The sequence below is a fragment of the Oncorhynchus mykiss genome, chromosome 28 (assembly GCF_057628025.1).
Source record: "Oncorhynchus mykiss isolate SJ-2025 chromosome 28, ASM5762802v1, whole genome shotgun sequence".
Classification (NCBI taxonomy): Eukaryota; Metazoa; Chordata; class Actinopteri; order Salmoniformes; family Salmonidae; genus Oncorhynchus; species Oncorhynchus mykiss.
This window is the reverse complement of record NC_143049.1, coordinates 16,334,442-16,399,128: the sequence shown is the minus strand read 5'-3', so window position 1 is coordinate 16,399,128 and position 64,687 is coordinate 16,334,442. Positions and strand designations below refer to the sequence as shown.

The window sequence follows — 64,687 nt, the reverse complement described above, 5'->3', positions numbered from 1 at the left end:
ATAACTTTACCATGTACCCAGGCAGCTAAGACATCTATTCTCTCATAAAGTAACAATCAAATCATGTTTTATTTATCCACTAGGGTTCTCAAATACACACTAAGAAATACACCTACTGTTCCTGTTTTTACAAAATACATAATTTCATCCAAATCAACAGGTGTTTTGCTTTGTACATATTACCTAGCTAATCACTGTACTTCAGGTGTGCTTTTTATAACAAAAATGTGAAATTCCAGCAAAGGAGGTCCCCTGCACTGTGGGTTTGATTGAACTACAGCCACTGATAAATATATCGGCAGATCAGCAGGCCAATGTGACTGTGACTACTGACTTGGTAGATCAGTCAGTCTGCTCAGACACTTGTAGAATAGAATATATACTTCACAACGGAAATGTGTCTTCTGCCTTTTCCAACACAACCAGAGATACACACAAGTTGAGAGGCACAGGGTCAGCCACAGTGCAGCACCTCTGGATGATGAGCAATTGTGGGGGTTAAGTGCCTTAATCAAGAGCACAGCGGCAGGAGATGGTACATGGGATCAGAGACCATTAGCCTTCCAACTGTCAGTTCAGTTCCTTTCCCATTTTTGTGTCTCCCGGCATGGCCCTTCCGGCTGCTGGTCTGCCTCGCTCACCTCTAGTCTACTGACACCCAGAGATTAGTGTCCTAATACAGTGCCTTGCGAAAGTATTCGGCCCCCTTGAACTTTGCGACCTTTTGCCACATTTCAGGCTTCAAACATAAAGATATAAAACTGTATTTTTTTGTGAAGAATCCACAACAAGTGGGACACAATCATGAAGTGGAACGACATTTATTGGATATTTCAAACTTTTTTAACAAATCAAAAACTGAAAAATTGGCAGTGCAAAATTATTCAGCCCCTTTACTTTCAGTGCAGCAAACTCTCTCCAGAAGTTCAGTGAGGATCTCTGAATGATCCAATGTTGACCTAAATGACTAATGATGATAAATACAACCCACCTGTGTGTAATCAAGTCTCCGTATAAATGCACCTGCACTGTGATAGTCTCAGAGGTCCGTTAAAAGCGCAGAGAGCATCATGAAGAACAAGGAACACACCAGGCAGGTCCGAGATACTGTTGTGAAGAAGTTTAAAGCCCGATTTGGATACAAAAAGATTTCCCAAGCTTTAAACATCCCAAGGAGCACTGTGCAAGTGATAATATTGAAATGGAAGGAGTATCAGACCACTGCAAATCTACCAAGACCTGGCCGTCCCTCTAAACTTTCAGCTCATACAAGGAGAAGACTGATCAGAGATGCAGCCAAGAGGCCCATGATCACTCTGGATGAACTGCAGAGATCTACAGCTGAGGTGGGAGACTCTGTCCATAGGACAACAATCAGTCGTATATTGCACAAATCTGGCCTTTATGGAAGAGTGGCAAGAAGAAAGCCATTTCTTAAAGATATCCATAAAAAGTGTTGTTTAAAGTTTGCCACAAGCCACCTGGGAGACAGACCAAACGTGGAAGAAGATGCTCTGGTCAGATGAAACCAAAATTGAACTTTTTGGCAACAATGCAAAACGTTATGTTTGGCGTAAAAGCAACACAGCTGAACACACCATCCCCACTGTCAAACATGGTGGTGGCAGCATCATGGTTTGGGCCTGCTTTTCTTCAGCAGGGACAGGGAAGATGGTTAAAATTGATGGGAAGATGGATGGCGCCAAATACAGGACCATTCTGGAAGAAAACCTGATGGAGTCTGCAAAAGACCTGAGACTGGGACGGAGATTTGTCTTACAACAAGACAATGATCCAAAACATAAAGCAAAATCTACAATGGAATGGTTCAAAAATAAACATATCCAGGTGTTAGAATGGCCAAGTCAAAGTCCAGACCTGAATCCAATCGAGAATCTGTGGAAAGAACTGAAAACTGCTGTTCACAAATGCTCTCCATCCAACCTCACTGAGCTCGAGTTGTTTTGCAAGGAGGAATGGGAAAAAATTTCAGTCTCTCGATGTGCAAAACTGATAGAGACATACCCCAAGCGACTTACAGCTGTAATCGCAGCAAAAGGTGGCACTACAAAGTATTAACTTAAGGGGGCTGAATAATTTTGCACGCCCAATTTTTCAGTTTTTGATTTGTTAGATATCCAATAAATGTCGTTCCACTTCATGATTGTGTCCCACTTGTTGTTGATTCTTCACAAAAAAATACAGTTTTATATCTTTATGTTTGAAGCCTGAAATGTGGCAAAAGGTCGCAAAGTTCAAGGGGGCCGAATACTTTCGCAAGGCACTGTATATCTGAAGGCTGGATTCAATCTGTATCTCAGAAGTATGGCGGAAGATCCATGTTGAAGCGGGATAGAAAATTAAAGGGCAAGGTTCCCGCGTTCACGGAGACAACCTTTATGGTAAACGCTGCATATGTCGGCTCAATCTAATATTACGTTTACCTTTTTACAGATTGAGTCGAGCCCAAAGTCTCACTGCAGTTGTGAAGCTTAAAGTAACTTAATTTGAATTGGTCATTTGATTTCCAATTCAGCTGACATCTGCAGCATTTACCTGACATGTGATCCCCACGAACGCAAGAACACTGCCTTTTAAAAGGTGCATTGTGGACAGCGGTCTACAGATTGAATCCCGGCTTTACTGCAATTGTAGAGCATAAAGCGACTGAGTCCTACTGCAGTCGTAGAGGCTCTGGATCTTGTCGAGGTCATTGTCGATGAACTCCATGCACTGTCCGACGACGTCGGCGAAGGCAGGGCTCTTGGTGAAGATATTGGGCTTCTGTGCCATAACGCTGTCTTACTGTAGTGCATCATGGAACCGTAGTTGTAGGGGACACCCAGAGAACTCGATGTGGTGTCGTTGTAAGTGTTGAAGTTGTGTTCCCTGCCTGGGGATGGAGGGATAGAGAGAGAGGGGGTATGAGAGCAGGGAGGGGTGAGAGAGAGAGTTCAGCCAGGTTGGAGGGTTCAATTTCATTTAAATTTGGCAAGTTTAGCCATTATTTTCAAATCTAGCCTTGGATTTTCAATTTGTCTCCTGAATGGACAGAGTTGACATGTAATTGACCTCAGGGAGACAAGGAATCTCCCCAATGGCAGATCTACAGGGTTAGGACTTCATGTGGATTACAGCATGCTGACTGGAATCTTAAAAATCATGTCGCTGCTCTTTGCCCTTCAATTACATCTGACAAAAGTAAAGCAATGACATGATAACAATGAATTGATAATTGATGCACTAATCTCAAATTATGCTTCCGTCGATGCTTATATGGTGTCCTTAGCCTGCTTGCCTGAGAAGATTAGGCATGTGATCAGCACAATAAGACATATTTGTTTGTCCTGATCACATAGCTTATTGCTCTTGGGAAAAGGCCAGATAAATCAACTGTGTCGTGTGTTTGAAACAACTCGTGTTTGATTAGGCTAGCACTAATCTGCCTTTTTGTTGTCATGTTGACCTTGTGACCTTGGGAGTAAAAGGTTCTATCTGCAGAAAGCATAGTTCTGAGAATCAAAGTGTTCCCCATCCCAGATCTCAGAAGTTTTTTGTTGTGAATTCTTCTTTCAGAGCCCATTAAGGTTCTCACCTTAAAGGTACCTAAAGTGCAGAGGATCAAAATCCTGAGGCAAGTTTAAGAAAACTGTAGCTAATTGAATAAATACATGAGAGAATAACACTATTTTACCAAGATAGTTAGAACGCATCATCAAATACATTAAGAAATGTATTATGATCATCAGACGAAATAGTCATCACTGAACAACGATGTGATAACATCATCTATTTTAAGATTTCTGACAGTGTTGTTTTTTGCTTGCCTCCCTAGACCAGCGAGATGGAAGAAGAAAAAAGAAACATTTCACTTAAAAATGTACTTCACAGGCATATTAATAATCATCTAAAAATCATAGTGGCGGTCAGTGCCATTTTTAAGATGAGGGAGGACTTTCTTTCTATTACAGCATATTGGATGACTCATTCATATTCCATTCACCCAGTTCAATGTAACAGCGATAGGTTGAGGCTACTACATGATACTCACATTTTCCTTATACCCGTCATGAGGTTGCTACAACCTAGCCTATGAATGAAATTTACAACGTCGAGAGACAAGCTTGAGGTGACAAGACAGTGACATGAAATACTGCTCTTGCCTACATCTAGCTGAAATATGGTGTAATCATTAGTCCAACAGTTGCAAACGAGAGTTTCTATTGGACAAATCCAGGTATGTTTATCCCGGTTTTGTTCTGTTTACTTCCGTTTAAGAAACGTTTTTCAACAGAATTAGCGGAATGAATACACACCTGATCACGTGTAAACATGAGTTCACTCTCATAACAGCAACGTTGTATTTCCCTCTCTTCCATTCTCTCGTGGACTTCATCAGTTCACAACAAATCAGCTGTATGTGACCAGGCGATAAAAAAACTTTCCTAGCCAAATCTTTACAAACAGCCAACATCGTTGTTACCATATTAGCTAAAGTACCGTCATAGTCAGCATAGCTAATATAACTAACATGTTATTATACAACGGGTGGGTCTAATCCTGAATGCTGATTGGTTAAAACCGCATTCCAGCTGGTGTCTATTTAACAATGGCCTGGTGTAAAATAGGGTCCTTCTAGCAGTCGTAAGGACAAAAATTCAGCAGTAGGTGGGCAGGTAGAGGTGTAAATGGTGATTGATTTGCACAGCGCTGGTGATGATGGTACAATATACAAGACGATACAAGTTGATACACTACCAAAAGTATGTTGAAACCTGCTTGTCGAACATCTCATTCCAGAATCATGGGCATTAATATGGGCAATTAAGTTGGGTGATTAGGCCTGGCTCGCAGTCGGCATTCCATCCCAAAGGTGTTCGATGTGGTTGAGGTCAGGGCTCTGTACAGGCCAGTCAAGTTCTTCCACACCGATGACCAACCCATTTTTGTATGGACCTCGCTTTGTGCACAGGGGCATTGTCGTGCTGAAACCGGAAAGGGCCTTCTTCAAACTGTTGACACAAAGTTGGATCACAGAATCCTCTAGAATGTCATTGTATACTGTAGTGTTAAGATTTCCCTTCACTGGAACTAAGGAGCCCGAACCATGAAAAACAGGTCCAGACCATTATTCATCCTCCACCAAACTTTACAGTTGGCACTATGCATTCAGGCAGGTAGCATTCTCCTGCCATCCGCCAAACCCAGATTCGACGGTCGGACTGCCAGAACGTGAAGCATGATTCATCAATCCAGAGAACGGGTTTCCCTATGCTCCAGTGTCCAATGGCCGCGAGCTTTACACCACACCAGCCAACGCTTGACATTGCGCATGGTGATCTTTATTTATCTGTTATTTTACCAGGTAAATTGACTGAGAACACATTCTCATTTGCAGCAACGACCTGGGGAATAGTTACAGGGGAGAGGAGGGGGATGAATGAGCCAATTGTAAATTGGGGATTATTAGCTGACCGTGATGGTTTGAGGCCCCGATTGGGAATTTAGCCAGGACACCAGGGTTAACACCCCTACTCTTACAATAAGTGCCATGGGATCTTTAATGACCTCAAAGAGTCAGGACACCCGTTTAACATCCCATCCAAAAGACAGCACCCTACACAGGGCAGTGTCCCCAATTACTGCCCTGGGGCATTGGGATATTTTTGGGGACCAGAGGAAAGAGTGCCTCCTACTGGCCCTCCAACACCAATTCCAGCAGCATCTGGTCTCCCATCCTGGAACTGACCAGGACCAACCCTGCTTAGCTTCAGAAGCAAGCCAGCAGTGGTATGCAGGGTGGTATGCTGCTGGCTTATGTGCGGGTTCTCGGTGATTTAATGTTTGTCTATGGAGATAGCATTGCTGTGTGCTCAATTTTATACACCTGTCAGCAACATGTGTGGCTGAAAGACTAGCCATCGATGTGCTTTAGTAAAGGGACATTACATGCATCCACTCTGTAGGGCTCCCTTTCCCAGACACATAGCTAGTTTTAAGAGCTAGCTACTAAAATGCCCCACAAATTGTTCTCATGAAACAATAATCTTTACATTCCCCTTTCAAGTTAGTTAAGAGGTGATATTCAACATTAAATCACATTTTCCTAGAATTTGCTGTTGGGAAATTGATCAAATGCATTTGTTGCCAACGCGATAGTGGAACTGCAATTCATATTCAAATCATATATATATATTTGTAATATTGACATGACGAATGTGAATTAAACTTATTTTTGTAAAGATAAACCATTTTTGGATGACAAATGGGTTTTACATGCGTTTCCCAAATTGTTATGAACTGAGATTAACTCAATTAAACCTGCAATAACATTCTACTTTTTATGTTTTTTTTACTTGTATTTTTTTTTTTTTTAATGGGTGACCATTTTTACATCTTTTTGAGAAAAATAATACTTGTTTAACAAAATCTCTTTTATCTGAGCAACTGTATAGATATAAAATAATATAATTTCCCCATATGTTTGTGCATACAATATACAGGTAACTGCCAAAATAAAGGAAAAACTTGAGTAAATGAGGGATACAAAGTATTTTGAAAGCAGATGCTTCCACACAGTTGTGTGCAATTAACATCCCATCATGCTGTCACACCCTGGCCATAGAGAGGCTAGGGTGGGCGTTCTGTTATTCTATGTTTTTGTATTTCTTTGTTTTTGGCCGGGTATGGTTCTCAATCAGGGACAGCTGTCTGTTGTTGTCTCTGATTGAGAACCATACTTTGCCCACATGGGTTTTGTGGGTAGTTATTTTCTCTTTAGAGTTGTTTTGCACCTGACAGAGCTGTTTCGGTTGTTTCTTTTGTTCCTTGTTGTATTTAGTGTTCAGTTTATTAAAATACACTTACCACGCTGCATCTTGGTCCTCACCTTCTTCCACCAACGTGCTTAGGGTCATGTATAAAAATACCCAGTTGCTACCTTGGCTAGAAGAGATCTCACCCACTGGGCACATACTTTTGATTTACATGGTTGAGTTGTTAACTAACTGAATTCAACGTGAAATAAACAACAAATGTAACAATTTCATTGGATTCAGGTTAAAAGTTGGGTGAAAAAAATACTAAATGTTTTTACTTTGATTACTGTCACGAACCGGCTCAAAGCCCGTAACAAAGGGAGACAACGTGGAGATAAGGAGTAACAAAATATTTATTAACTAAAGCAACTAAGGAACATTTACAATGGTGTGTGTAATCAGTAGTGTAAGTGAGTGTTTTGCATGCATGAATGTGATAATGCAGGGTGTTGAAAGGTGCCAAAACAAAACGCCACCAAGAACCACAACACAATCTACAAAGGCGTCTGCATGGAGAGAGTCTCCTCCATGAATGTGGAAGAGGTCTATTTATCCTGGGAGACACCTGGCCCAGGTGTTTCCCATGAAGCTGACGACCCTCCCAACTCCGCCCACCGGCATCCTAATAAGGAAACAAGAACAAAGACAGAATACGGCAGACAGAGTGGGAGGGTCGTCACATTACTTTTTGCAAATCGAGTTTTCCTTGTTGATTCAACGTCATCACATTGACTTTCTGGTTTGAAATTCTGTGGAAAAAACATTGATTGAACCAGTTTTTGCCCAGTGGGCTGTGGCTTTGAAAGATGGGTCTTAAATGAGCATAGCGGGATTAAAGAGTGTCTCATTCACCAGATCTAAACCCAATTGAACACTTATGGGGTATTCTGGAGTGGTGCCTGAGATGGCATTTCCAACACCATAAACAAAACACCAAATTATGGAATTTCTTGTGGAAGAATGGTGTCACATCCCTCAATTAGAGTTCCATACACTTGAAGAATCTATGCCAAGGTGCATTGAAGCTGTTCTGGTGGCTCGTGGTGTCCCAACGCCCTATTAATACACTATGTTGGTGTTTCCCTTTTTTATGTCAGTTACACGTAATTCATTTATTTGTAGTATTTATTTTATACAGTATTTTTTGTTCATGTTTATCAAGGTTGCCAATCATTTTGGAGGTGACTATATTTGTCATTAGAAACATGCTGATTGAATTTCTTTGGAAAACATGTCTTCTAATCGTCTTTAAAAACAGTAATCAGTTTTCTCCCCACAAACATATTAGAATTTCGAGATGTCAAATGTCAATAACATATAATTGATCTTTCAGTGGAGGCTCCTCAAAGGAGGAAGGGGAGGACTATCCTCCTCAGTAAATTTCATAAAGATTTAAATCGTCAAACATTTAAAAAGTTATCCTTTTTAGATAAAACTATACTAAATATAATCACGTCAACAAATAACTGATTAAAACACACTATTTTGCAATGAAGGTCCACAGTAGATTCAACAGCACTCTGTAGGGTAGCACCATGGTGTAGCTGGAGGACAGCTAGCTTCCGTCCTCCTCTGGGTACATTGACTTCAAAGCTAAAACCTAGGAGGCTCATGGTTCTCACCCCTTTCCATAGACTTACACCGTAACTATGACAACTTCCGGAGGGCGCCCTCCAGCTTATCAGAGCTCTTGCAGCATGAACTGACATGTTGCCCACCCAATCAAAGGATCAGATAATTAATCTAGTACTGAACGCATAAGCTACAGCTAGCTAGCACGGCAGTGTATCAAATGTGGCGAGTAGTTGACTCAAAGAGAGTTGAACATTTTGGAACAAATTAATTTCTTCCAAAATGAAGGAGAAGCAAGAGAAATAGAGAGATTGTCATATTTTTTCACTTTCACTTACTTAGCTAGCAAATGCAGCTAGCTAGTTTGACAACTGAAACACCCTACTCAAACAGATGTCTGCTATGTTAGCTAGCTGGCCATGATTTTCCAACACTGGAACTCTTCCAAGTCAAGGTAAGTTTTTGGTATTATTAATTTAGGGTTTCCTTGAGTGATAATGCCCAACAAGCCAGTGTTTGGAGGATATATTGACATGGGTGTTAGGCAAACCTTAGTAATATAATAAAACCAATATAATCTCCAAACACCGGCTTTGAGGGCATTATCACTTTTATACAATGGATTACCAACACATTCACATAACGTTATTTTGATTAATTTATTCATACTATTTCGTCCTTCCACAAGATATAGTCCCGACACAAATCTAGGGTTGCTAGAGACGAGACGTCGTTCAGTCTATTTGTTCTGTATCTATGGACCTTGTCGATAGTTCTAAATGTTCCATTGCCATACTGGCTGGCAACGTTCGAATCCCTTGCTTGCTAGCTAGTCAACTACGGCTAAGTTATTGTCATGTAAACCAGAATAACAGCAAAGTAGCTTCATTTGCACTTGTTTAAACTGTGACATTTATTTAAGTACATCCATAACAATGAGCTAATGAGGCGTGATTTTGCCTGGCATAGGAGCTAGCCAGCAACACAGCTACAATAACACAATCACTTCTGAAGCTGGAAATACTGCAAAGTAGCTGTGTTTAGTTTGACCTTTTTTCAATTGACATTTTTTTGTATATATCCATAAAAATTATGGCAACTGATTCATGATTTTGACTGGCTGAGAAACACTGCCTGTCTTGTCTCGACTCATTAATTACTACAGGACAGCAGGAGATAGAATTTGAATATTGAAACAATGTTGCACGTCGGAGAGACAGACAGCAAGGTTCAAACAAATCTCCGCTGTTGAAAACAAAATGTTAGTCTAAAAGAAATGTGAGATAATGTTGAGATGCTTTTTATAGTGGAGATCAGGTTTATAAATTGCCTGGCTGGGCTGATGAGACAGTGAATTGCGCAGTCAGATGGAACAGAGTAAATAGGCATTTCAACATCATAGATTTAGCCAGTGGCAATTTGTGGATTATAAACTGGGTGGTTCAAACCCTGAATGCTAATTGGCTGAAAGCTGTGGTATATCAGACCGTATACCATGGGTATGACAAAAAAAATATTTTTACTGCTCTAATTACGTTGGTAACCAGTTTATAATAGCAATATGGCAGCTCTGTGGTTTGTGATATATGGCCAATATACCACGGCTAATGGCTGTGTCCTAGCACTCAGAGTTCCGTCATGCATAAGAACAGCCCTTAGCCGTGGTATATTGGCCATATACCACACCCCCTCGGGCCTTAATGCTTAATCTCCATGAACTCTAAACAGAAGGTTTATTTAAAGAGGAAAGAGAACGCTGATGGAAGGGATGATTACACTGCATCCATACCTGTAAATCAGAATTAAGTCTGTGGCTGATATGTCACATATGATATCTAGCCATTTTAACACCTTCATGAGTTATTCACAAATGCAGTCACTTCGGACGATTTATCATCAAAGAGAACATTTAAATGAAAAAGTTTGTCCTCTTGCCGAAGATCCAATACAATGTGTCCTGTCCTTGATTATAGGTTGCAACTGGGACAAGGTAAAGATCGACCAATCAAACTGAGTTGTGAGCTTAATATAGAATCTGAGTTCACTGTTGTGAAACTAGGACTCAGGACTCAGGTGATTGGTTATTGATATTCTTAGGACGCTGCTTTATTTTACTTAAAATAATAGGATCTTAGGGAGATGCCTAACAATGTAGAACTGATTCAGTTTCAGCTCTGGCCATGCATTCACCTTCACTGACCATGAAGAATTCTGGGTAGTTACAGCACTATGGCCTCTGGAACACTCAAATAAAGGTTCAATAAAAATAAATATTTTAAAAAACATTGCCACCGTAGTCAGGTACTCTCTGATACTACTACTAGTAGTACCACAGTACTAATACTAGTACTTCTAGTTTTAGTACTTTGGCTACCACAGCATTATTGCAATTATTGGGTTGTCCACCAATGTGGAGCCTTTTGAGAAGTGTAACTTTCACCTATCATTTCACCTATCATTCTGTCACTAAGTGCACATGTTCACCTTCAGAAAAACATGTTTTCCCATCTCAAGAAGTTGAATTAAAAATATCTATAGTAAGTGCCAAATAAACTTACAGGGTTGACCGTAAGTTTAATCTTAAATCATCCATAAATCCCCTTGTGACGGCGTGAATGGAAGCTTCTTGTATTCAACAGGGAGTGGCAATTGAATATAGGTGTCAATCTTTTTTATTGTTCAAGGCCCAGTGCAGTCAGAATTCTGTTTTTCCTGTGTTTTGTATTGTACAACAGCTGGTAAAACTAACACTGGAAAAGTGTAAAAATCAGTGTTATTTCCTGAGTTGCTGGTTGAAAATAAAATCTACACAGGATTTTCTATTTAGCAGGTTTGCATGGGCAGGAATTGCGTCACCAGGCGGTAAATTGGTTAATAGACCAATAAAAAAGAGAGTTCCAAACCCCTCTGCCAATAACAGCTAGTTTTCAGTTTTCCCTTCCCAACTCAGACCACCCCCAGACAGCCCAAGCTAAGTTTTGCTTGAGACATTTTTTTGTTGCTAAAAATCTATTTTGATCAATTATTATAGAAAACTATTACTATTATTAAAACGTTTATTACCCAGACATGATTTGAGATTGATATAAAAACAGCTGCATTGGACCTTTCAGAAATGTCTAGCCTGTCTATCTATGGGTAACAGGGTTGACATGTTATTCTCAACCCGCTCAGTTTTCCATCATTAAACACCATAAAATTGCCAAAAAGAATAGAACCAGCTCCCCTGCTTTAACTCTATGATTTGACTAATAATGTTCAATGTTTCTTCTTTATTTAAAAATGTATAATTTCACCATAATAAAACTACAGTTCAGTTCACGTAGCAGGGTTGACCTTAAAATGAGGGGACAAATGTAAATTAATCCCTAATCACATGAAATAAATAATAATCTTCAGAAATGACCAACTATGGCCTCCTGGGTGGGGCAGTGGTCTAAGGCACTGCATTGCTGTGCCACCAGAGACGCTGGGTTCGAGCCTAGGCTCTGTTGCAGCACTGTGCACCAATATTGAATTTTAAAAGTCTGTTCTATTACATTATTATTAGTCTCCTTTAATATAGACCACATGGAGAATTAAATAAATCTGTCGCAGCCGGCTGCAACTGGGAGGCCCATGGGGCAGCGCACCATTGGCTTAGCATCGTCCGGGTTAGGGAGGGTTTGGCCAGCAGGGATATCCTTGTCTCGTCGCGCACTAGTGACTCCTGTGGCGGGCCGGGCACAGTGCACGCTGACCAGGTCGCTAGGTGTACGTCGTTTCCTCCGACACATTGGTGTGGATGGCTTCCGGCTTGGATGCTTTCTGTGTTAAGAAGCAGTGCGGCTTGGTTGGGTTGTGTTTCGGAGGACGCATGGCTCTCGACCGTCGCCTCTCCCGAGTCCGTACGGGAGTTGCAGCGATGAGACAAGACAGTAACTACTAACAATTGGATACCACGAAATTGGGGAGAAAAAGGGGGTAAAAAATAAATAAATAAATAAAATGACCAACTAGGGCTAATGGGGGAAACCTGGAAAAAAAAAATTGGAGGGTTAAGTGGGTTGAAATCTTCCTAGAAATCACAGAGGGACATTTTTGTACTTTAGCAAGACTTCATTTGTATGACAAATCTGATGTATTGAATTGTCCATGTGGTCTATATTAAAGGGGACTAATAATACATGTAATACAACAGACTTTTAAAATTCAATATTGGTGCACAATTCCTACTTAAAATATCAAAGGGATGCATGCAAAAGGCACCATTTCATGGAATGACCTCACTACTAGTAGTACTAATCCTATGATTCTGTGGATTTAGTGTCTGTATACTTGCCCAGTCATGTGGATCGTATCCGCAGGAACAGGGCTGACTTCCTTAGTGGCTGATGTGATGGGTGGGGGTGGTGCTTCAAGATGGGTGCCGTACTCAAGGTACTCCCTGCAACTTTAGTAGTTCATTCTCATCTTGCTGAAAAACTTCTGAAAAGTGAAATCCCAAATTAGGTATTTCATTTAATTAAAGTTCAATTCGTAACTAAATAGTTTTTAAACATTTCTATTGGAAGGATTTGCAATTATGTCTACATATGATGAGGTAAAATGTTTATGTTTCTGTCTCTTTGTGATATGGGAAATATATATCCAATGCAAAAAAACATCTACATTTAAATTTAATTTGCATACATTTCTGTTAATTCCCATATATTCCTGTTAATTCCCATATATTCCCATTAATTACCACGGAAAGTTTCCACATCTGAATATTCCACAAAATGTGCAACCCTAGTCACAACATGAAGTAACAATGCATTAGAATGTTGTCCACGACCACTCTTGCCTAACCCTATTTGATTAATAAATATTGTTAGACTCCAACCATCTGCCTCATGTGTCTGCATCTGGGTCTCATGTGTCTGCACCTGGGTCTCATGTGTCTGCACCTTGTGTCATGATACCACCTGTACAATCTTCTTAGAGAATTGTAACTGATTTAAATTGAATTGACAAGTGTAAATACAACAGGGCAAACCCACCTGACAATTACATTTTCACTTTCACTCTGTTGACGTGAGGAAGTTAGGAAATTACCTAATGTCTGACCGCTTAAAACGTCATTCACCCATACAAGTCTTTGGCTTTGAACTGGTCAGGTGTACAAGGCGTGTAACAACTTTGATTAGGCAATTTCTTAATCATTTTCTGGACACTATCTTTGGAAATCTTCAAGTCATTACAAAACTTCAAAGGGATCAATTTAATGGTTGTTCACCCATTATTATTCACCAGTAAGGGCATGATACCTGTTAGACATTCAGCCCTCAGCCTCTGACGCTGTCATGTAGTTCTTACCTCCAGAGAAGCGACCACCCTGCTGCATTGACTCCAAGCTACGCTGTGTGCTTTATTATCAAAACAGTGGCCGAGTGAAAAAATATTATACAGCGAATTTTTTCTGACAGAAGTCAATATCTGACCGTTAGTTCAAGACACCAGCTCATGGACAAGTACCAGTCAAAAGTTTGGACACACCTACTCATTTAAGGGTTTTAATTTGTACTATCTTCTACATTTTAGAATAATAGTGAAGACATCAAGACTGTGAAATAACATACATGGAATCATGTAGTAACCAAAAAAAAGTGTTAAACAAATCAAAATGTATTTTATATTTGAGATTCTTCAAAATAGCCACCCTTTGCCTTGATGACAGCTTTGCACACTCTTGGCACTCTCAACCAGCTTGATGAGGTAGTCACTTGGAATGCATTTCAATTAACAGGTGTGCTTTGTTAAAAGTACATTTGTGGAATTTCTTTCCTTCTTAATGCATTTGAGCCAATCAGTTGTGTTGTGACAAGGTAGGGCTTGTATACAGAAAATAGCCCTATTTGATAAAATACGAAGTCCATATTATGGAAAGAACAGCTCAAATAAGCAGAAACGACAGTCCATCATTACTTAAGACATGAAGGTCAGTCAATCCGGAAATTTTCAAGAACTTTTAAAGTTTCTTCAAGTGCAAAAACCATCAAGCGGTATGATAAAACTGGCTCTGATGAGGACCACCACTCTGTGAAGCATTTATTTGGACTGCCATTTCTGAAGCTGGTAACTCTAATTTAAGTTTGTTAGCGTTACCAGCCTCAGAAATTGCAACCCAAATAAATGCTTCACGGAGTTCAAGTAACAGACACATCTCAACATCCACTGTTCAGAGGAGACTGTGTGAATCAGGCCTTCATGGTCAAATTGCAGCAAAGAAACAACTACTAAAGGACACCAATAACAAGAAGAGACATGCTTGGGCCAAGAAACACAAGCAATGGACATTCGACCGGTGTAAATCTGTCCTTTGATCTGATGAGGTCATTGATTGTGTGTTAATTTCACGTTTTCTATCTTTCTATTGACCGAGTTCCCACTGATCACAGGATGCTGGTGGACTTCCCTCTATCTATCTCTTCTTGCCATTAATATTCATATCTACATTTACAGTCATGTCTAATGTGAGATGGAGAGTGGAGGAAGGTTTCATTACTGGCGAACCGGTCGTCCAGGGGTATCCTGAATTGTGACCTCTCTCTCTGCCCGGCAGCTGCGGTCCTGTTCAAATGGCGGGGCAGTGCTGTGGCAGTTGGGAAATGGATGTGTGACTGAACTGTTGTGTGGTCTGGTACGTGTTATTTAGGCCTTGTGAAGGCGCTGTAGTCGACTGAACTGCAATGTAAGAGCATCATTGGCTCAGCAACAACTGGCTACAGCTGTTCATATCAAGGTGTTTGAACGGTGATGTCCTGGAACTGTCGAGAGATCAACTGGAGTTACGGAACAAACACTGTTGCATTCAGTATAGGTCAAACTACAGGCAGAATTTGATATAATGTATTGTATACACATGTAGGAGAAAAAACAAACTTTTTATTTGACATTTTGAGAAACTTGCTGAACACCTATCAGGGCCAAGTATTACTATACCGTATGTGAGTTCAGTTGAAATATGGTCATAATAGGCATGTATTGATCTTCGTCTTGCTTAAACAGCAAACACCTTTTGATACACTGAAAGAGTTGTGCCTGGGGAGCTTTTTCAAAGTAAAGAGGCACATTCTCACACAGAAGGATTCAGGAAGAGGAAGTAGTTAATTAACCGCCTGACCAGTCTAGCACCGGACATATTTGTCAAGTGAGTCAAGTGAAATGGAAAGATGATAGCACTTAATCATGCATGGATCATCGATATGCGGCAGAGCTTCATTTGAGCGAGTTCCGGTCTCAGAGAAACCTGGTCAATTGAAGGCCCCTTGTTACACAGCCAGACTAGTTAGAACTCTCATTACTCTCATTTGACTGTCCTCTATTAACACAATGATCCATGTGCTCCCAACTCACCCTAAACTACCTAAATAAATACATATGGAGTGTGTGACTTTCTTTATTTTGATAGGTTATCGTTTATTTGCTGTTAGTCAGCAGGCTTTTGATCCCACCTTGTTTTAACACATACGATTAAGCTGATCAAGCTCGTGGTGAGATGCTAATTAGTAGAATACGGTGTGCTAGATTTAGGATGGAACGAAAGCCTGCAGGAGGGTAGGGAGCTGATGTAGATAGTATCACTTTACATGCATGCACACACACACACACACACACTCAAGGACACACACACAGACAGATTGAGTTACATAAGAGGCTAGCCTATAATAGGGCAGGGGCCAAATACTTTAGATATGGTTAGGAGGGATAAGGCCCAGGGCCCGGTTTCCTGATAGCGATGGAACTTAGGCTTACAAGTGTTTTAACATGCAACTTTCCTACAAAGGACAAAGATGTAATATGCATTTCCCAAAACGCCAGGCAAAGACAAATGTTGTCGTTGGAGCAGGGTAACCTAGTGGTTAGAGTGTTGGGCTAGTAACCGTAAAGGTTGCAAGTTCAAATCCCCCCAGCTGACAAGGTACAAATCTGCCGTTCTGCCCCTGAACAGGTAGTTAACCCACTGTTCCTAGGCCGTCATTGAAAATAAGAATTTGTTCTTAACTTACTTGCCTAGTTAAACAAAGGTAAAACATTTTTTTAAATGTGTTGATACTGATAAGATCGAAAGCAACGCAGCGCCTCTCTTGGATCAGCTTTCGCTTTTCAAATATCACCTTAACTTATCAGTAGAATTATTCCAAAATACTGAGGACTGATCAGCTCCTATAGAGATATGATAATCTATGGCTTCTAATAGGTCATATTGAGGTGGCTTATTCTAATGACTCACCATATATTAAAGCACAGAACCAGAGATGTGGCACATTGTGAACACACATCATGAAACATATTGAGGCAAAAATAACATAGCCTAGGCTACAACAGCCTACAATTAGCAAAACAGAATAACTAAATTGATTGAATATGAAATAGATTTCAATAGCCCAATTCTTGAAATACATAGGCCTGTGTGTAGCCTACTCTATTTTATATTTTAATGCTATCATCTCGGTTTTCATTTTAAGCTATTTTTTCTTTTCACTTGTTTGTAACACACTCCAGAGGCTCCTGTGTGGCACAGTGATCTAAGGCATTGCATCTCAGTGCTAGAGGCATCACTACAGACCCTGGTTCAATACCGGGCTGTATCACAACCAGCTGGGATCGGAAGTCCCGTAGGGTGGCACACAATTGGCCCAGCGTCGTTAGAGGAGGGTTTGGCCGGGGTAGGCAGTCAATGTAAAATAAGACATTTTAACTGAATTGTCTAGTTAAATAAATAAAATTAAAATAAACTGCAAAGACATTGGCAACTTTGTATTTCTTGTCATCTTTGTTCTGAATTTATCAGCGGTCACATACAGATAAACATCTTGATTCCATACTGAACAAAAATATAATTGCAACATGTAAAGTGATGGTCCCATGTTTCACGAGCTGAAATAAAACAGCCAAGAAATTTCACATATGCACAAAAAGCTTATTTCACTGAAATGCTATACAGAAATGTGTTTACATCCCTGTAAGTGAGCATTTTTCATTTTCCAAGATAATCCATCGACCTGACAGGTGTGGTATATCAAGGAGCTGATTAAAGAGCATGATCATTACACAGGTGCACCTTATGCTGGGGACAATAAAAGGCCACTCTAAAATGTGCAGTTTTGTCACACAACACAATGCCACAGATGCCTAAAGTTTTGAGGGAACATGCAATTGGCATGCTGACAAAAGGAATGTCCACCAGAGCTGTTGCCAGAGAACTTAATGTTTATTTCTCTACCATAAGCCATCTCCATCATTGCTTTAGAGAGTTTGGCAGTATGTCCAACCAGCCTCACAACCACAGACCACATGTAACCATGCCAGCCCAGGACATCCACATCTGGCTTGTTCACCTGCAGGATCATCTGAGACCAGCCACCCAGACAGCTGATGAAACTGTGGGTTTGCACAACTGAAGATTTCATGCACCGACTGTTAGAAACCATCTCAGGGAAGGTCATCTGCATTATTGTCCTCCTCAAATCAAATCACGTGTTATTGGTCGCAAACAAATATTTAGCAGAATATATTGTGGGTATAGCGAAATCCTAGCTCCAGCAGTGCAGTAATATCTAACAATACACAACAATATACACAAATCTAAAAGTAAAAGAATGGAAATAAGAAATATAGAAATATTGGGATGAGCAATGTCAGAGTCCGGAGTACACGTGTATATACACTATATAAACAAAAGTATGTGGACACCGCTTAAAATGTGTGAATTTGGCTATTTCAGCCACACCCATTGCTGACAGGTATATAAAATCAAGCAAACAACCATACAATCTCCATGGACAAACAATGGCAGCAGAATGGCCTTACGAAAGAGCTCAGCGACTTTCAAAGTGGCACTGTCATAGGATGCTGCCTTTCCAAGTGAGTTGTCAAATTTCTTCCCTGCTAAAGCTGCCCCAGTCAACTGTAAGTGCTGTTATTGTGAAGTGGAAACATCTAGCAGCAATAACGGCTCAGCCACAAAGTAGTAGGCCCAAGCTCACAGAACGGGACTGCGCGTATTGCGTAAAAATCGTCTGTCCTCGGTTGCAACACTCACTAACGAGTTCTGAACTGCCTCTGGAAGCAACGTCAGCAAAAGCACTTTTCGTCAGGAGCTTCATGAAATTGGTTTCCATGGCCGAGCAGCCGCACACAAGCCTGAGATCACCATACACATTGCCAAGCGTTGGCTGGAGTGGTGTAAAGCTCAGAGGACTAGAAATGCGATCTCTGTAGTGATGAATCACGCTTCACCATCTGGCAGTCCGACGGTCGAATCTGGGTTTGGTGAATGCCAGGAGAACGCTACCTGCCTGAATGCATTGTGTCAACTGTAAAGTTTGGTGGATGAGGAATAATGGTCTGGGGATGTTTTTCATAGTTCGGGCCCTTAGTTCCATTGAAGGAAAATATTAACACTACAGCACACAAGGATATTCTAGATGATTCTGTGCTTCCAACTTTGTGACAACAGTTTGGCGAAGGCCCTTTCCTGTTTCAGCACGACAATGCCCCTGTGCCCAAAGTGAGGTCCATACAGGAATGGTATGTTGAGATCGGTGTGGAAGAACTGGCCTGCACAGAACCCTGACTTCAACTCCATCAAACACCTTTAGGATGAATTGGAATGCCGACTATGAGCCAGACCTAACTAACGCTCTTGTGGCTTAATGGAAGCAAGTCCCCCAGCAATGTTCCAACATCTAGTGGAAAGCCTTCCCAGAAGAGTGGAGGTTGTTTTTAGCAGCAAAGGGGGGGGACCAACTCCATATTAATGCCCATGATTTTGGAGTGAGTTGTTTGACGAGCAGGTGTCCACATACTTTAGGTTATGTACTGTAGTGTAGGGCCAAGAAACATGAACAATGGACATTATACCGGTGGAAATTTGTCCTTTGGTCTGGAGTCCATATTGGAGATTTTTGGTTCCAATCGCAGTGTATTTGTGCAACGCGGTGTGGGTGAATGGATGATATCTGCATGTGTATTTCCCACCTTAAAGCATGGAGGAGGAGGTGTTATGGTGTATGGGTGCTTTGCTATTGACACTGTGTCACAGACACTATTGTCTGTGATTTATTTAGAATTCAAGGCACACTTAACCAGCATGGCTACCACAGCATTCTGCAGCGATTCGACATTTCATCTGGTTTGGGCTTAGTGGGACTATAATTTGTTTTTCAACAGGACAGTGTAAGGGCTATTTTACCAAGAAGGACAGTGATGAAGTGCTGCATCAGATGACTTGGCCTCCACAATCCCCCGAACTCAACCAAATTGAGATGGTTTGGGATGAGTTGGACCGCAGAGTGAAGGAAAATCCGCCAACAAGTGCTCTGCATATGTAGGTACTCCTTCAAGACTGTTGGAAAATGCCAAGAGTGTGCAAAGCTGTCATCAAGGCAATGGGTGGCTATTTTGAAGAATATAAAATATGAAATATATTTTGATTTGTTTAACACTTCTTTTGGTTACTACATGATTCCATGTGTGTTTTTTCATAGTTCTGCAATGTAGAAAAAAGTAAATATAAGGAATAACCCTTGAAAGAGTAGGTGTTCTAAATCTTTTGACCGATAGTGTACCTCAACTGGTATGCCATCCAGCCCTGGAGTTCGTGCATCTAAAGGCACATTTAAAGGGGATCTGCTGTACCTACAGTGCATTCGGAAAGTATTCAGACCCCTTGACGTTTTCCACATTTTGTTACGTTACAGCCTTATTCTAAAATGGACTCAATATTTTTTTCCATAAGTATTCAGATAATTTGCTATGAGACTTGAAATTGAGCTCAGGTGAATTGTGTTACCATTGATCATCCTGTGGTAAATTAAATTGATCGGACATGATTTGAAAAGGCACACACCTGTCTACGGTGCATACAGAAAGTATTAAGACCACTTGACTTCTACACACAATACCCCATAATGACAAAGCGAAAACAGTTTTTATGTAATTTTCCCACAGTTGACAGTGCATGTCAGAGCAAAAACCAAGCCATAATGTCTAAGGAATTGTCCTTAGAGCTCCGAGAAAAGGATTGTGTTGAGGCACAGATCTGCAGAAGGTACCAAAACATTTCAGCAGCGTTGAAGGTCCCAAAGAACACAGTGGCCTTCATCATTCTTAAATGGAAGAAGTTTGGAATCAAACTGAGCAATTGTTGGAGAAGGGCCTTGGTCAGGGAGGTGACCAATAACCTAATGGTCACTTTGACAGAGCTCCAGAGTTTCTCTGTGAAGATGGGAGAACCTTCCAGAAGGACAACTATCTCTGCACTACTCCACCAATCATGCCTTTATGGTAGAGTGACCAGACGGATGTCACTCCTCAGTAAAAGGCACATGACAGCCCGCTTGGAGTTTCCCAAAAGGCACCTAAAAGACTCTCAGACCATGAGAAACAAGATTCTCTCGTCGGATGAAACCAAATTATACTCTTTGGCCTGAATGCCAAGCGTCACATCTGAAGGAAACCTGGCACCATCCCTACGGTGAAGCTTGGTGGTGGCAGCATCATGCTGTGGGATGTTTTTCCTCGGCAGGGACTGGGAGACTAGTCATGATCAAGGGAAAGATGAACAGAGCAAAGTACAGAGAGATTCTTGATGAAAACCAGCTCCGGACCTCAGACTGGGTGAAGGTTCAGCTTACAACAGGACAACGAACCTAAGCACACAGCCAAGACAACGCAGAAGTGGCTTCGGGACTAGTTTCTGAATGTCCTTGAGTGGCCCAGTGGACTTGAACCTGATCAAATATCACTGCAGAGACCTGGAAATATTTGTGTAGCGAAGCTCCCCATCCAACCTGACAGAGCTTGAGTGGATCTGAAAAGAAGAATGGGAGAAACTCCCCAAATACAGGTGTGCCAAGCTTGTAGCGTCATACCCAAGAAGACTTGAGGCTGTAATCACTGCCAAAGGTGCTTCAACAAAGTACTGAGTAAAGGGTTACTTAAGTAAATGTGGTATTTCAGTTTTTTTTTTATAAATTTGCAAAAATGTCTAAAAACCTGTTTTTGCTTTGGCATTATGAGTTATTTTGTGTAGCTTGATGAGGAAAAAGACAACAGTTTAATCTGTTTTAGAATAAGGCTGTAACGTAACAAAGTACAGTACATAGACATGGAATCACTGGTCACTTTAATAATGAAGCACTGGTCATTTTAATAATGTTTACATACATTTTTAAAAATTAATTTCATATGTATATACTGTATTCTACGGTATTCTAGTCAATGCCACTCCAACATTGTTCATCCTAATATTTATAGATTTCTTAATTCCATTATTTTACTTTTAGTTTTGTGTGTATTGTTGTGAATTGTTAGACACTGTTGGATCTAGGAACACAAGCATTTCGCTACACCCGTAATGACGTGCTAAATATGTGTATGTGACCAATAAAATTAGATTTGATTTGATTTTGAATTGGGAAACCGGGCCCAGTTCTGCACAGCATGCATGTCCATTTTCCATTACAATTCATGAGAGTGATAGAATCCAGCTGTAGCATAGCCTTTACAAGGATGTAAGGATGTGAGAGCCACAAGTAAGACTTTTAAGACCGTTAGCAGAAAGGTAGAGCTTTTATCATGTTTTTTCAAATCCATGTTGCTGTTTGAAAAGCCATTAACTTGGCATATAACACATTTCTTGTAAATTCATAAAATGGGAATGACCTGTATTTTTTGTTAACATATGAACATTGACCTCTCTCTGTCTTCTCCCATTGATTTCTTTCTCACTCAATTTTTCCCCTCACACAATCTCCATCTCAACTTTATTTTCTCTTCTTCCCCTTGTCATCATCCTCTATAAAACTCCACTCCCCAACAGCGTTTGACTTAGTGTAAAAGAGTCAAAGAGTCTGAACAAGTTTACATCAGGACATTTCCTCATTTCCCATTCATAATGAATTCATTCATAATCCTCCATCGTCACAAATGATCACACAAGACCACCTTATTCGAAAAATGTCATCCAGGTCAACCATATAATGAACCTTGTTGGCTACTTTATGAACAAGAAAAGGCTGAATTTGGGTTTTATAATACCTGACTCCTGACTTTGCAATTAAATTAAATTATACTCCGAATTACTAGCCTCTGAAAATCCTCGGCATACCGACACTCACCACGGATGTTTCTGTGATTGAATATCGATGTTGCTGGTCATACAAATTAAAACGGGCCATACCGTATGGTGTATTGAAGGAAAGCCTAATTAGTTGTCTGTGGTGAATTGTAATGTTTACCTCTAAGAGTTCCACATTAAACACTTCCATTTTTGGGGGTTTAAAATCCCATCATGGTCACGTGTCAAAACCTTACTGGCTCTGATGTTGGTAAGGGATATTAACACTGTTGTGGGTTTTCCTATGTGAACTTATGAGGTCAAAATGGATGATAATGAGCATTGTCAAAGTCCCTTGTAGAAATGAACGAGTGGAAATAATCAAAGTAAAAAGACATCTCGAGAACATACAACTAACTCACTGTTGGCGTAAAAGCGAATTGACTTTGAGTGTGACAACTACAACTTTTCCACTCATTTCTTTCTTTGTCAACTCAAAGAGAACTGAATCTGAGATGCCCTTTGAAGATACTGTATCCGCAGAGAAGATCTACAGATATAGTGAACAGAAGTGGAGGCCGGCATGAGCTTCTTATGTTTGAATCTTCAGTGAAAGGAGTCATGGAATAAAACACAGGCAGGCAGACAATGCATTCTTTTAGCATAAAAAAAGAGGTTGAAACAAAGGGCCGGTTGGCATTATCCTTCCCCCTGTCAATTCTGTGAAGGTAAATTAAAGTGGAGTCATTCAGGTGTGTAGCCAGAGTTTCTGGCCTACACACAATGCCCCATAATATCAAAGTGGAATTATGTTTCTAGACTTTTTTTTTTTTACAAATAAATTAATATTGAAAAGCTAAAATATCTTGAGTCAATAAATATTCAACCCCTTTGAAATGTCCTGCTCGATTGAGGGACCTTACGGATGGTGTATCAATAAACCCAGTCACTACAAAGATACATGCGTCCTTCCTAACTCAGTTGCCGCTGAGGAAGGAAACCGCATTTCACCATGGCTGTGATAGGAGACAACTAAGGTTGGATCAACAACATTGTAGTTACTCCACAGTACTAACCTAATTGAGTGAATAGAAGGAAGTCTGTGCAGAATTTTAAAAAATGCATCCTGTTTGCAATAAGGCACTGCAAAGTAATACTGCAAAAAATGTGGTACACATTACTGAGTACCACTCTCCATATTTTTAGGCATTGTGGTAGCTGCATCATGTTATGGGTATGCTTGTGATCTTTAAGGACTGGGGAGAGTTTCAGGATGAAAAATAAAATCTAACAGACACTACAGACACCTTTCAGGACAATAACCCAAAATACAAGGCTACACTGGGGTTGTCTACCAAGAAGGAAGTGAGTGAATGTTCCTGAGTGGCCTAGTTACAGTTTTGACTTAACTCTGCTTGAAAATCTGTGGCAAAACATGAACATGGTTGTCTAGTAATGATCAACAAACAACTTGACAGAGCTTGAATCATTTTGAAAAGAAAATGGGCAAATATTGTACAATCCAGGTGTGCAAAGCTCTTAAGAGACTTACCCAGAAAGACTCACAGCTGTATTCACTGCCAAAGGTGATTCTAACATGTGTTTACTCTGGGGTGTGAACACTTATTGTGTTGGAATTATTCTAATCAAAGGGGAGACTTTTAGATTCCTTCAAAACAATCTAACTTTATTATTTAATTACTGCAGTAATGGAGCTTGTCAACGACCCTCCCGTAGGTGATTTGTTGAGAGCCCTTCCAGCAGGACTAAGCCACAGCATTTTATAGCAAAGTCCATCCTCCTGGATGTTCATGACAAATCACAGATGAGAGAATTTATACAAAGGTACATTTTTCTCTCACGCAACAGACATCAAGATTTACATGGCGCCAAATATCTGTCTCTAGTTCATTTACTGCTTGCTTATACAGGAATACTGATGCAACATAGACACTAGGTCCTTTCCTTAAATAAACTGGAGATTGGGTCTCTCTGGGAACCAACAGACAGGCACACATACACTAATCATGGAATGGAATGTTGTCTTATCACCAAGCAATCGTAAATCCATAAATCCTTGCGGTCAAACAAGGAAATTATTCCAATAATTTTTACACCATGCATTTTTCTCATTAGGGTTTTAGAAATAAGGGCTGTGTTTCGTGTAGGCTTACCCTGGCGTGACGTTTTCATAATTGTGTAAATCTCTCTAGGACAACGTGAATAATCAATATATTTCCCATTATTGAGTATGTGTTGGATACAAAGATGGTGTAGTAATTTAAAAACCATGTTAAACACTATTATTGCACACAGAGTGAGTCCATGCAACTTATTATGTGACATTTTTACTCCTGAACTTGTTTACGCTTGCCATAAAATGGTTGAGTAGATTCCACTTTGACATTATGAGGTATTGTGTGTGGATGGGTGACAATCTCCATTTTAAATGCAGGCTTTAACACAACAAAATGTGAAAATAGTCAAAAAGTGTGAATTATTTTTGAAAGCATTTTATATTCCCCAATTGTTCTACCTTTGGGATCGCATTTTCCAAATATGTCATATTAAATGCATGTCTTCAGCTAACTGCACATCCTTCTACATGGGACCTCCATCTGAAAAATTCAAACAGCCAAGGGCTGACCATGTGAAATAACCAGGTCTTTTTGAGATGAGAGATGGTGCTAATTTAATTAGCGCCCTGCCAGCCTGATTCATAGAGCTGCTGGTGAGTGTATTGGGAACGGCGGGTTAATGTCTTCCCCAGTCCACACCGTGGCTTCCCCAGTGAGATGATGGAGGGTTTCTAACACAAAGTGTCTCTCTCCATCTCCCCCTGAGTATCTCGTTCTGCTCTCCTGATTCAAATATTAAGGAAAAATCAATATCAAGGAAAAACTAGGTCAAGGAAGAGTAGGAGCGGCGATGAGGAGGAGTGTCAAAGCCTTCAAAGGTCTCTCTTTTCACCCCATAGGAGTGACAAGAGGACAGAGCACGAGCTTATTATGTTAAACTCTAATGTATAGGATCAGTAGTCAGTAGTAGTTGGTTCTTTCTGTAGGCGTATTTGGATTATAGGAAGGAAACCCTGCTGAGATGCATGGTCCAGAACCTTTCAATGTGTTTCATGAAAGCTATTTTAAGAATATTAGGTTTGCTTTCTTTACTTTCATCTGTGTGCCTACTGCACGTTGCGTCACAATGTTGCGATGAATGTTCTCTTGAGGACTGGTGCCAGAATGAATGTATTACCTAATGCATTCTCAATTGGCGCTGATGCAGATTTAGTCTAAAGTGCAAATAATTAGTATTAAAACCTTTTTCCATCATTGTGATGTTGACTTTAGATGTAGGTGGACGTAGGGCCAATTGCAAGTTACAGTAGGTCAAAGTGGAGCAATACAATTTCAGAGGGTGGTTTTCAACGTATGGAGTGCAGAAGAAAGAATAACAGTGACATTTTATTTTGCCTGTCAGTCAAGGTGGGGTTCGAATGAGGCTAACAAACCGAACGCATAAACCTTTGCTTAGCTTTCCATAATGGTCTGTAAATGACTTGTGTGAGGTCCATGTCTTTTTACGTGAATGATAAGGTTGTCAAGGTGATAGGAAATGCTATATGTCGTGTTATTTGTCACCCCAGCCTCTCCTTTGTCCTGGTTCTCTCTGTCCATTCAGTTGCAAGGCTTTTGAGAACAACCTCCCACCTGCTCTTCAAAACATTGAAGGCAATTAATGGAAGGAGAGCATTTCCTATCAACATCATTTCAATTACAGTTGTCACCTCCATTTGCAGAGTATTTAATTATACATGTTTTATTGTCACATTCACTAGAAAGGTAAAGTGAAATGTGTTGTTTTATAGTCAGCCGTAGTTGTACGGCATCCCTGGAGCAAATTCAGGATAAGTGTCTTACTCAAGGGAGCATCGACAGGATTTTCACCTTTTTGACTTGGGTATTCAAACCATCGACCTTCAGTTACTGGCCCAACACTGTAACCGCTAGGCTATTTGTTATATTGCAATCTCAAACCAGTGAAAAAAATTGTTTAGAGCTCTTTGAAAATTGCATATTGATGAGAGAAAAAGACAAAGGAAGAAAATGTAATATTTTACATTCTGAAGCGGAGTTAGTTTGCATACTCTTAGAGGACAAATTGAATATTTTACATTCTGAAGGGGAGTTAGTTTGCACACTCAACTAACTCCCGTTCAGAATTTATAATATTGAATTATTTTCTAATTGTTTTCTAAGACTTAGACCTGTAAATGAACAGACTAAAGGTTAGAGAGAGAGACAGAGGACTGGGGACACATCCAGAAAGATGAGCGATTTTAAAATATACTTTATGGTACACCTTGAGTCATCCAAGTTCAACAGTAATATACTCAGTCTGTGCAGGGAAATGGAGGAAGGAAAGGTTGGTCTTGCATCACCATGGAGCAATTTAATGCAGCCTAATGGCTGAAGTGGGAAAGACCCAGACTAGCTTGAAGCCCATTTTTTTTTAGTTCTGTTTATGCAAATACTACAGACAAGTTTTAAAAAACAGTCATTTTCAAAATACATTTACATTTGAAAGATTTTGGGGGGAAAAGCGAAGTAACTGTTTTTCAAAGAGAATCCTTTCATTAAAGTAAGTAAAGGACTCCCGTTAACAGCCGTTTATACACCCACTGAGATACAGTGCCTTCAGAAAGTATTCATACCGTCGACTTATTCCACATTTTGTTGTGTTACAGCATGAATTCAAAATGGATTAAATATATGTTTTATCTCACCCATCTACACACAATACCCCATAATGGCAAAGTGAAAAATATTTTGGGGTATCAGGTTGATTATAGAGGTCTACACATTGCTAAACGTATAGTAATTTAGCTAACGTAGGCTAATGCGATTAGCATGAGGTTGTAAGTAACAAGAAAATTTCCCAGGACATAGACCTATCTGACATGGTCAGAAAGCTTAAATTCTTGTTAATCTAACTCCGCTGTCCAATTTACAGTAGCTATTACATTGAAAGAATACCATGCTATTGTTTGAGGAGAGTGCACAGTTGTGTACCTGAAAATGTATCAACAAACCAGTTAGGCAAATTTGGACAGACTTGAATTTTGAACATGTCTAATGCAACGATTCATTGGATCAGTCTAAAACTTTGCTCATACACTGCTGCCATCTAGCCTCCAAAATCTATATTGTGCCTAAACTGCAATAATACATTGTGGCCACTTCAAAGATGATATTTTACCAGATCTAATGTGTTACATTCTCCTACATTCATTTCCCATTTCTACAAACTTCAAATTGTTTCCTTACAAATGGTACCAAGAATGTGCATATCCTTGCTTCAGTTCCTGAGCTACAGGCAGTTAGATTTGGGTATGTCAAGTGACATGGCCTACTAACTAATATGACCACTCTATACCCTCCTCTTTGAGACTCTCACAAACAAGCCCCCACGGAGCTCGTCTGAAGTCTGTACCGCCGATGTGCCAACTTCTGTCTGTAGTGTCCGAATTGTTTGGGCTACAAACTAATGTGACCCCACTATGGAATGGGGAGATTCTCACGAACAAGATGATGTTTTCCTACAACCCCCACAAGTGTCATGGACCTCGTCTGAATGTAATCTCATACCAGTTCAAAAAATGAAGTATAGAGGTAGTTTTGTGCCAATATGGGTTAAATGTGTCAAAAAACGTAAATATTTCATAAGCTTTCTTTTATCTCCTAGATGTAAGACAGACAATTCACAACCTTATTCCTTATGATAGTTATTTTTACTGTTCTGCCATTTATGAATGTTTTAGTTAATGCATTTCTGTGGACTATAGTAGTAAAGGCCAAATTCAATATGTGTCCCCCGTTTCAAGAAGCTAGGCATCTGTTGCACATCAATACTTCACTGGAAGTACACATCGACAACAGCCACCCTCGAAGCATTGTTACCCATCGCTCCACAGAGCAAGGGGAACAACTACTTCAAGGTCTCAGAGCGAGTGACGTCACCGATTAAAACGCTATTAGCGTGCACCTCGCTAACTAGGTAGCCATTTCACATCGGTTACACATGTGACAAATAAACCAGAGACGGTAATGGGAAGAACAACATGACCTGCACCAAAATCAGATTACGATATAGGCCAAGGACTATATAAAGTGTATTTTTTACCTGGAGTTTTTCCTTATTGTAGGCTACTACTTTTTTTTGTCTTGATATCTTTGGTTGTTTACTACCTCACTCAATCTGTTTGGCACATGGCCTCATGTATGAATCCTTAAAGAGATGGACGGGGCTAAGGCACCCTCTTAAGTGTGAACGATGCTGAATGTGTGTAGACAAAGAAGAGCTCTCCAGTAGGTGTACCAAAACATACACGGGACATTTTCTCAAAAGCAGAGTTACAAGTTTATCAACTTTCAAAGCATAATTACTTTCCCATTGTTTCTCAAATGGAGTGTTTATATGTAATTTCTATTGAGAAATATAAGGTAACTGCAGTTTGACAGGGTTTTCATCCTCCCCAGGGCCAGTTTATTTCAGGAGTGTTTTAAAACCATGTGACCTGATGAGGAAAAACTGGTCCCATCATAGCTCACATAAAACCTTTTAATAACTGATTAATCACTGTCATACCTTATAGGGTCCAGAGTTTTCCTAGTTAGGTTAACATATAAGGAAAAACTCCAGGCCCCAGTGGTAAAAATTGCCCCACTGCTCTGGGACATATGCTGCCAACAGTGTGTTTGCAGTTGTCAGTTATCGTCAGGTATGTGGATGATCAGGGCTTTATTCAGGAATGTTTCTTGGGCTACTTTATGTGTAGTCTGTGTTTGACTTTATGAATTTTGAGATGTCTGATTTTTACTTCATATATAAATACGTTGTCCAAACCTACGATGGCACAGCTGTAATGGAATGTATCTGCTATTTGTATTTACAGCTAAGTCCCCTCCTGTTCCTCGACTAAGAGGTGATGACTACAAAATAATAAAGAAAACAAAGATGACTAAGGCCAGGGCGTGACAACCACTAATTGAATGTCCATTGGGAATCACAGATGCAAAATAGACCTTTGCCGGGTCACATACAGTTCATGTTACTTTTAATAAACAATATTTAGCTGCGCCACCAAGTAATGATGCAATAACAACAACCTGTGGTTAAAGGAATGTAAAGGGATCAATGTTTAGCCCATGTTTATGTCCCAGGTCTTTCTAGCTATAGTAAACAAGAACTAAGGAACAAAAAGTTTCTGCCAAACAATGCCTTTTCATTCCTGGTAGGCAGAACCCTCCCCAGGTAATGCTGGTTTTAATCTCATCAAGATGAAATTAATTCTATCCCCTGTGGGTTTCTGTGTAGACAATTAATTCATGGTCACTACCTTTACATCTCTGAGATAAACTAGCTTAGCAGTGTTCTAGCATGATTCACTGTTCTGCGTGCCAACGCAGCGCTGTAGTGGAGGGGAGAGAAAGGCATATGGCTATCCATGGGCCAATGGAGATAGTTTAAACATGCAAGACGGGTAACTCTTCCTCTGCCGATGCAATTTGTTTGAGGATAATTCATCTCAGCTTTCACGATATGACAAATGTGAATGTTTCCCTCTTTTTTCATTTTCTGTGGCAAATTACATTTTCAAGAGGTAACCATATGCGCATATTAACCATGTAAAAAATCCTTTGCAGGAATTGCCTACAGTATTATGCATCTTATTAGTCAATTGTTGAATGAATGAATGTATGTGGATAAAAATGAAACAATTATATATAGCACAACCAAGGCAAAAGGGTTATAAATGCTTATGGCTGCTAACCTGGTTTTGTCATGCAAGTGGCTCTTTTCAAGGGATGGTTCCCAACTTCTTAATAACCTTTTGTGACTAGGGGGCAGTATTTTCATTTTTGGAAAAATAACGTACCCAAAGTAAACAGGATATTTTGTTAGGACAAGATGCTAGAATATGCATATAATTGACAGCTTAGGATAGAAAACACTCTAAAGTTTCCAAAACTGTAAAAATATTGTCTGTGAGTATGACAGAATTGATATTGCAGGCCTGAGAAAAATCCAATCCGGAAGTGCCTCTTGTTTTGAAAGCTCTGCGTTCCAATGCGTCCCTATTGAGCAGTGAATGGGCTATCAACCAGATTACTTTTTCTACGTATTCCCCAAGGTGTCTACAGCATTGTGACGTAGTTTTACGCATTTATGTTGAAGAATACACGTAAGCGGCTACATTGTGTAAGTGGTCACCTGATGACTCTCAGAGTGACTTTCGCGTAAAATACAGAGGTAGCCATTATTCCAATCGGTCTTACTGAAAAACCAATTGTCCCGGTGGATCTATTATCGAATATATATTTGAAAAACACCTTGAAGATTGATTATAAACAACGTTTGCCATTTTTCTGTCGATATTATGGAGCTAATTTGGAATATTTTTCGGAGTGTTCGTGGTCGTAATTTCCGGTCGATTTCTCAGCCAAACGTGAAGAACAAATGGAGCTATTTTGCCTACAAAAATAATATTTTTGGAAAAAATGAACATTGGCTATCTAACTGGGAGTCTCGTGAGTGAAAACATCCGAAACTCATCAAAGGTAAACAATTTAATTTGCTGCTAGCTGGACAAAATGCTATGCTAGGCTATCGATAAACTTACACAAATGCTTGTCTAGCTTTGGCTGTAAAGCATATTTTGAAAATCTGAGATGACAGGATGATTAACAAAAGGCTAAGCTGTGTCTCAGTATATTTCACTTGTGATTTTCATGAATAGGAATATTTTCTAGTAATATTTATGTCCGTTGCGTTATGCTAATTAGTGTCAGTCGATGATTACGCTCCCGCACCCGGGATGGGGAGTCACTAGATCCATGTGTTCAGGGGTGGTCTGCCAGTCACAGGGACGACAACCCTACCTGGGATGGGGGGTGGTTTTTGAGGGAGGGAAATTGGAGGACAACTGGAGGTCTACTTAGAGTCAGTTGTAGCTACAGTATGTTTACCAGGGCATCTATCGTGGTACAGCTACGTAGATAACGGACAGGCATTTATTCTGGAGGTACTGGTAGGTATGGATAAGCATCGCAAAATAAGGGTAAGTATATTAAAATGTAACCCATCCTGGTGAATTGAGTATAGGTAGCTATAATTAAAATGGTTTGGCTGACAATAGCAAAAGAAGAACAGTTGTTACATGGCGAAGGAAGAAGGATTACCATATGTATTGCTTACAGGAGACCCATTCAATATATTCTGGGAAAAAACATTACTATGGTAAAATATATGTAATGTGCTAACGCCTTCACAAGGTGTTATGATCCTATTAAAAAGAGTATCTAGATCTTGAGGTGCAATCTGTTAAAATAGATTCTCAAGTAAGATGGACTGCATTTAATATAATAGACTACATGACCAAGAGTATGTGGACACCTGCTCTTCACACATCTCATTCCAATATCATGGGCATTAATATGGAGTTGGTCCCCTCTTTGCTGCTAAAACAGCCTCCACTCTTCTGGGAAGGCTTTCTAGTAGATGTTGGAACATTGTTGCGGGGACTTGCTTCCATTCATCCACAAGAGCATTAGTGATGTTGGGCAATTAGGCCTGGCTCACAGTCAGTGTTCCAATTCATCCCAAAGGTGTTTGATGGGGTTGAGGTAAGGGCTCTGTGCAGGCCAGTCAAGTTCTTCCACATCGATCTCGACAAACAATTTCTGCATGGATCTCACTTTGTGCACAGGTGCATTGTCATGCTGAAACAGGTCAGGGGCTTCCCTGAACTGTTGCCATAAAGTTGGAAGCTCAGAATCTTCTAGAATGTTATTGTATGCTGTAGTGTTAAGATTTCCCTTCAGTGGAACTAAGGGGCCTAGCCTGAAACATGAAAAACAGCCCAGACCATTATTCCTCCTCCACCAAACTTGTAGTTGGCACTATGCAAGTACCAGTCTCCTGGCATCCGCCAAAATGAGATTCGTCCTTTGGACTGCCAGATGGTTAAGCGGGATTCATCATTCCAATAAACACATTTCCACTGCTTCAGAGTCCAATGGCGGCACGCTTTACACAACTAAAGCCGACGCTTGGAAATCCATTTCATGACGCTCCCCACAAACAGTTCTTGTACTTACGTTGCTTCCAGAGGCAGTTTGGAACTCGGTAGTGAGTGTTGCAAACAAGGACAGTGCACTATCAAAAAGATTCCCGGCAGCTCCGGAATCAATCAGAGCTAATGGGAGTGAGAGGCTAGGGTATTCAGGGAATTTAATGGGAAAACACACTGCTTGAGTTGACAGAAAAGGACGGGAGATCTTGCATCCCACCTTGGTTGGAGCAGGAGAATTCCCTGGCTTGTCACCTCCTCACCTCTTAGTGGATAGAGAACAGGTCGGGGAGAAATGACCACTTTCTCCACAATAGGAGCAGAGGCCCAGATTCCTCCCTCTCCTACACTCTGCCTTGGGCAAACGTGCAGAGCCCATCTCCATGGCTCTGGCCACTGGGCATGTGTAGCCATGGACTCTGGATTCTGCACAGGTCTTCGACGGGACCGCAGGAGGTTGTCCAAACAACTAGCCATGATGATGAGCTGGTTAAGTCACAGGTTGTCATCACAGCAGGCAAACTCCATCTGTACCTCCTCCAACAGTCCGCAGCGGAACACGGTGACCAGAGCCGACACGTTCCATCCGGTGGAGGCCACGATGGTCCGGAACTCCAGAGCGAACTCCGAGGCAGTCCTAGATCCCTGGCGTAGTCGGAGTAGGTGCTCACCCTCCTCTCGGCCCTCCACAGGATTATCAAACACCGAGCGGAAGAGGAGGGTGAAGCCCTCATAGGACTCAATCGCACATTTCCCAGACCTCGGCACCCCAGTCCAGGGCCCTTCCGTCGGTTGCCACCGAGATGACGGTGGCAACCCTGTCTCTCCCGGAGACAGCCTCGGTGTGGCGAGTGAGGTACAGGTCTCATTGCAGAAGGAATCCCTTGCATCTCGCTGGCTCGCCGTCAAAGCATTCCAGGAGGGACAGGGGTATTCCGAGAACAGGTCTGAGGTTCCAAGGTCTGGAGAGACAGTCCTCTTGATGCTGGACTGTCTCTAAGAGGGTCGACAGTTCGGTCTTTTCTGCTGTCTCCATTTAGTGGGTTGGTAATTCTGTCACTCTGTATAATGATAAGAGACAAATGCAGGATTTTATTTTCTCCACCCAAACAAAAGAGTGAGGTGTAAACCTTTAAATAATGCACGGGACGAGACCCGTAAAACAAGTTCACAATAACGCGTAGCATGGAAGCCGCTACAACAGCACAGGTTCTCACAGGACCAATAGTCATAGTAACAATAACAGTTGAAGTCAGAAGTTTAAATGCACTTTAGCCAAATACATTTAAACTCCGTTTTTCAAAATTCCTGACATTTAATCCACGTAATCCTTGTCTTAGGTCAGTTACCAGGGCTCCAGTGCTCCCCCACAGCCCAGTCCTTCTGGTGCCTCCCACGCACCAGGCCTCCTGTGGCATCCCCACGCACCAGGCTGTCTCTCCGTCTCCTCCTTCCAGGTTCTCACGTCAGTCCTGAGCTGCCAGAGCCGCTCGTCTGTCCTGAGCTGCCAGAGCTGCCCGTCTGTCCTGAGCTGCCAGAGCCGCCTTCTGTCCTGAGCTGCCGGAGCCGCCCGTGTGTCCTGAGCTGCCGGAGCCACCCGTCTGTCCTGAGCTGCCGGAGCCGCCAGTCAATCAGGAGCTGCCGGAGCCGCCCGTCAGTCAGGAGCTGCCGGAGTCTCCCTTCATTACGGCCCTGCCGGAGTCGCTCTTCACTACGGCGCTGCCGGAGATGCCCTTCACTCCGGTGCTGCTTGAGACTCCTGCCTGTCCGGCGCTGCCGGAGTCTCCCGTCTATTCGAGGCCCGCTGTTAGGGTCCCCAGTACGAGGTCGCGGCGAGGGTCACCCCTCCCAAGGCGCCACTTAAGTGGGCCAAGACTATGGTGGAGTGGGGTCCACGTCCCGCGCCAGAGCTGCCACCGCGAACAGACGCCCACCCAGGTTCCCCTATAGGTTCAGGTTTTGCAGCCGGAATCCGCACCTTTGGGGGGGGGGGGGGGGGGGGGGGGGTACTGTCACTTTCTGACCTTAGTTCCTTTATTATGTATTTTATTATGTATTATGTCTTTGTGTTAGTTTGGTCAGGGCGTGAGTTGGGGTGGGTAGTCTATGTTCTTTTTTCTTTCTATGTTGTATTTCTGTGTTTGGCCTGGTATGGTTCTCAATCAGAGGCAGCTGTCAATCGTTGTCTCTGATTGAGAATCATACTTTTTAAAGAAAAACCCTTGAAAGAATAAGTATGTCGAAACTTTTGACTGGTACTGTACATATTATCTCAACTAACCTGCGCTGTACCCCCGCACATTGACTCGGTACCGGTACACCCTGTATATAGCCTCGTTATTGTTATGTTATTGTGTTATTTTTTTACTTTATTTTATTTCGTAAATATTTTCTTAACCCTTATTTTCTTAAAATGGCAAGTTGGTTAAGCGATTTAATTAAGCATTTCACAGTAAGGTCTGTTGTATTCTGCGCATGTGACAAATAACATTTCATTTGATTTTAGCTTATACTATACTAATTAAAACAAATGATTTGAATAACTGTGCCAAAAGTGCACAGAGGAAAAAAAGAGGAAAGCACGAGGAAATCCGTGGGCTCTCGCATTTTGCAACACACGGTTTGAAATTATGCAAACAATTCATTCAATTTTCTATCAATCTGCAATGTTGACGCTGATCTCATAATCAACATAAAAATGAATTCTAACCCTGTGAGTTAGTGTGTAGACAACGACTGCATGGCTACTACTATTACATCTCAGAGATAAGCGCTCTTAGGACCATTCGAGCACGATTTGCAGTCCTGCGTTCCAACACATCGCTGTATTGGAGGGGAGAGAAAGGCCTGTGGCTATCCAGGGAACAATGGACAGGTAACTCTTCCCTCTGCAGATGCAATTTGTTGGAGGATAATTAATATAAGCCTTGAGGGTATGACAAATGTGAATGTTTCCCCCTTTTTTCATTTTCTGTGACAAATTGAAAATGTATTTTCACAGAGGTAACCGACAGGGCCTTTGACTTAATCCAAGCAATGGAATCCATTTAAGGTTACGTGGGGGGGGGGGGGGGGATATGCAATGAGCATCTATTGTAATTAATGCTGGATCAGGGAGGCACATCAATCAAAACAATTTAAATTGAGGTGAATGGGGGTGGAGGATGACCGCATGAAATTACGTTGGTCCTAAAATTCATTATTAATGAAATCTGACATGCCAATGACATACAGTTCCACTTTAGGGGCTGTTCTGTCAGCCAATCATGTAGAGTCCCTAATAATAATAAAGTTTGTTTCAAAAGTTGTGTTGAGCTTGTATTGAACACTTTAGTTGTTGACCTATTTAACCCTCTAGAATGTTGTCCAATGCCCACAAATACAAATACATTTGGAATACAATTATGTACAGATACAGTACATCCAATTAAATGGTGATGGATCCGTACATACTGTACATTGGAAGGTTATGCGACCTCTAAAGACCCTTAGGGTTGGGTGAGTCACATGGCCAAGGAATAATTTGACATGTGTACCATAATATATCACAGGGAATGCTCACACAGAATACAGGCAACTATTTTACACAGAGACATTTTCCTCTTCAGCATATACTGATCCTACTCACACAAGCTACAAAAGTAGAGAGGATATTGATCCATGGAATGCCATCACACGAATCCACAAAATAAATGATGCATTTCATGTAGGTTACTCATCCCACTAAACTAAAGGGAACTATTATCATATTTAGACGAGTCTAGTCCAATGCAATTTATAAGTTAAGTTGAGGAAGTTTTAGATTTTGAATGGAAATAATCGACATAATCGACATAATCTAACATTTTAGATAAGTGTAATGTGCAGTCAGGTAATGTTGTCATGTATGAATAATTTTCTGAATACCATACATACAAAATAAATATGTGTATCGGTGTGCGTAAAAGCCCCGGGCTCCAATTGGCTCCAGAATTCTACAAATTTCCACCTGACGTCAGTCATTAACAGAAGCGTCATGCTGTTGAATTCATTCGGTAGTGTTTTGACAAAGCCAGTGTAGTAGGCTTCAGAACACGTGGTCAGATTTCTATCAGAAGCCCAATTGACACACAGACGATTCTCTCACAGATGCACCATGCCACCTTTCGCCAGGATCCTCAGCGTTCATTTTGGAGACCGGGGGAGCTGATTGTTTTGTGTGTATGTTTCCGACACACAACTCATTGAATAACCATGACTGGACATGACCAATGTGGATTGGAGGGCATCGTCAGGTAACTTCCTGGGGCTTTCTAGAAATTGACAAGCAACATACCTGGAACCCAGCAGCACGCTCTGACAAGGTAAGAAACTGAATTAGCCTTGACTTTTTTTCATTTTGAATGCACTATTAGGCTTTTGGAATGGGATTTAATATGTAGCCTCACGTCAATATGTAACACTTAAAAAAAAGCTTTGCCTGCAAGAGTTGGTATCAAATATGTATCATAATTTGAATTTTTTACAGTTTTCATTTTACATAACAATAGAACACTGTTTATTGCTGTTATTTAGGCACCACTGGTGATGCTTTTTGGGAATTATTGTTGGACATAAAAGACTGTAAAGTCAGCAGCAAATCAGTTCCAGGTGATTTTAATTTTCCAAAAGTATTCCCACGTATAATAGAGAGATGCTGTATGTATAATATACAGTATCTCTCAATTATATGTATAATATACAGTATCTCTCAATTATATGTGTAATGTACAGTATCTCTCAATTATATGTATAATACACATTATCTCTCAATTATATGTGTAATATACAGTATCTCTCAATTATATGTATAATATACAGTATCTCTCAATTATATGTATAATATACATTATCTCTCAATTATATGTGTAATATACAGTATCTCTCAATTATATGTATAATATACAGTATCTCTCAATTATGTGTATAATATACAGTATCTCTCAATTATGTGTGTAATATACAGTATCTCTCAAGTATATGTATTATATACAGTGTCGCTCAATTATATGTATAATATACAGTATCTCTCAATTATATGTATAATATACAGTATCTCTCAATTATGCGTGGGAATACAGATTTCCAAAATGAAAATCACTTGGAGCTGATTTGCTGCTGTTTTTACAATACTTTATGTCCACCAATAATGTGATTGTATACTAATGTAAGCAAGGTTTGAAATGATTATGTTTTAGTCATATTTGATATATGTTTGGGCTTCTTGCGGTCATTTTGCAGTCTACAAATTATTTGTAATTATTTGACCATCCGCTCCAGAAAAAATCGTCCCGCGGCTGAATCTAGTTGATGATCCCTGGGTTAGGGGTTAAGGTTAGGGGAAAGGGTTAGCCAACATGCTAAGTAGTTGCAAAGTACCTAAAAAGTAGTAAGTAGGTCCCAAATTGCTAAAGTTATAAAGTTGTCTGTGAGGAGCAAAGAAAGCGCAACCATTCTCGTTATACACCCACCCATCCACCCTGACCAACCATCCTCAATTCAATTTTGCCTTCAGTTAGCTTCTGTCTTATGTAACCATGCCAAATGCAACATATACTAATATGAGTGTCCCTGATTTGTTACGTCTAAACCAGGCTGGGAATCTACAAAACATGTACAACATTTTTCACAACCACAGAGCTTTGTTTTGTCAGGATATCCAATAATAAAAAATGCTGAGAACTCACACATGATACAAAATCACTCCATAATCCATCTCAATTCCACTGAACTGAAAAAAATCTAGACGGCATAGTCTAGGCTAGAATTCATGTTACTCACCAAAGGTGTTGAATTGGTGTGACAGAAAACTCAGCTGCAAAACATCAACTGAAGATACATAAAATCAGAGTTAGCGCATACCTGGTAATTAATTACCGTTCAGAGTTGATGACGTGTTCTGCTTTCGAACGGAGCTCACGGCAAATCCATTACCGAATTTGGCCAACCGTAAGAAAAGTTGTTTCAATTTAACATTCCTCCAGTCAGCATGAAGTTGAATTTAGTTTGCTAACCCCCAGGGTGACTTTTGATTAAAGCAGTGGTGTTCTACAGTGTAGGTCATTGTCTTGTCATCCACACAGGTAAGTGGTAACCCTGCACTTCACTAGCCTACTTCTGTCAAACGAGTCAATCGAACTCTCATTTAACAGCTGTGGTGGTTGTTTAAAGCAGAGCTCGCAACACAGTGTTCAAAGTCAATAGAAGTGGTTTTGGAAGATATTGATCCTCTTGTCTAATCATCGTCTTGTCTTGGACTAATGACAATACGAGTTCTAACAAGATGATACATTGACATTTTCATTGTGATTTCAGATCTGGTTGGAGATGTTAGTTATGCCATTGCTCAATATCCGGTCTTTCTAGGCAACCCAAAGCAATTGACCCCTGTGACCCCTGTGTCTGGTGACATCATTGGTCTGGTATCAGATGTCTAACAGATATTTACTTGATCCCCTGAATGAAAATGAATGATTAAGATGGATCACCTGTAAAGGGTAGTTTAGATACAGCCTTTATTGTTTTAACAGCTTAGTTATTATGTAATTCGTTAAGGCTGCTAGTTTCATTGCAGATTTCATGTCCTATTTCTGCAATACTTTTCATGTGAAAATTGAAAAAAAAGCATCTCATATAATGATTGATGTTTCATCTTAGGGAGAATAACATTGAACCAACAACAGGCTGAGAGTTGATGGATAAGTCACAGGAGGCTGCTGAGGGGAGGATAGCTCATAATAATGACTGGAACAGAGTGAGTTAAATGGTATCCAACACATGGAAACTATGTGTTTGATGGTTTTAATGCCATTCCACTCATTGCTCTCGAGCCATTACCACGATCCCGTCCTCCCCAATTAAGGTGCCACCAACCTTCTGCGCTGTGAGTCCACATCCTTCCCCCCCATGTCTCCATCTGTTTCTTTCTCTCGCTCATACACACAGACACACACCATCTTCTTTAGAGTAACCTACAGTAAATGATGCATGCATAAAGATTGCAGTCTTGCAATGCCAATATCCATGCAGAAATCCATTTCATACTACCACCAATGGTCCCAGCGCCATGCATTGGTTTAAACGTGTGACCACATACACTCAAACAGACTCACACTGAGCTAGCATTACCCTGCAGTGCTAAGCACCACATAAATCATTGCTGTGAGCAGCCGAAAGGATCCTATACTACCATAAGGTATAATCCCATTAATGTATCTCTGATATCCCACCACACACACACACAAACACACACATAAACACACACACACACGCACGCACGCACTCACAGACATACACACAAAAAAATCAAGCGTACTGTCAGCTCCCATCCCTCTATGCCTTGGAGCAAAAAATAGTTCTTACTCATCTTTCTGTTAACAATGCAACTTAAAACCACCCTGGTGATGGGTTGTGTGGACTGAGGGGCTTGGATGTTATCTGATTTACTGACAAGCAACACAGGAAAAAAGGTAAACCTCCAAGTACACCAAGGTGAAAACAGAACGGACATGTGAGAGGTATTCAACCTTTCATGGAGGATGAATGGAAGTTGATAGACTTCTTTATTTGTTGAAACCAACATGTCGTCAACTGAATGCATTTGCAATGTTCACTTAAATGAGAGAGAGAGAGAGAGACAGAGAGACAGAGAGAGAGAAAGAGAAAAAGAGAGAGAGAGAGAGAGGCGATAAACATTGATCATGTTTAGTACACATATGTAACTGTATCTCTTTCTATTCTCTTCCATTTCAGATGAGGGCGATTGCCAACGTTGAGGACATTGCATTCCATTCAAACATACCTGTGGCGGCGGACATAACAGTAGCCATAGTGTATGCTGTGTTTGGTAAGTGAGCTCTCTCTTCAAAAAAGGGTTCACTTACACCCCCCCCCCCCCCCCCCCAATTTACAGAATAATATGTACACATGTTTTGTGCAGTATCGGTATCAAGCAGGAGTAGGCAGGGTTGCCATGTCCATCACTTTCTAACCACATAGAGCAACTTTTAAAACGATGTCACGGGTGAAAATGTATTGGTTTTTGTTGGCTACTTCTAAGTTGCACCCCACCAGCCATGTAATTTCTCTTTAAAAAAAACAAAAATCGATTTCACTGTAACCTGCTGGTGACTATCAGGCACCGAGACAAGCTGTTGCTGAGTCAGGGGTGCCGTATGGGGTGGGAAAGTTAAATACAATTCTAAGGGCCTGTGACTGATACGGGCCCTAAAAAATGATTAGAACATTAGGTTAAAAAATTCAACATTAAATTATTAACCTATCATCATTAATGTAATATTTTATTTGCAATGTACAAATAAAACCAACGGTTTATTTTTCTTATCTTGTTTTTGGTAAAAGGTTAACCTCTCGTTTTCGAGAAGACCCTCTACATGGGAAGGGATGTGGCCACTATGCAGAGTCTCCCTCTCATGACTTTAGTAGGCCGTGGGTAGACAGAGGCCTTGTTCTTCCACCAGCTCAGAGGATCCTCCAAATAGGATCGCACCTCCATTATGGCATCTGCTGAGGGATTCCTTCATGCTGCATCCCCAGTTGCTCTCTCGTCAAACAGCATCCAAACAGAAGACGTTTGAGGCTGGTGCTTCTGCTCCATCTGATCCCTCATCTTCCTGTTGCCCTGGTGTATCATTTCTGAGGCTGTCACATAGCTGAAAAGAGAGAACAGTAACTTATTAGTTCAGGTTCATGTTTTGTCTACTGATACTGCATTCTCATCTACTGCTCATATACATATATAATACTGGATTAAATAATGATGTAGCAATAACTGCTTATGGTACCTCTCTCCACTGATCTCCACAGTGACCTGCTCAAAGGGTTCCAGGACTCTGCACACCTCCTCCAACACCTGCCATTCCTCTTGGGTCAGAGCATCAACAGGTGCATTGACAATGGTCAGGGTAGAGATGATGGCATCCTTTGACTCAAGAAACAGCTTCAACATATAAAATGTTGAATTTCACCTTGAAGTGCAGTCTTGTTTAAGCCTCAGCTCAGGCATCCCCATCTGGCGTTGTGTAGACGTTCATTTTTCAGCACCTGCTGTGCTCCTGTTGAAGTATTCCACAGATGCTTTCACTTTGTCCACAGTGGGCTTCATCACCTTCAGAGCATCTCTTACAACCAGGTTGATTGTGTGGGCAAGACCTGGATGATGGAAATTCTGAAAATGTTCATGGCTTTGGTTATGTTAGTTGCATTGTCGCTAACACAACAGACCACTTTTCCATCTACTTGCCATTCTCTGGCCACTCTCAACAGTTCCTCTGCCAAGTTCTCTGAGGTGTGTCTGTCACTGAACTCAAAGCAGTCCAGAAGACAGCTAGACATCGAAAAATCTTCAATGAAGTGACATGTAACCGACATGTAAGAAGTGGTTACCCTTGATAACCGACCATTTCGAATCCCTCCGTACCTTCTCCACTATGCAATCTGGTTTCGGAGCTGGTCATGGGTGCACCTCAGCCATGCTCAAGGTCCTAAACGATATCACAACCGCCATCGATAAAATACAGCACTGTACAGCCGTCTTCATCGACCTGGCCAAGGCTTTCGAATCTGTCAATCACTGCATTCTTATCGGCAGACTCAATAGCCTGGGCTTCTCAAATGACTGCCTCGCCTGGTTCACCAAACACTTCTCAGATAGAGTTCAGTGTGTCAAATCGGAGAGCCTGTTGTCCGGACCTCTGGCAGTCTCTATGGCGGAGCCACAGGGTTCAATTCTCGGGCGACTCTTTTCTCTGTATATATCAATGTCTCTCTTGCTGCTGGTGATTCTCTGATCCACCTCTACGCAGACGACACAATTCTGTATACATCTGGCGCTTCTTTGGACACTGTGCTAACAAATCTCCAAACGAGCTTCAATACCATACAACACTCCTTCTGCTGCCTCCAACTGCTTTTAAATGCTAGTAAAACTAAGTGCATGCTCTTCGACCGATTGCTGCCCACACCCTCCCGCCCGACTAGCATCACTACTCTGGACGGTTCTGACCTAGAATATGTGGATAACTACAAATACCTAGGTGTCTGGTTAGACTGTAAACTCTCCTTCCAGACTCACAATAAGCATCTCCAATCCAAATTTAAATCTAGAATCGGCTTCCTTTTTCGCAACAAAGCCTTCTTTACTCATGCCACCAAACATACTCTAGTAAAACTGACTATCCTACCGATCCTTGACTTTGCCGATGTCATTTACAAAATATCCCCCAACACTCTACTCAGCAAACTGGATGTAATCTATCACAGTGCCATCTGTTTTAACACCAAAGCCCCATATACCACCCACCACTGTGACCTCTACGCTCTCGTTGGCTGGCGCTCACTACATATCCGTCGCCAAACCCACTGGCTCCAGGTCATCTATAAGTCTTTGCTAGGTAAAGCCCCGCCTTATCTCAGCTCACTGGTCACCATAGCAACACTCACCCGTAGCACAAACTCCAGCAGATATATTGCACTGGTCATCCCCAAAGCCATTACTTCCTTTGGCCACCTTTCCTTCCAGTTCTCTGCTGCCAATGACTGGAACGAATTGCAAAAATCTCTGAAGCTGGAGTCTTATATCTCCCTCTCTAACTTCAAGCATCAGCTGTCAGAGCAGTTTACCAATCACTGTACCTGTACACAGCCAATCTGTAAATAGCACACCCGACTACCTCATCCCCATATTATTACTTACCTTCTTGCTCTTTTGCACCCCAGTATCTCTACTTGCACATCATCATCTGCACATTTATCACTCCAGTATTAATGCTAAATTGCAATTATTTTAGCCTCTATGGCCTATTTATTGCCTACCTCCCTACTCTTCTACATTTGCACACACTGTACATAGATCTTTCTATTTTTCTTTTATTTTGTGTTATTGTGACTGTACGGTTGTTTATGTGTAACTCTGTGTTGTTGTTTTTGTCGCACTGCTATGCTTTATCTTGGCCAGGTCGCAGTTGTAAATGAGAACTTGTTCTCAACTTGCCTAACTGGTTAAATAAAGGTGAAATGAAATAAATAAATAAAAAATGTCCAGCAGTCATTGGTAAGGAAAACTGGTGGAGGATCATGCCTCAGCTTCCTAAAGAAAAATATGGCTTCCAAAAATGAAAAGAGAGAAAAGAAAGGGCGACAGAATGTCACCCAATTTATCACAAAGGAAGGTGGGTGTCGTCCATGAGTGGTGGAAATTAACCTGTTAGCTTAGTCCATATTGAAATAGGCCTAATTTTGCTCTCCTAACATTAGCTACTTAATATCTTCACAGAAAATTCTGAGTGTTTTCATTTCGCTCCTCTTTTGGCCATCATTTAATCAATGCGGGCAAACTTTTAGCAAGCTATTCATACTAAATCAGTTGTCCCTGCCCCTGCCTGGTGCCAGGCCCAACAGATGCAGCTTCAGGCTCAGCAGCCCTGTCTCCTCATCCCCATACCCCTGAACCAGCCCCGTCTCCCCATCCCCATACCCCTGAACCAGCCCCGTCTCCCCATCCTCATACCCCTGAACCAGCCCCGTCTCCTCATCCCCATACCCCTGAACCAGCCCTGTCTCCCCATCCCCATACCCCTGAACCAGCCCTGTCTCCTCATCCCCATACCCATGAACCAGCCCTGTCTCCTCATCCCCGTACCCCTGAACCAGCCCTGTCTCCCCATCCCCGTACCCCTGAACCAGCCCTGTCTCCCCATCCCCGTACCCCTGAACGAGCCCTGTCTCCTCATCCCAATACCCCTGAACCAGCCCTGTCTCCCCATCCCCATACCCCTGAACCAGCCCTGTCTCCTCATCCCCGTACCCCTGAACCAGCCCTGTCTCCCCATCCCTGTACCCCTGAACCAGCCCTGTCTCCCCATCCCCATACCCCTGAACCAGCCCTGTCTCCCCATCCCCCTGAACCAGCCCTGTCTCCCCATCCCCATCCCCCTGAACCAGCCCTGTCTCCCCATCCCCATACCCCTGAACCAGCCCTGTCTCCCCATCCCCATCCCCCTGAACCAGCCCTGTCTCCCCATCCCCATACCCCTGAACCAGCCCTGTCTCCTCATCCCCATACCCCTGAACCAGCCCTGTCTCCCCATCCCCATACCCCTGAACCAGCCCTACTCCCAACTGAAGAAGGAGGTGAGCAGCATTGTATTGAATGACATGTCATTTAGCCTAATTGCAGGTACTGCAATGCATTGAGGACAGGAATGTGATTCCTCAGTCAGAAAAAATCTCACTTGACACAGAGGCAGCCAATATCAGAGCCTTAAAGGAAGAGATGCAGGCTCTTAGAGATGGATGGGAGTCCGTCCTGTCTGAGGCAACACTGATTGCTACGCATATTTAGCAAGGAACACGGCCCCCACAGGAAAAGGAAGAGATTCCATGATGAGACCTCTCAACAGACAGCTCAGGACAGTGCAGCAATGGTGTTTCGGAACACAGTGTTTTTTTTTTTTACTGCTAACAAGTGACTTGGACACTAGGTTTGACACCACTGCAAAAATGTTAGAAGAATTTTCTGCTGTTCTGAAAGTTGGGCAGATTAGTGAGGATTAAGTCCCTTCTGTTTGCCAGCCACTGATCATGAAGTATTCCAGAGATCTTACACCTGAGATTCAAAATGAAGTGAGACACCTGAACACTGTATATGCTGCCACTTTCCCACCTAACTTGTCCCCTCTTGGTCTCCTGAATGCAATTTGTAAGATGCAGCTGCAAAGCATTTTTGGAGAAGTGTGCATTGCTTTATGTATATTTTGCACACTGCCTGTGACTGTTGCTGGTGGCGAGAGCTTTCAGTGAGCTAAAATGGATAAAAAACTATTTGAGGTCCAATATGTCCCAGGACAGGCTTTGCAGTCTTGCCATGCTGTCCATTGAATGTCGGTTAGCTAGAAATCTGGACTTTGCTAGCAAGAAGGCTTGGTGCTGGGCTCTTGGTGAGTAAGGCTGAGCAAGGGCCAGTGATAACTGTTTAATGGCTGTGGATATTGGATCACAACACACATGATGCCCACAGGCTGAGAACAGACTGAGAACATACTGAGAACAAGATATATCTCAAGTAATGGCTGGATTGCCATAAAATGTGTTGTGCACAATCAAGACCCCAAGTGGAAGAAACCTATTGATTTGGTGACCTCTTGACCTTTCCTCTAGCGCCACCATCAGGCCTTTTCATTTTGTTGTCCACTTTCCATTTCCACTTTTACAGCTGCTTATTGTCTAGTCGTTATGTATACAGTGCCTTGCGAAAGTGTTCGGCCCCCTTGAACTTTGCGACCTTTTGCCACATTTCAGGCTTCAAACATAAAGATATAAAACTGTATTTTTTTGTGCCGAATACTTTCGCAAGGCACTGTATATAGTGAAAACAATAGTGGTCCCAATACGGAACCTTGAGGATCACCGAAATTTACAGTTGATTTGTCAGAGGACAAACCATTCACAGAGACAAACTGATATCTTTCCGACAGATAAGATCTAAACCAGGCCAGAACTTGTCCGTGTAGACCAATTTGGGTTTCCAATCTCTCCAAAACAATGTGGTGATCGATGGTATCAAAAGCAGCACTAAGGTCTAGGAGCACGAGGACAGATGCAGAGCCTCGGTCCGATGCCATTAAAATGTAATTTACCACCTTCACAAGTGCCGTCTCAGTGCTATGATGGGGTCTAAAACCAGACTGAAGCATTTCATATACATTGTTTGTCTTCAGGAAGGCAGTGAGTTGCTGCGCAACAGCCTTTTCTAAAATTTTTGAGAGGAATGGAAGATTCGATATAGGCCGATAGTTTTTTATATTTTCTGGGTCAAGGTTTGGCTTTTTCAAGAGAGGCTTTATTACTGCCACTTTTAGTGAGTTTGGTACACATCCGGTGGATAGAGAGCCGTTTATTATGTTCAACATAGGAGGGCCAAGCACAGGAAGCAGCTCTTTCAGTAGTTTAGTTGGAATAGGGTCCAGTATGCAGCTTGAAGGTTTAGAGGCCACGATTATTTTCATCATTGTGTCAAGAGATATAGTACTAAAACACTCTCTCTTGATCCTAGGTCCTGGCAGAGTTGTGCAGACTCAGGACAACTGAGCTTTGAAGGAATACGCAGATTTAAAGACGAGTCCGTAATTTGCTTTCTAATAATCATAATCTTTTCCTCAAAGAAGTTCATGAATTTATCACTGCTAAATTGAAAGTCATCCTCTCTTGGGGAATGCTGCTTTTTAGTTAGCTTTGCGACAGTATCAAAAAGGAATTTCGGATTGTTCTTATTTTCCTCAATTAAGTTAGAAAAATAGGATGATCGAGCAGCAGTAAGGGCTCTTCGGTACTGCACGGTACTGTCTTTCCAAGCTAGTCGGAAGACTTCCAGTTTGGTGTGGCGCCATTTCCGTTCCAATTTTCTGGAAGCTTGCTTCAGAGCTCGGGTATTTTCTGTGTACCAGGGAGCTAGTTTCTTATGAGAAATGTTTTTAGTTTTTAGGGGTGCAACTGCATCTAGGGTATTGCGCAAGGTTAAATTGAGTTCCTCAGTTAGGTGGTTAACTGATTTTTGTCCTCTGGCGTCCTTGGGTAGACAGAGGGAATATGGAAGGACATCAAGGAATATTTGTGTTGTCTGTGAATTTATAGCATGACTTTTGATGTTCCTTGGTTGGGGTCTGAGCAGATTATTTGTTAGGTCCAGCGTATGACTGTGACAGTGAGTGGGTCCAGAGACATGTTGGACAAAACCCACTGAGTCGATGATGGCTCCGAAAGCCTTTTGGAGTGGGTCTGTGGACTTTTCCATGTGAATATTAAAGTCACCAAAGATTAGAATATTATCTGCTATGACTACAAGGTCCGATAGGAATTCAGGGAACTCAGTGAGGAACGCTGTATATGGCCCAGGAGGCCTGTAAACAGTAGCTATAAAAAGCGATTGAGGAGGCTGCATAGATTTCATGACTAGAAGCTCAAAAGACGAAAACGTAATTTTTTTTTTTGTAAATTGAAATTTGCTATCGTAAATGTTAGCAACACCTCCGCCTTTGCGGGATGCACGGGGGATATGGTCACTAGTGTAGCCAGGAGGTGAGGCCTCATTTAAACACAGTAAATTCATCAGGCTTAAGCCATGTTTCAGTCAGGCCAATCACATCAAGATTATGATCAGTGATTAGTTCATTGACTATAATTGCCTTTGAAGTAAGGGATCTAACATTAAGTAGCCCTATTTTGAGATGTGAGGTATCATGATCTCTTTCAATAATGACAGGAATGGAGGTGGTCTTTATCCTAGTGAGATTGCTAAGGCGAACACCGCCATGTTTAGTTTTGCCCAACCTAGTTCGAGGCACAGACACGGTCTCAATGGTGATAGCTGAGCTGACTACACTGACTGTGCTAGTGGCAGACTCCACTATGCTGGCAGGCTGGCTAACAGCCTGCTGCCTGGCCTGCACCCTATTTCATTGTGGAGCTAGAGGAGTTAGAGCCCTGTCTATGTTGGGAGATAAGATGAGAGCACCCCTCCAGCTAGGATGGAGTCCGTCACTCCTCAGCAGGTCAGGTCCTGTTTGTGGGTGAGTCCCAGAAAGAGGGCCAATTATCTACAAATTCTATCTTTTGGGAGGGGCAGAAAACAGTTTTCAACCAGCGATTGAGTTGTGAGACTCTGCTGTAGAGCTCATCACTCCCCCTAACTGGGAGGGGGCCAGAGACAATTACTCGATGCCGACACATCTTTCTAGCTGATTTACACGCAGAAGCTATGTTGCGCTTGGTGATCTCTGACTGTTTCATCCTAACATCGTTGGTGCCGACGTGGATAACAATATCTCTATACTCTCTACACTCGCCAGTTTTAGCTTTAGCCAGCACCATCTTCAGATTAGCCTTAACGTCGGTAGCCCTGCCCCCTGGTAAACAGTGTATGATCGCTGGATGATTCGTTTTAAGTCTAATACTGCGGGTAATGGAGTCGCCAATGACTAGAGTTTTCAATTTGTCAGAGCTAATGGTGGGAAGCTTCGATGTCTCAGACCCCGTAACGGGAGGAGTAGAGACCCGAGAAGACTCGGCCTCTGACTCCGACCCGCGGTTGAAAGTTTCTGTCGGCTGAATGAGCGACACCGGTTGAGCGTTCCTACAGCATTTCCTTCCAGAAACCGTGAGAAAGTTGTCCGGCTGCGGGGACTGTGCCAGGGGATTTATACTACTATCTGTACTTACTGGTGGCACAGACGCTGTTTCATCCTTTCCTACACTGAAATTACCCTTGCCTAACAATTGCGTCTGAAGCTGGGCTTGTAGCACAGCTATCCTCGCCGTAAGGCGAGTACAGCGACTGCAATTAGAAGGCATCATGTTAATGTTACTACTTAGCTTCGGCTGTTGGAGGTCCTGACGAATCGTGTCCAGATAAAGCGTCCGGAGTGAAAAAGTTGAGGGAAAAAAATAAATAAATAAATATATATATATATATATATATATATATATATATATATATATATATATATATATATATATATATATATAAACGGTAATTAAAAAGTAAAAACCGGAAAGTTGTCAGGTAGCAAAATAGGTTGGCAACAAAACGCACAGCAACTCGAAAACAAGTCTGCAAGTTGTAAGCACTCTGCTTTGGGTCATGCTTAAGAACAGCCCTCTGCGGTAGTATATTAGCCATATACCACACCCCCTGGTGCCTTATTGCTTAACCATAGCAGTCAAATTAGTTAAATCGACATCCATTGATGGAAATTGATCTGACAAGTTTACGGGCGAATTATCTTTTGTCTTGAGACATATTCAAATTCCTTTATTATGTCATAACTTACAAGAATAGTTATTTTGATGAAAACTGAATTTTGCTTCTAACGTCGTAACAAGTTACAAGGATATTCCTTCTTAATTTTAGGGCTCAAACCCTTTTTTCTCCACTTCCTGCTTGAATGACATGCCCAAAGTAAACTGCCTGTAACTCAGGCCATGAAGTCAGGATATGCAAATAATTGGTACCATTGGAAAGAAAACACTTTGAAGTTTGTAGAAATTTAAAAATAATGATGGAGAATATAACACAATAGATATGTTAGGAGAAAATCCAAAGAAAAACCAACCTGAATTTTTTTTTTGAGAGAGACCATTCTATTAGAAATGCAAGAGAAAGGTCATATTGAGAATTAGCTCAATATCCACGGGCTCATTTCCACGGGCTGTCAGCAGTCTATGTTCAAGGTTTCAGGCTTGTAACTTCAAAAATGAATAAGAAATATCAGTTTTAGTAGGTCACAGTCTTTGAAATTCGTGTTTGTGCGCGGCATGAAGACATTACGCACCTGTTAAAATTGGTTTCCTATTGAACATACTTCTTTCTGAAACAAATATTATAGTTTGATTACATTTTAGGGAATCTGAGGAGTAAATAGAAATTTATTTTGACTTGTTGAAACAAAGTTTAGGGGTAGATTTTCAGATTCCTTTCTCTGCAAGTTGAACGAGTGGATTACTCAAATCGAGGGTGCCAACTAAACAGACTTTTTGGGCTATAAAGGAAGGATTTTATCTAACAAAACAAGACTGACTACATGTTATAGCTGGGATGACAAATCAGAGAAAGATTTTCAAAAAGTAAGTGAATATTTAATTGTTATATGTGAATGTATGAAACCTGTACTGGTGGAAAAATATTTTGACATTGGGCGCCGTCCTCAAACAATCGTTTGGCATGTTTTCGCTGTAATGGCTACTGTAAATCGGACAGTGCAGTTAGATTAACAATAATTTAAGCTTTCCAACCGATATAAGATACTTATCTGTACCTAAATGTTTAAAATCCATAATATTTATGATTATTTATTTGAATTCCCCGTCCTCAAGTTTCACGGAAGTTGTCTCGATAGTGGGACACCGATCCTTAAGAAGTTTTAATTGACTCGATAACGTTATGGAAAAAGGGTGGCAATTCCTCTCTTGCTACAGAAAAAAGTGGACTAGTTTTCAGGCATTTTGGGCTTGTTTTGGGTGGTCATTGTCTTTGAAATTTTAGTTAGTCCTGGCAACCCTGGGTGGAGGAGGCGTCTTGCGGTGGGTGTACTGTGAGCAAGTGACACGGGGAACAAAGATTTTTATAACTAAACCAAGATAGACCACAGCTTGTCGTTTCCAGTGGGAGAAAATGAATCCTAGTGGGCAGGACAATAAAGGAGGTGACCAAAGCCAAGCACGAGCTAGCAAGAGCCTATTTGAGTGTTCTAGCATGTATTCGCATATTTCTGTTTGGGACACACACGCTCTGTGAAGTGATAACTCAAATCACCCTTGCACTCCTTCTAAACAACGCAATGTTTTAAAACCTTCTTTGTACTTCTATACTGAACAAAAATATAAAGGTAACATGTAAGGTGTTGATCCCAGAAATGTTCCATACGCATAGAATTCTCTCAAATTCTGTGCACAAATTTGTTTACATCCCTGTTAGTGAGCATTTCTCCTCTGCCAACATAATCCATCTACCTGACAGATGTGGCATATCAAGAAGCTGATTAAACAGCATAAAAGGCCACTCTAAAATTGAGTTTTGTCACACACCACAATACCACAGATGTCTCAAGTTTTGAGGGAGCGTGCAATTAGAATGCTGACTGCAGGAGTGTCCACCAGAACTGTTGCAAGAGAATGTAATGTTAATATCTCTACCATAAGCCGCCTCCTACATTGTTTTAGAGAATTTGACAGTACGTCCAACCGGCCTCATAACCGTAGATCATGTAAAACCACGCCAGCCCAGGACCTCAACATCTGTTTTCTTCCCCTGCGTGATCGTCTGAGACATGCCACCCTGCCAGCTGATGGGTGGGTTTGCACAACTGAATAATTTCTGCACAAACTGTCAGAAACCGTCTCAGGGAAGCTCATCTGCGTGCTCGTCATCCACACCAGGGTCTTGACCTGACTGCAGTTCAGCATCGTAACCAATTTCATTGGGAAAATGCTCACCTTCGATGGCCACTGTCATGTTGGAGAAGTGTGCTCTTTATGGCTGAATCCCGGTTTCAACTGTACTGGGCAGATGGCAGACAACGTGTTTGGCGTCGCGTGGGGAGCGGTTTGCTGTTGTCAACATTGGGAACAGAGTGCCCCATGGGGTTATGGTATGGGCATGCATGAGCTATGGAAAACAAACGCAATTTCCAGCAACTTGGCACAGCCTTTGAAGAGCAGTGGGACAACATTCCACAGGCCACAATCAACAGCCTGATCAATGAATTAAATATATTATTTGCAAAGGAGATGTCGCGCTGCATGAGGCAAATGGTGGTCACACCAGTTTTCTGATCCACACCACTACATTTTTAAAAAAAGAAGAAAGAAGGTATCTGTGACCAACAGATGCACATCAGTATTCCCAGTCGTGAAATACATAGATTAGGGCCTAATGAATTTTCCTTATACGAACAGCAACATCTTTGAAATTGTTGCATGTTGAATTCAAATTTTTGTTCCGTTTAGATTTATGGAGTGTCCTTGTTCATTAGTTACATCAATGTGTAATTACACTCCCTTGATAGGAAAAGTCTGGGGAAATAATATACCATATTCATTGACTCTGAACACTGCCCTTAATATTTCTTTGGGACACAGCCCCATTGGGACGTCATTTATTTCAAACGTGTTCTTTAACTATACTGATTACAGGCATAGACATAGAATTACTAGAACGGACATACCCAACAGAACACGGCCATTCGACAGTACAGCCGTGCCCGTTCTAGTGTTCATATTTCTGCATATTTATATACCCCTCCAGTTGTTGTCCTGAGGCGTGTCCGTCTCTGTGGTAATTATCACAGCAGAGTACTGAGTGGTGTCTCTGTCTCTCTCTCTTTGGTCTGCAGGTGTGTGCTCTCTGTTTGGCAACAGCACACTGCTCTACGTCTCCTACAGGAAGAAGCGCCTGCTCAAACCAGCTGAGATTTTCATTATCAACCTGGCCATCAGTGACATGGGTCTGACCCTGTCCCTCTACCCCATGGCCATCACCTCCAGCATCTACCACAAGTACTGTACACCCATGTTTACACCACAGAGCCAAGCCTAGCAAATATCTACCACAGGAACTGTACAAACCATCAAATAGTAGTGAAATAAGGGAGTACCCAGGTCTGGCACTGTATACTATTTTACAGTGCCAAGCCAAGCTGTACTGTGCTGTCTGACCTGGTTACTCATCCACTGGATCCTCCTGGAAAGGATCATGTGAAAAGGACATTTCCAGGCCAGCACAGTGCAGTTCCCAAGCCACAGTAGCAGCCCATTGGAGAGGAGAGGAAATGCTTCACCTCACATGTGACTGGCTCCTATACTTCACAGACACACTGTAAAGGAATCCTGTAGTTTTGTTACGGTAACTTACTGGCAGACAATTGCCTGTACATTACTGTAAATAAAGGTACATTAAGTTAATGTAAAAACCAAAAGAATTTTACTTTTTTTTTTTACAGTGCAGGAAACTGTAGTGTTTTGACTAAAGGTTTTGATGTCTAACGCTGGCCTTATGCCACGACACTGTGTAAATGCAGATTAGTAAAGGTGTTGGGTTTGGATTAAAAACTATCCTCTCCAATTGTCATGGTACAATTACCTTTCTAGTTTGGTTGTGTGGTGACAGGTCCTGCTTTACTGTACATTGAATGGTCAGTGTGTTCTCACTCTCTCTCTCTTTCGGTATTTCTCCCCCCCTTCTCTATTTATCCCTCTAATTCCCTCTCTCCCTCTACGGCCTTTCTGACCCCTCCCGCTCTCGCTTGTTCCCTCTCTTTCTGTTCCTCCCCCTCTCCCTCAGGTGGCTGTTTGGGAAAACGGTGTGTTTGATCTACGCGTTCTGCAGCGTGTTGTTTGGGATCTGCAGTCTGACCACTCTCACCCTGTTGAGCATGGTGTGTTTTGTGAAAGTATGTTATCCTCTCTACGGTAAGTCATCAAAGAGCCTGGCCCTAGTCTTGCCCATGGAATTGACAGAGGATTAGTAAAAGTCGACACTAAGTAGTTGACTGTTGATTTATTGATGGGGCGAAAATCTAAAGTTCAAAGGAACTAGATAATCAAAAGAAGTAGATAATTCCTCAGTGACCGAACAAACATCAGCCACTGCTTTGATGGCTGAGAAGTCCACTTGCAACTGACTAACCAACACTCAATTAGTATGGCTTGTGATGTTGGCAAAAATTGTGCCATCCAGCTGAGGCACGCTATAACAAATTAGTTATTAATGTATTCTCTCATTGCTGTTCTTTCTAAATATGGTCTAGTACATAATGGATCAGTTATCCATGTATTTAGTATGTGCGCCAAAACATACCCAGGTCTGGAAATTGAGAAAATTACTCTGGGAGCATTCAAAACAGTTCTGAAAAATGTGTACCTGTCAAAATATTCCCCTATGACATTTTCAGTTTTAGAAATCCCCACCTGTGCTTATCAGAATCTCTAATGATGACCATGCTATCCTATTAAGCTGACTATCTCCCCCATCCATCCATCCATCCATCCATCTCCCTATCCATCCATCATCTCTCCATCAATCCATCCATCCATCCTTCTCCCCACCATTGATCGATCGATCGATCCATCCATCGTTCTATCCATCCATCCTTCGGTCCATCCATCTATCTCCTTATCCATCTCCCCATGAATCCATCTCCCCATGCATCCCCCATCAATCTCTCTACCCATCCATTCGTCCATTCAGGTAACCGATTCAACCCGGGGCATGGCCGTCTGCTGATAGTCTGTGCATGGGTCTGGGCCCTGGTGTTCGCCTTCTCCCCTCTGGCCCACTGGGGTGAGTATGGTCCAGAGCCATATGGCACAGCCTGCTGCATCGACTGGCGCCTGTCCAACCTGCACCCCGTGGCCCGCTCCTACACAATGGCGCTCTTTATCTTGTGCTACATCGTGCCCTGCTGCATCATCACGGTATCCTACACGGGCATCCTGATGACGGTTCGAGCCTCTCGTATGGCCATGGAACATCACGAGGCCCGGCCGGCCAAGATGAGCAACATCCAGGCTGTTATTGTGAAGGTGAGCACTAACAGAGTCTAACAGGGGTACTGTACCGTAAAGCATGTACTGACAACTGATTTTAAAAAGGGATAAATATACAGTAGTAGTCAAAAGTTTGGACACACCTACTCATTCAAGAGTTTTTCTTTATATTTACTATATTGTAGAATAACAGTGAATACATCGAAACAATGAAATAACACATATGGAATCATGTAGTAACCAAAAAAGTGTTAAACAAATCAAATCAAAATATATTTTAGATTTTAGATTCTTCAAAGTAGCCACCCTTTGCCTTGATGACAGCTTTGCACACTTTGCACACTCAACCAATTTCATGAGGAATGCTTTTCCAACTTGTTGGCTGCTCTTCCTTCACTCTGCGGTCCGACTCATCCCAAACCATCTCAATTGAGTGACTTTCCGATTGTTCCTCAAATACAGTGTATGAAATACCATTTTGTAGTTCTGAGTCTCTACTTTTATTCAATGTCACAAACACATTTCACATTTTGCTACATAAGACCGAATCCAGGTGGTGAGTCAAAAGTGTACTTTTAACAAGGCACATCTGTATTACAGGTGACTGACTACCTCATAAGGCCGGTTGAGAGAATGCCTAAAGCTGTCATCAAGGCAAAAAGAGTGGTTCCTATGAAGAATCTCAAATATAAAATATATTTAGATTTGTTTAACACTTTTTTTGGTTACTACATGATTCCATGTATTTATTTCATATTTTGATGTCTTCACTATTATTCAACAATGTACTGCAGAAATGAGTAATTTCTGTGTACTGTAGAAATGAGTAATTTCTGTGTACTGTAGAAATGAGTAAAAAGCCAGAACACACATAGGTAAAACGGCGTTTTGAAAATTCGTCATTGGCTTTGATACGCTGATTGGTTAGAGATGATCCAATCGCTGATGACTTTGTTTTGTACAACACCTGTCATTTTGACATCACCACAAATGGCTTCAACGATGGCAGTCTCAGCCTGAAGTGTGTAGCGAACATAGATCAGCGGGAAGAATTCAGTTTTAGTCGTCAGGCAAGATCAGTGCAGGATATAGATTAGGATTAGTAAATACCTGTCTCCATTTCTTTGCTTTATGTAGTCCTCCGCTTTTGCTCTCTCTTCCGGTCTCTCTTTCCTCCTTTCTTGTTCCCTCTCTCTCCTTTATTTCTGTACCTGTATATTCACAACCATAGGGGCTTTATTAAAGTACTCATCCTCTCCCAGTCATGTACAGTACAGTATGTGCGTGAACGCAACGCAACGCACACACACACCTCTCCCTGTTACCAGCCCCGCTCCAGGGGTGATGGTCCCACCCTCACACCGGAGATTGATGGAAATCTTATTATCAGGAAACCCACTCTGGTTGGGGACTCTTCTCTGAGGCGTGATTCCAACGTCATCCTCCATATTGAAAAGGGAGGGCCTAGGAGTCAGAAGTAAACAAATTTAGAGGAACGAAGCGACGGGTGAAATATATATATATATATATATATATATTTTATATCAAAAGCCTCGCTTCAGAGACAGGTGACTTTCTAAAGCTCAGCTGCATCTCTCTCTCGCTCTTCATCCGTCTCTCTCCCTGAGATTGGAAGTGACCTCAGTAAATCCCCTAGTGATGGGAGGTTCTCATCAGAGGGATTTGGCTAGTTATACAGGAATACATTATGATGGATGTGGAGTCGGGTGCCTGCTGCACCCCCAGCTTAGTGGGCATCATCAGCCACAGCCTTCCTTGCTATACGTTTGGCTCAGGATCCATACGAGAACGCTTCACCAATACCTTCTTACGCTCTTCATCCAATCAGTGGCAGTCAGATAGGCCCTAATATCTCTCGCTCTAACCGTGTTGTTAAAATAATCTCAATTCCTATTTCAATCATTCAATCCTCGGGAGTCAGTCAGTTGTGAATGGAGTGCCTAGTGCACTAAAACGCCATCTGCCAATAGATCTTGTTAAACTGTTAAATAACATTTGCTCTCTCTCTCTCTCTCTCTCACTCTTTCCTTCCCCCCTTTTCTGTCCTATTGTTTATCTTTCTCCTCCAGCTGAGTGTTGCTGTCTGTATCGGTTTCTTCACAGCGTGGAGCCCTTATGCTGTGGTGTCGATGTGGGCAGCGTTTGGACACATGGAGAACATCCCACCATTGGCGTTCGCCATACTCGCAATGTTTTCCAAGTCCTCCACCATATACAACCCCATCATCTACCTGCTGCTCAGGCCCAACTTCCGCAGGGTGATGTACCGGGCCCTGCTGAGCTTTCGCAGGGCCTGTCTGAAGGGCTGCCTGTGCTCCTGCTCCCAAGGCGCTGTGGGGAAGTGCCGCTCCGGCTCTGTGGTCCAGGTTAGCCTCCGGTCGCTCCGCAGACAACCAGGACACGACCAGTCCTGTTCCACCACCTCATCTGCCAACCAAGCCCTCGCCGGGTACAGAGGTTGTAGCAGCACCTGCGAGAAGTGCAGCGATGCCTTCGAGTGCTTCAGACACTACCCCAGAGATTGCCATGGTGGCACCAACCCCCCCAGCTCCTCAGTCAACACTAACGCACCTCAGGATCAGCTCTCAACAGAGCCCCAGCTGCAGCCACTGACACAGAAACCAACACGGAAGCAGGGGCAGAAGCATAAAAAACAGGAGGCCTGTCACAAGAAGTCCCTGCGAGCCACCATGAGCAGCAAAAGGACCTCGGAGATCGACAACCTTCAGATCAACTTGGAGATGGTGCCGGGACACGCAAAATTTGCCTGGCCCTAGAATGTGATATATGCGTCCTCTGGTTTTATACTTTTTACATCTCTGATATATATATTTCAGTTGATATTTAAAATGACTTTATTTATTTATCTGTCAAGATAGACAGTAACTTTGTTGAAATGCGCTTAGTAAAAACCTAGGTTGTCCTTCAGGGATTCATGTGGGCTGGAGGAGAACACAGTGGAACAAAAAGGAACCCCATCATCCTCGGAAGGATCGGGACAGATACCAAGGTACAATACTGTTTGCGGCAATAAACAGTTTGACACATGGACGATGGAAAGCGAAACCCACTTTGACATCAGTTCCGCTTCCTCTACAATCCCATTTCCATCCAGTGTTTACAGTTGTCTACATATACAGTAGGTGCTGGATTGTTTTATGCTGGTTCAGTACAGCATGGTTTAACTCAACATGAAACTGTTGACTTTATGTACAAAGGAGATCGATGAGAGAGACAGCGATAGAATCAACCAAAGTCATAATCAAAACAGCTGAAGATACTGATATTCACTCAACAATAAGCACTCCAGTATACTGTGTACACAGTGGGGCAAAAAAGTATTTAGTCAGCCACCAATTGTGCAAGTTCTCCCACTTAAAAAGATGAGAGAGGCTTTAATTTTCATCATAGGTACACTTCAACTATGACAGACAAAATGAGAAAGAAAATCCAGAAAATCACATTTTAGGATTTTTTATGAATTTATTTGCAAATTATGGTGGAAAATAAGTATTTGGTCACCTACAAACAAGCAAGATTTCTGGCTCTCACAGACCTGTAACTTCTTCTTTAAGAGGCTCATCTGTCCTCCACTCGTTACCTGTATTAATGGCACCTGTTTGAACTTGTTATCAGTATTAAAGACACCTGTCCACAACCTCAAACAGTCACACTCCAAACTCCACTATGGCCAAGACCAAAGAGCTGTCAAAGGACACCAGAAACAAAATTGTAGACCTGCACCAGGCTGGGAAGACTGAATCTGCAATAGGTAAGCAGCTTGCTTTGAAGAAATCAACTGTGGGAGCAATTATTAGGAAATGGAAGACATACAAGACCACTGATAATCTCCCTCGATCTGGGGCTCCACGCAAGATCTCACCCCGTGGGGTCAAAATGATCACAAGAACGGTGAGCAAAAATCCCAGAACCACACGGGGGGACCTGCGGGACCTTTTCTGGATTTTTCTAATTTTGTCTGTCATAGTTGAAGTGTACCTATGATGAAAATTACAGGCCTCTCTCATCTTTTTAAGTGGGAGAACTTGCACAATTGGTGGCTGACTAAATACTTTTTTGCCCCACTGTATAAGCGCAACAGGGAGAGGAGAAAGGGCGAGCAAGGCAAATAACCAAGTATAAATTGAGCGACTGTAGATAGTCAAATTCAGAGAGTGAGAGAGAAGAAAGGGTTAAAAAAACAAACAAGACAAAACAGATGTGTTGTGTGGTATTGACACATTGTGAACCGTGTTGTGTGTGAAAACTGTGTAAAACATGCAGTCATCGGCATGGAATGTCCTCCGTTGCAAGGTTCAAAAAATGATTTGACCAAATTTACAAACGGTTGATTCCTTCCAATCATGTTACTAGCCATTAAATCTCCCCCCTGTTTTCCACAGCTGAACTAACAGTACTGTAGCCCTTTGCCATGCACCTTCTCTCTCTGGGTCGCTGTATTGAAATCTGTTGATTTAATCGTTCATTTAAATGCCAACTGCCTATATGAGAAACGAATGAGCAAAGATTTTTTTGTAGTCTTGGTTAAAGTATATTTTGGTACTTAATTAGATTTAATTATGGGGAGTCAATTGGAACAAAGTTCATTTAAACATCCACAAATCTGATATAATGTAATTATTGCGTGGAAAACAGACGCTAATCAGCATTCGCTGATTTATTCATTAATCATACATGCAGAGATACATTTTCTCCTGTTTGCGAAGCGGATTAACAGGCTCCAGCCTTGATAAGAATGTTAGTATCACGATGTGGGAAGGTTTACAAAAAACATGAATCAATGCCTTTCAAAAATGTCGAGCTTATCTCTTCTTCGTCCCTGATCTTTTTTAAAACATGCAATTAAAAAACTGTTTTTCGCAGCAGCCCATCGGCCGTGTGGTAGTCAGATAGAGATGGACCTCTGGGATCGGATCTGGGGTCGGATCTGGGGTCGGATGGGTCCACACTCCGAGGAGAAGCTTCCTAAATACAGTAGCTGATATTCTAATCAAATGCATATAGGCTCTAACCAGGTTCCTGTTGTTGCCTGCTGCCTGGCCAAATGAAATCTGGGCACTAGTCAAATTAAATTGAATTGGTCATGTACACATATCCTGCAGATGTTATCGTGGGTGTAGAGAAATGCTTATGTTCCTAGCTCCAACAGTGCAGTAATACCTAACAATACACACAAATCCCAAAAATAAAAAGGAATTAAGAAATATTAGAACGACCAATGTCAGAGTATGGAATATATGGCTCATATATATACAGTTGAAGTCAGAGGTTTACATACACCTTAGCATTTAGCAATACATTTAAACACAGTTTTTCACAATTCCTGACATTTAATCCTAGTAAAAATTCCCTGTCTTAGGTCAGTTAGGATCAACACTTTATTTTAAGAATGTGAAATGTCAGAATAATAGTAGAGAGAATGATTTATTTCAGCTTTTATTTCTTTCATCACATTCCCAGTGGGTTAGAAGTTTACATACACTCAATTAGTATTTGGATGCAGTGCCTTAAACAATTTAAACTTGGGTGAAACGTTTCAGGTAGCCTTCCACAAGCTTCCCACAAGAAGTTGGGTGAATTTTGATCCATTCCTGCTGACAGAGCTGGTGTAACTGAGTCAGGTTTGTAGGATCCTTGCTCGCACACGCTTTTTCAGTTCTGCCCACAAATGTTCTATAGGATTGAGGTCAGGGATTTGTGATGGCTACTCCAATACCTTGACTTTGTTGTCCTTAAGCCATTTTTCCACAACTTTGGAAGTATGCTTAGGGTCATTGTCCATTTGGAAGACCCATTTGCGACCAAGCTTTAACTTCCTGACTGATGTCTTGATGTTGCTTCAATATATCCACATAATTTTACCTCCTCATGATGCCATCCCAAGTCTGGTTCATCCTTGGGAGCAATTTCCAAACACCTGAAGGTACCACATTCACAACCAAACAAACAATACAAACAAAACATACAAACAATAGTACGCAAGTATAAACACCATGGGACCAAGGAGCCGTCATACCGCTCGGGAAGGAGATGTGTTCTGTCTCCTAGAGATGAACGTACCTTGGTGAGAAAAGTGCAAATCAATCCCAGAACAACAACAACATGTGCAGTTGCAAACTGCACATGGGGACAAAGATCGTACTTTTTGGAGAAATGTCCTCTGGTCTGATGAAACAAAAATAGACCTGTCTGGCCATAATGTCCATCGTTATGTTTGGGGGAGGCTTGCAAGCCGAAGAACACCATCCTAACCATGAAGCACGGGGGTGGCAGCATCGTGTTGTGGGGATGCTTTGTTGCAGGAGGCACTTCATAAAATAGATGGCATCATGAGGAAGTAAAATTATGTGGATATATTGAAGCAACATCTCAAGAAATCAGTCAGGAAGTTAAAGCTTGGTCGCAAATGGGTCTTCCAAATGGACAATGACCCCAATGGCTTAAGGACAACAAAGTCAAGGTATTGGAGTGGCCATCACAAAGCCCTGACCTCAATCCCATAGAAAATGTGTGGGCAGAACTGAAGAAGCGTGTGCAAGCAAGGAGGCCTACAAACCTTACTCAGTTACACAAGCTCTGTCAGGAGGAAGAGGCAAAAATCCACCCTACTTATTGTAGGAAGCTTGTGGAAGGCTACCCGAAACATTTGACCCAAGTTAAACAATTTAAAGGCAATGCTACCAAATACTAATTGAGTGTATGTAAACTTCTGACCCACTGTGATGAAATAAATAAAAGCTGAAATAAATCACTCTCTACTATTATTCTGACATTTCACAGTCTTAAAGTAAAGTGGTGATCCTAACTGACCTAAATCAGGGAATATTTACTAGGAATAAATGTCAGGAATTGTGAAAAACTGTGTTTAAATGTATTTGGCTAAGGTGTATGTAAACTTCTGACTTCAACTGTAGACCAGTGTTCAATGAATATGTACATAGGGCAGCAGTCTCTAAGGTGCAGCGTTGAGTACCGGGTGGTAGCCGGCTAGTAACAGTAACCAAAGTTCAGGGCAGGGTACTGGGCAGAGGCCAACTAGTGGTGACTTTCTAACAGTGATGGCCTAGAGATCAACACTATTTTTTTTGTCTCTTTGATGCACCTGTACTGTATCTGCCTTTTTAGATAGTAGTGGGGTGAACAGGCTGTGGCTCGGGTGGCTGAGGTCCTTGACCGGGGCGGCAGGGTAGCCTAGTGGTTAGAGCGTTGGACTAGTAACCGGAAGGTTGTGATTTCAAACCCCCGAGCTGACAATCTGTCGTTCTGCCCCTGAACAGGCAGTTAACCCACTGTTCCCAGGCCGTCATTGAAAATAAGAATTTGTTCTTAACTGACTTGCCTGGCTAAATAAAGGTAAAATAAAATACCAGCCTTCCGGTAACACTGGGTGCAGTTGCCGTACCAGGCAGTGATACAGCCCGATTGGATGCTCACAATGGTGCAGGTTTGTGAGTCTTAGGGGCCAAGCCACATTTCTTCAGCCTCCTGAGGTTGAAGAGGCACTGTGGTCCAGTCGATGGGAGTTTGCTCCCTCTCTCTCCTCCTCCTCTCTCTTGTTTTGTTGACGTTGAGGGAGACGTTATATTCCTGCCAGGGCTTTTTGCTGTCTCGTTGTTCTTGGTTGTTCTTGGTTATCAGTTGTCATTTGCAAACTTGTATTTATTTTACCCCCTTTTCTCCCCAATTTCGTTGTATCCAATTGGTAGTTACAGTCTTGTCTCATCGCTGCAACTCCTGTACGGACTCGGGAGAGGCGAAGTTGGAGAGCCATACAAAACACGACCCAACCAAGCCGCACTGCTTCTTGACACCATGCCCACTTAACCTGGAAGCCAGCCACACCAATGTGTCGGAGGAAACACCATACAGTGCCTTGCGAAAGTATTCGGACCCCTTGAACTTTGCGACATTTTGCCACATTTCAGGCTTCAAACATAAAGATATAAAACTGTATTTTTTTTGTGAAGAATCAACAACAAGTGGGACACAATCATGAAGTGGAACGACATTTATTGGATATTTCAAACTTTTTTAACAAATCAAAAACTGAAAAATTGAGCGTGCAAAATTATTCAGCCCCTTTACTTTCAGTGCAGCAAACTCTCTCCAGAAGTTCAGTGAGGATCTCTGAATGATCCAATGTTGACCTAAATGACTAATGATGATAAATACAATCCACCTGTGTGTAATCAAATCTCCGTATAAATGCATATGCACTGTGATAGTCTCAGAGGTCCGTTAAAAGCGCAGAGAGCATCATGAAGAACAAGGAACACACCAGGCAGGTCCGAGATACTGTTGTGAAGAAGTTTAAAGCCGGATTTGGATGCAAAAATATTTCCCAAGCTTTAAACATCCCAAGGAGCACTGTGCAAGCGATAATATTGAAATGGAAAGAGTATCAGACCACTGCAAATCTACCAAGACCTGGCCGTCCCTCTAAACTTTCAGCTCATACAAGGAGAAGACTGATCAGAGATGCAGCCAAGAGGCCCATGATCACTCTGGATGAACTGCAGAGATCTACAGCTGAGGTGGGAGACTCTGTCCATAGGACAACAATCAGTCGTATATTGCACAAATCTGGCCTTTATGGAAGAGTGGCAAGAAGAAAGCCATTTCTTAAAGATATCCATAAAAAGTGTTGTTTAAAGTTTGCCACAAGCCACCTGGGAGACACACCAAACATGTGGAAGAAGGTGCTCTGGTCAGATGAAACCAAAATTGAACTTTTGGCAACAATGCAAAACGTTATGTTTGGCGTAAAAGCAACACAGCTGAACACACCATCCCCACTGTCAAACATGGTGGTGGCAGAATCATGGTTTGGGCCTGCTTTTCTTCAGCAGGGACAAGGAAGATGGTTAAAAATTGATGGGAAGATGGATGGAGCCAAATACAGGACCATTCTGGAAGAAAACCTGATGGAGTCTGCAAAAGACCTGAGACTGGGACGGAGATTTGTCTTCCAACAAGACAATGATCCAAAACATAAAGCAAAATCTACAATGGAATGGTTCAAAAATAAACATATCCAGGTGTTAGAATGGCCAAGTCAAAGTCCAGACCTGAATCCAATCGAGAATCTGTGGAAAGAACTGAAAACTGCTGTTCACAAATGCTCTCCATCCAACCTCACTGAGCTCAAGCTGTTTTGCAAGGAGGAATGGGAAAAAATTTCAGTCTCTCGATGTGCAAAACTGATAAAGACATACCCCAAGCGACTTACAGCTGTAATCGCAGCAAAAGGTGGCGCTACAAAGTATTAACTTAAGGGGGCTGAATAATTTTGCACGCCCAATTTTTCAGTTTTTGATTTGTTAAAAAAGTTTGAAATATGCAATAAATGTCATTCCACTTCATGATTGTGTCCCACTTGTTGATTCTTCACAAAAAAAATACAGTTTTATTTCTTTATGTTTGAAGCCTGAAATGTGGCAAAAGGTCGCAAAGTTCAAGGGGGCCGAATACTTTCGCAAGGCACTGTACACCTGGCGACCGTGTCAGGAATTGTTGCCTACCTTCCCCACCTGGGGTCGGCCTGTCAGGAAGTCCAGGACCCAGTTGCATCGGCGGGGTTCAGACCCAGGGTCCCGGGTTTAGTGATGAGCAAGGAGGGCACTATGGTGTTGAAGGCTGAGCTGTAGTCAACGAACAGCATTCTTACATAGGTATTCCTCTTGTCCAGTTGGGATAAGGCAGTGTGCAGTGTGATGGTGATTACGTCATCTGTGGATGTTGGGGCGGTATGCAAATTGCTGTAGGTCCAGGGTGTCAGGTAAGGTGGAGGTGATATGATCCTTAGCCTCTCAAAGCACTTCATGATGACAAATGAGTACCCAAGTCCTGCTGTTTCTGTCTGGGTACACTAGTATATCATCTGGGGCCGGGCCAGGAGTTTGTCCTGGTCAGGAAAAACCATAGAATTGGAATTAAGAAGACTAATAATTAATTTAATAGGAT

The 64,687-nt window shown here is 41.8% G+C and overlaps 1 protein-coding gene across 1 annotated transcript; it reads left to right on the top strand.

Annotated features, from left to right (window-relative positions):
- Positions 1–34,336: 34,336 nt before the first annotated feature.
- LOC110508170 (opsin-5-like) lies at positions 34,337–57,480 on the top strand. The gene is made up of 6 exons (XM_090224759.1): positions 34,337–34,414; positions 40,379–40,472; positions 52,531–52,693; positions 53,478–53,605; positions 54,384–54,718; positions 56,773–57,480. The coding sequence occupies exons 1-6, from the start codon at positions 34,337–34,339 to the stop codon at positions 57,478–57,480; spliced, it is 1,506 nt and encodes a 501-aa protein (XP_090080885.1).
- The last annotated feature ends 7,207 nt before the right edge of the window (positions 57,481–64,687 follow it).

What these genes read in the sequence shown, in the direction of transcription:
- LOC110508170 (XM_090224759.1), top strand. Translation starts at nt 34,337, where the DNA reads ATGCCCTTCACTCCGGTGCTGCTTGAGACTCCTGCCTGTCCGGCGCTG. An exon ending in CCGTCTATTCGAGGCCCGCT is followed by an intron (nt 34,415 to 40,378) that starts GTTAGGGTCCCC and finishes CTTCCATTTCAG; the next exon opens with ATGAGGGCGATTGCCAACGT. An exon ending in TCCAGGCTGTTATTGTGAAG is followed by an intron (nt 54,719 to 56,772) that starts GTGAGCACTAAC and finishes TTTCTCCTCCAG; the next exon opens with CTGAGTGTTGCTGTCTGTAT.